Source organism: Scyliorhinus canicula, chromosome 15 (assembly GCF_902713615.1).
Source record: "Scyliorhinus canicula chromosome 15, sScyCan1.1, whole genome shotgun sequence".
In the NCBI taxonomy this organism is placed as follows: Eukaryota; Metazoa; Chordata; class Chondrichthyes; order Carcharhiniformes; family Scyliorhinidae; genus Scyliorhinus; species Scyliorhinus canicula.
The window spans coordinates 80716548-80787508 of record NC_052160.1 but is presented as its reverse complement, the minus strand read 5'-3'; the positions used below and the strand labels follow the sequence as shown (position 1 = coordinate 80787508).

The following is a 70961-nucleotide window of genomic DNA, read 5'->3' as shown; positions in this document are numbered from 1 at the left end:
TGCAGCAGCAGGCCTCCGAAAGGGAGGATGAGGCCGTGGCCATCGCGGGGAAGGTGGAGGTGCACGAGGCGCTCCATAAAAAGTGGCAGGAGCGGTTCGAGGAGCTGGACAACCGGTCGAGGCGGAGGAATTTACGGATCCTGGGCTTCACGGAGGGGCTGGAGGGGTCGGACCTGGCGGCCTATGTGGTCGTTATGCTGAACTCGCTGATGGGAGCTGGGTCCTTCCAGGGGCCCCTGGAGTTGGAGGGAACCCACAGAATTCTGGCTAGGAGGCCCAAGCAGAATGAGCCACCGCGGGCGGTGTTGGTGCGGTTTCACCGGTTCGTGGATCGTGAATGCGTGCTCCGGTGGGGCCAAGAAGGAGCGGAGCAGCAAGTGGGAGAACACGGAAGTGCGGATCTTCCAGGACTGGAGTGCGGAGGTGGCTAACCGGAGGGCCAGGTTTAACCGGACGAAGGCCATGCTCCACAGACGGAGCGTGAAGTTTGGCATGTTGCAGCCGGCGCGTCTGTGGGTCACCTACAAGGACCAGCACCATTATTTTGAGTCCCGGGAGGAGGCGTTGGCCTTTGTGCAGGCCGAGAAACTCGACTCAAACTGAGGGTCTAAGATGGGGGATTTTGGATGATAAAGTACTTGTGTTTGCTCTGTTTAATGCATGATGTGGGTTGGCTTTAGGGTGGGTGGAGTGATGTTGTTATGTCTTTTTGTATGGGTCTGGTGGACGGGTTTGGGCAGGGAGGTAAACGGGGAGTGCAGGGAGCTGGTGGGGAGTCTGGTAATGGGAGTTTCCCTAGAGGAGGCAGGGTTGGGCAGGGCAAAAGCACGGGTTTTTCTCTGGTTTCCCGCGCTGTGGGATGGTGGGAGCGGAGTCGGGGCTGAGAAGCGCGGGCCGTTGCTGGATGTTATTTTCCCGCGCAAGAGCGGGGGGTGGGGGAGGAGGGTCTGCTGATGGGCACGAAGGAGGAGGGGTAGTCCCACGTGGGGAGGAGTCGGAGGTAGGGCGGGAGTCGCCAGGGTCAGCAGAAGTAAGCTGGCTCACGGGAGTGCTATGAAGGGAGGGGCGTGGCTCGGAGGGGTCCTAGCCTGGGGGGGGGGGGGGGGGGGGGGGGGGGGGGGGGGGTACCGGGTTGCTGCAGAAACGGTCAGGAAGGAGCTGGAGGATGCAGGGTGTGCTGGGGGGAGTTGCAGCTGTGGGGAACTGGCCGAGCGGGGGACGCTGGTCAGTGGTGGGCAGGGGATGGGTTATGGCTAATCAGCAGGGGAGGGGGGCAGGGAGCCCTCTGGTCCGGCTGATAACCTGGAATGTGAGGGGGCTGAATGGGCCGGTCAAACGGGCCCGGGTGTTTGCGCACTTGAAGGGGCTGAAGGCGGATGTGGCCACGCTCCAAGAGACACACCTGAAGGTGGTGGACCAGGTTCGGTTGAGGAAGGGATGGGTGGGCCAAGTATTTCACTCAGGGTTGGATGAGAAGAGTCGGGGGGTGGCGATCCTGGTGGGAAAGAGGGTGCCGTTTAAGGCGTTAAAGGTGGTGGCTGACAGTGGCGGGAGGTATATGATGGTGAGTGGTAAGCTGCAGGGGGAGCGGGTGGTGTTGGTGAATGTTTACGCCCCAAATTGGGACGATGCGGGGTTTATGCGGCGTATGTTGGGCCGCATTCCGGACCTGGAGGTGGGGGGCCTGATCATGGGGGAGGACTTCAACACGGTGCTGGATCCCCCACTGGATCGATCCAAGTCCCGAACGGGTAGGAGGCCAGCGGCGGCTAAGGTGTTGAGGGGATTTATGGATCAGATGGTGGGTTGGATCCCTGGAGGTTTGCAAGGCCAACGGCCAGGGAGTACTCGTTTTTCTCCAACGTGCATAAGGCCTATTCGAGGATTGATCATTTTTGTCCTCAGCAGGGGGCTAGTTTCGAGGGTGGATGATGTTGAATGCTCTGCCATTGCCATTTCAGATCATGCCCCGCACTGGGTGGACCTCGGGCTGGGGGAGGAGAGGGACCAACGTCCGCTCTGGCGCTTGGATGTGGGGCTGCTGTCAGATGAGAAGGTGGCCGAGAGGGTTCGGGAGTGTATTGAGACCAACGATAACGGGGAGGTCCGAGTGGGGAAGGTCTGGGAGGCATTGAAGGCGTTGACTAGAGGGGAGTTGATTTCCATCCGAACCCATAGGGAGAGGGGGGGAGCAGAGGGAGAGGTGGAGACTGATAGGGGAGATGGTGAGGGTGGATAGGAGATATGCGGAGGCTCCGGAGGAGGGATTGCTGGGGGAGAGGCGTAGCCTTCAGGCCAGGTTCGACCTATTGACTACCAGAAAGGCGGAAGCTCAGTGGAGGAAAGCACAGGGGGCGGCGTATGAATATGGGGAGAAGGCGAGCAGGATGCCGGCACACCAGCTCCGAAAGCGGGACGGGGCCAGGGAGATTGGGGGAGTGACGGATAGAGCTGGGAAGGTGGTGCGGAGGGGGGTAGATGTTAATGGGGTTTCAGGGACTGCTATGGGGAACTGTACCGGTCTGAACCCCCGGTGGAGGGGGGTGGAATGGGGCGCTTCTTGGACAAGCTGCGATTTCCGAAGGTGGAGGATGGGCAGGTGGAGGAACTGGGGGCGCCGATTGAGCTGGAGGAGTTGGTTAAAGGCATAGGGAGCATGCAGTCGGGGAAGGCGCCGGGGCCAGATGGGTTTACGGCCGAATTTTATAAAAGGTATGCGGACCTGTTGGGCCCCCGGTTGGTCCAGACCTTTAACGAGGCAAGGGAGAATTGGGGGGGCTTTGCCCCCAACTATGTCACGGGCGCTGATTTCCTTGATCCTGAAGCGGGACAAGGACCCTCTGCAGTATGGGTCATATAGGCCGATCTCGCTGCTAAATGTAGACGCCAAGCTGCTGGCAAAGATCTTAGCCACAAGAATAGAGGATTGTGTGCCGGGGGTCATTCAGGAGGACCAGGCGGGGTTTGTGAAGGGAAGGCAGTTGAATACAAACGTACAAAGGCTCCTCAACGTTATTATGATGCCGGCTGTGGAAGGGGAGGCGGAGATAGTGGTGGCATTAGATGCGGAGAAGGCCATTGATAGGGTTGAGTGGGGGTATCTGTGGGAGGTGTTGGAGAGGTTCGGGTTTGGGGAGGGGTTTGTCCATTGGGTGAGGTTGCTCTATGAGGCCCCGATGGCGAGTGTAGCCACGAATAGGAGGAGGTCGGAGTACTTTCGGCTGTACCGGGGGACGAGACAGGGGTGTCCCCTGTCCCCCTTGCTCTTTGCGATGGCAATTGAGCCCCTGGCCATGGCGTTGAGGGAGTCAGGGAACTGGAGGGGCCTGGTGCAGGGTGGGGAGGAGCATCGATTGTCGCTTTATGCGGACGACCTGTTGCTATATGTGGCGGACACGGTGGGGGGGATGCCGGAGGTGATGAGGATTCTTAGTGAATTTGGGGGCTTCTCTGGGTACAAGCTGAACCTGGGGAAGAGCGAGTTTTTCGTGGTGCACCCGGGGGATCAGGAGGATGGGATTGGTAGGCTCCCACTGAAGCAGGCAGGGAAGAGCTTCAGGTACCTAGGAGTCCAGGTGGCTGGGAGCTGGGGGGCCCTGCACAAGCTCAACCTCACAAGGTTGGTGGAGCAGATGGAGGAGGAGTTCAAAAGGTGGGATATGTTACCGCTGTCACTGATGGGGAGGGTGCAGTCTGTTAAGATGGCGGTGCTCCCAAGGTTTTTGTTCCTGTTCCAGTGCCTCCCCAATCTTATCCCGAAGGACTTTTTTAGGAGGGGCAACAGGAGTATTACGGGATTTGTGTGGGCGCATGGGACTCCGAGGGTGAGAAGATTGTTCATGGAACGGAGCAGGGATAGGGGGGGGCTGGCGCTGCCCAACCTCTGTGGGTACTACTGGGCTGCCAACGCGGCAATGGTGCGTAAGTGGGTAATGGACGGGGAAGGGGCAACATGGAAGAGGATGGAGGTGGCGTCCTGTGTGGGCACGAGCCTGGAGGCGCTGATAACGGCGCCGTTGCCGCTCCATCCAACGAGGTATACCACGAGCCCGGTGGTGGCGGCTACCCTCAAACTTTGGGGGCAATGGAGACGGCATAGGGGAGAAGTGTGGGGCTCGATGGAGGCCCCGATACAGGGGAACCATCGGTTTGTCCCAGGGAGCATTGATGGCGGATTTCTGGGCTGGCACAGGGTAGGGGTTAGGAGGTTGAGGGACCTGTTTGTGGAGGGGAGGTTCGCGATCGTGGGGGAGTTAGAGGGGAAGTTTGGGCTCCCCCGGGGAACATGTTTAGGTACATGCAGGTTAGGGCGTTGCCAGGCGGCAGGTGGAGGGGTTCCCCTTGCTGTCCCTACGTGGGGTACGGGACAGGGTACTCTCGGGGGTGTGGGTTGGAGGAGGGAGGATTTCGGACACTACCGGGTAATGCAGGAGGTAGACGAGGCCTCGGTGGAGGAACTGAAGGGTAAATGGGAAGAGGAGCTGGGTGAGGAGATTGAAGAGGGGACGTGCGCGGATGCCCTGGAGAGAGTGAATTCCTCCTCTTCCTGTGCGAGGCTTAGCCTCATACAGTTCAAGGTGCTACATAGGGCCCACGTGACTGGGACGAGGTTGAGTAGGTTTTTCGGGGGCGAAGACAGGTGTGCTAGGTGCTCGGAGAGCCCAGCGAACCACGCCCATATGTTTTGGGCGTGCCCAGCGCTGGGGAGGTTTTGGAAAGGGGTAGCAAGGACGGTGTCGAGGGTGGTGGGATCCAGGGTCAAGCCAGGCTGGGGACTCGTAATATCTGGGGTTGCAGTGGAGCCGGAAGTGCAGGAGGCGAAAGAGGCCGATGTTCTGGCCTATGCGTCCCTAGTAGCCCGGCGGAGGATTTTGCTTCAATGGAAGGATGCGAGGCCCCCAAGCGTTGAAGCCTGGATCAATGATATGGCGGGGTTCATCAAATTGGAGAAGGTGAAATTTGCCCTGAGGGGATCTGTACAAGGGTTCTTTAGGCGGTGACAACCTTTCCTGGACTTGCTGGCAGAACGGAAGGAACCCGGGGAGGGGGGGTGGCCGGGGCGGGGGGGGGGGGGGGGGGGGGGGGGGGGGGGGTTGGTTCGGTGGGAGGGAGAACTGTGTACATGGGTTTGTGGGATGTGGCGGTGTTACCTCTTTCCCTGTTGTTGTTCGTTTTATTTTTATTTTTTCTTTTGTTTGCAGTTGCTTTTGTAGTTGTGTGGTTGTTGTTCTTGGGTTTTTTCCATGGTTGTTTTGTTAATATTGTTTTGTTGTTTATATTTTGTGAAAATCTTAATAAAAATTATTTAAAAAAAAAAGAGGTTTCACTGGAAGTCGAGTCCCAGTAAGAGTGGGGCGCAGGCTTCGGGGAGTACGTAGAGCTGGAAGTTTGAGTAGCTGGTGCCCTGAATCGTTAGGGTTGCGACGGTGCGCCCTTGGAGGTGAACAGAGTGTGAGCCCGAAGCGAGGGAGATCGCTTGCCGTGCAGGGCAAATAGGGAGCGGACAGCATCTTACCAGATCTAGGTGTACGAAGCTCTCGGTGCTCCCGGAGTCGAAGAGGCACGGTGTACTGTACCCGTTGATTTAACGGTCATCATCGAGTTGCGGAGGTATTTCGGATGTGACTGGTCCAACGTGACCGCGCTGAGTTGCGGGTAGTCGGCGGCTCGATCAGCTGTGCTGGAGTGGCCCCGTGATGACTGTCCGCTGAGGTTGTAGTCTTCGATGTGAGTTTGAGTTTGAAGAGGATGGATCCCAAGATGGCCGCCCACGTGGATCGCACGTGGCGGGCGGCGAGGAAGATGGCGCCCAAGATGGCGGCCCCCGTGAGTCACATGTGGCTGGCCGCATGGAGGAGGGTTGCCAAGATGGCGGCCCCCATGAGTCGCACGTGTCAGGTGGGGGCGGAGTCGGCATACAGGCTGCAGCATTTCGGGGCCTGCGGGCCTGCGAGTTTGGGAAGCGAGTGCTCTGGGCTGCGGGAGAGTTTGGAGAGGAGGGTTTATTTGCCAGGCAGACCCGGGCATAGTGTCCTTTGCGACCGCAGCTGCTGCAGGTCGCATTGCGGGCCGGGCAGTGCTGCCGTGGGTGTTGGGGCTGCCCACAAAAATAGCACACTGGGGCTGCATAGTGGGTGGGTGGCCGCGTGGTGCAGGCCTAGGCCCGTCACTGGTCGGTGGCCCAGGATGGGGTCGCTTGATCTGCGGGGAACGAGGTGAGGCTGCGGAACGAGACCTCCATGGTTGTAGCTAACTCTACAGTGTCCTCCAAGTTCTGGGCCGCTTTTTCAAGCAACCGCTGGCGCACATAGTTTGACCTGAGCCCTGCCACGTACACATCTCGGACAGCGAGCTCCACATGCTGGGCGGCTGATACAGCTTGATAATTGCAGTCCCGAGCTAAAGCTTTTAAATCGCGCAGGGTTCCGTCCAGCGACTCCGTGGGGCGCTGGCGGCGGGTCATGAAAATGTGGCGCGCGTAGACCTCGTTGATGGGCCTCACGTACATTCGATTGAGCATGGCCAGGGCCTCCGTATACGAGGAAGTACTGTTAAGTTGAGTAGAGATACATTGGCTCACCCTTGCGTGCAGTAGGCTGAGTTTCTGCTCCTTTCGTAGATTCTGAAGTGCTTGATTCAGCCAGTAGGCCTTGAAACATCTGAGCCAGTGTTTAAAGATTTCTTTCGCCTCTGCAGCCTGCGGGTCGAGCTCTAGTCGGTCAGGTTTGAGGGCTGATTCCATAGTTGTTTTCTTCAAGTTTCCCAAGACTATTAAATTGATGAGACCATCAATTCACAAGACACGTGATTAGAAGTGAACAGTGGCTTTAATAGTCTTACAACTGAGCCTGCCTGCGACGAGATGAACTGGCAGCAGGCTCACGACTGCAGATCTTTATCTTCCGGTTAGTGGGAGGAGCCATGGGCGGAGCCCAGTACAAGCTCCTCATCTCCCCCGATGGGCAGAGCCGCACAACGGCTCGTATACAGAGCCCACAAGGACACAATAAATATGATACAACACAGTGTGAATTACTAGGTTTATAATTCACCATACTCTTAAAAACTGTCCTAAATTGACAGGCTTGCTGGGGTGTGGCTGCCTGGGCCAGGGGAAGGGTGGGGAACGACTTGGTACCAACTCCCTGCTGCAGCATGTGGATTTAAATGTACCCCTTTGCTGCTGCTTACAGGCCCCTGGCTGTTCACTCTGCTTACTCCTCACTGTGTCCTGTAAATGTTCATAGTGCCTCTCGTCATGTGAGAGCCCACACAGGCCATTCCTCTGGAAAATTCATACCCCAGCTGTATCAGCAATGGGATTGGTGTGACCCACCAGGTGCTGCCATTCCTCAGTGCACTCCTCAGAAGCGCAGCCCGACTGCAGGGGAAGCTGGGGAATAGCAGAGCTCACCCCGAACACAGGACTCATGCACCATGGCCTTTGGCACCCTCCCTGGCACACAGCCCCTCTTAGGTCAGAGGCCTCACCAGTGACACTATCAGCGAGCCCAACCCTAAGGACCAAGAGCTGTCTCCAATTCCGCCTGTCTACAGCGCCCCTGCTCCCATCCATCCTGCCCCTGGTCAGGTTGTCACAACTTGTGTGTCACACCCAGGACCCACATCACACTGCAGCTCTCTCCCAGCAGACACACACTTCCCACCCTCATCCCCATCTGTAGGACCTGCCCAAACACAGGCCTCTGAGCATTGAGTTGATTGGTGGCACTGCTCACCCAGATGCCACCTGCTGGTGGGATAACACATGTCCCACCCAGTCAGGAAACCCACAGTACGTCCCATTGGAGGAAACAGGACAGGGGCCACAGAGCCTATCGCTGACATGGGTTGCTGCAGCCACCGGTACCCCTGTTGACAGGAAAGGATGGTGACGATAGAGGCTCCCTACATCACAGGCCCGGTGCCACTCATTGATGGAGACAAGGATGCAGTGTGGATGACAACATATCGAGGAAACCAAGTGAGGGGTGGGGAGGGGTGAGGTATGGTTGGGGGGGATATGTGTTGAGGATGGGGCTGAAGTACAATTCAGGGTCACCATGTAACCTGTTGTCTTTGGATAGGCAAGGAATCCTCATCTTGCTAACATTTTTTCCATTTTCACCCATCTGCTAAGAATGAATTTCTGAGTCCAGCCAGGTACGCTCGCTACCTACCGAGCTGCTGCTGCTTTTGCAGACGCACAGAAGCTGGAGGGTAAAGCCCAGGCAGATACGGGGAGAACGTGCAAACTCCACACGGACAGTGACCCAGGGCCGGAATTTGAACCCGGGCCCTCAGTGCCCTAGTCCCAGTGCTTACACTGCGCCATGTGCCGCCCCCTGCGCCAGTACATGTCTGACTGTGACTGGGCTCCCCTGTCCTGTGCCTCAGCCATTGACCCCATAGTGTGCCCCAAGCCTTACTCCATGGCTCAGATTTCTTGGCCCAATCCTTCCACTACGGATGCCACCCGTTCATTGTTGGCCTGAGTAGCACACATTGTCGGCACTATCTCCTGCGCTTGAAGGCATTTAGACTCCTCCAGCGGTACCTTCAGATGCTGGAAAGTTGCTGATACCTCCTCCAAGAAATCCTGGCTCTGTGTCTGCATCTCTACCAGTGATGGGATCATCCCATTGACAGTGCGGTACCTGTCCGGACTACAGCTGGTGCCTGGGATCAGCTCCCTCGGGAGTCCCCGCTTCCACCTGATGTGCTGCAGCATGTGTGAAGTGGGGGGCAGGAGATTGTCCAGGAGCCTCTTCATTAAAATTCCCCAGTGAGGTGATAGTTTCTGTGATGGTGGAGGGTGCAGGTGACATCAGTGATAGTTTAAAATTCATTTACGGGATGTGGGCTTCGCTGGTTAGTCGAGCATTTATTGCCCATCCCTATCTGCCCTTCAAAAGGTGATGGTGAACCCTTACAGTCCTTCAGGTGTAGGTACACCCACTGTGCTGTTAGGGAGGGAGTTCCAGGATTTTGCTCCAGTGACAGTGAAGGAACGGCGATACAATCCCAACTAGAGGGTCGTGAGAGACTTTTTTAAAAAATGTGGAGTACAAATTTTTTGTCGAGTTAAGGGGCAATTTTAGTGTGGCCATTCCACCTAACCTGCCAATCTTTGGGTTGTAGGGGTGAGACCCACGCAGACACAGCGCAAACTCCACACAGTCACCCGGGATTGAACCTGGGTCCTCAAAGCTGTTGGCAACAGTGCGAACCACTGCACCACCGTGCCACCCTAAGGTGGTGAGTGGCTTGGAGGGGAACCTCCAGGTGGTGGGGTGGCCAAGTATCAGCTGCTCTGGTCTAGAGCTCATGAGTTTGGAAGGTGCTGCCGAAGGACCGAGGCGAGTTACTGCAGTACATCGTGTAGCTGGTACACACGGCTGCCACAGACACAGGGAGGAAGAGTAATGAGGTCCTGCAGCGGCAAATTAGGGAGCTAGGTAGAAAATTAAAAGCAGGACCTCTCAGGAAGTAATCTCAGGATTATTCCCCGTGTCACGTGCTAGTGAGGCTAACAACAGAGATATAGTGCAGTTGAACACGTGGCTAAAGAACTGGTGCAGGAGGGAGGGCTTCAGTTTTGTGGAACACTGGGATATCTTCCTGGGAATGTAGGGCCTGTACAGGGAGGACAGGTTACACCTGAACTGGAGGGGCACCAATATCCTGGCTGGGAGGTTTGCTAGTATGATTTGGGTGGTTTTAAACTAATTTGGCAGGGGATGGAAATCAGGACAGTCAGCCAGCAAATATAGAGACTGGGGATGAGCATGGTCCCAGGGTCAGGCTGGTTAAGACGAAGGGTAGGCTGGGGAAGGCCAAACTCAGTGGGACTGGAGGTCTGGAGTGCATCTGTTTCAATGCATGGATATAACAGCTAAGACAGATGAACTTAAAACCATGATTCACGTGCAGAACTTGGATGTGGTTGTTGTAACGGAGACTTGGTTAAAAAAGGGACAGGAAGGGCAGCACGGTGGCCTAGTGGTTAGCACAGCTGTCTCACGGCGCTGAGGCCCCAGGTTCGATCCCGACTCTGGGTCACTGCCCGTGTGGAGTTTGCACATTCTCCCTGTGTCTCCGTGGGTTTCACCCCCACAACCCAAAAAAAAATGTGCAGAGTAGGTGGATTGGCCACGCTAAATTACCCCTTAATTGGAAAACATAATTGGGTAATCTAAATTTAATAAAAAGAAAAAGAAAAAAAAAGAAAAAGAAAAGAAAAAAGAAAAGAAAAAAGAAAAAAAAAAGGAAAAAGGGACAGGACTGTCAGCTAAATATTCCAGGATATAGGTACACGGCCGCCATGGCTGGATGCCCTGGCCACTGAAGCTACCCACCCCATGGACTGTCTAAGACTACGTTTCCTGTCCCCCACCCCACCCCCAGGAGAAAGCCGCCCATAACCGCCAGGAGCGGGAAAAGACTGGAGGGGAACCTCTGGACCTGTGGCCACTCACCATGGCAGAGCAGTGGGCCCTGGATGTGGTCGACAGGCCTGATGAAAGGGCTGTTGACGGTGTGTAGGTCGGCGTCAGGCAAGGAAGTGAAAGCCCACTGAATTGCGCATCCCCCTGACATGTGTGTCAATGTCCTTCCACCCCACACCACCTTCACCCCCTCACTACCTTCACCCCACCCCCCCCGCTCCACCACCACCCCAAATACACCCCTCTCCTCACAGCCCCAACACCCCCACTCCCGACCCCCCCCCAAAACCCCTGCGGCCTAATCATGTGTCTTGTCTTGTGCCTTGCAGGTCCTGCTGGTGATGGGGTGGGCCCTTCTGGTGAACACGCCCCAAGCCACAGCCAGAGTCCCAGGTGCCGACCAGCGACAAGGACACCGCCACAGAAGCGAACCATCGACCTGAGACCCTGGACACAACGGAGCTCGATTCCGAGGATGACATGGATTTCCCATAACAGCTGTCTCCAAGACCCTTCACCAGCAAAGAGACACTCACCTCGGTTGGCACTTTAGTGAAGAGGGTACTGGGGCACTCTCTGGTGTGCACAACACACATGTTGCGTTACAACAAGTGGAGGTAGGAACTGCCGCGGGGCCGGATGATCGAATGGTTAGCCAACCCCAGGGTCTAGCTGCAATAAGACGGGTTTTAGGCTTCTGGAACGGACAGTCCCATCAATTGTGGAGATTCAGTCGCAGAGCCAGGGACTGCATGACGGGTTGTGGGCAAGTATCCAACAGCTGCAGGCACAGGTGGAGTAGTCCAACCATGTGCAGGAGCAGGAGATGGTGCCAGCCATGCAGGCCACCCAGGCCAACACAGTATGGTTGAGGGTTTCAGCTGTGGATGAGCATGTCTAAGGCCTGGGACAATCTGTGCAGGCGGTGATCGAGGCCCAGGACAGGCAGCCATCTTCCAGTGCCACGTGGACATAGCAGCGGCGTTCCTGAGTGTGATCCAGTCACAGCTGGCCATGGTTGAGTGCATTGGCGGCATTGCCTGGACGCAGACACAGAAGGAGGTGGCCCAGTCCCAGACGGAGGTGGTGCATTCACTGGCTGATATGGCACAGACTCAGAAGGTTGTGGCACAGTCGTAGTGTGATATGGCGCAGTCCCAGATGGAGGTAGTCGACTCCCTGTGCTCCATGGCCGTGTGCATGCAGACCTTGGCCGAGGCGGCAGCAGGCTTCCAGGTCTGGCAGCGCCATGTAATGGGACAGCCTCAGGGGCTAGCTCCACTCACACCCATGTCCCATAGGTAGCCAGGAGGCCATCGGGCATCCCGTGGGTAGAAGAGGTAATGGAGCCCGTGTCGGTGACTACCGCAGGGGTGGTGTCGGAATACTGCACCACTTCAGACTCCCCACCACCCCCTTCCCCACCCTCCTGTCCCTGGCACATCTGATGGGAAGCGGACAGATCAGGACGACATGGTAACACACATGGCTAGCACTGTGGCTTCACAGGGCCAGGGTCCCAGGTTCAATTCCCCGCTGGGTCACTGTCTGTGCGGAATGTGCACATTTACCCCGTGTCTGCGTGCGTTTCCTGCGGGTGCTCCGGTTTCCTTTCACAGTCCAAAGACGTGCAATGTTAGATGGATTGGCCATGCTAAATTGCCCTTAGTGTCACAAAAGGTTCGGAGGGGTTGGTGGGTTATGGGGATAGGGTGGAAGTGAGGGCTTAAGCGGGTCGGTGCAGACTCAATGGGCCGAATGGCCTCCTTATGCACTGTATGTTTTATGTATCTATGACACCACATCACCTGATCCATCAAGGCCCATTCGCCCCAAAAGACACGTGCCAAAAGGGAACCAGGTCATGGGGCAGGAATGACAGCAGGCTGCATCCTCTCTTGATGTACCATTTGGGGATACGCCTAGACATAACGTTAGGACCATAAGGCCAGAAAAGTAGACACCAGTTAGGTTAGCACGGGTGTAGGCCACAGTTTAGTTATCGGGGCTAGGGCATGTATATATATATATGTCACATTAAACACCTGTGCACAATGTTACAACCTGACTTTGTGCTGTCAGATGGATGTGAGGGGTGGGCTGGTCTGGGTTAGCCGCACAGGGGTATGGGTGGGGGGGGGGGAATAGGTGGACATTGGGGGTGGCTTTGGCTCGCGGACCGCAGTTCAGCCACCACTCAGCGCTCCGGTGTCCCACTCCCATCTCGTCACCCCAGGGATCCAATGGAACTGTGTGATGGAATGGCCAGCTCGCATGAAGGGATCACCCAGGTAGACGGTGGAAAGTGTTACCGTGGACAGGAGTGGGACATTGTCAAATGATGCTGAGCACCAGAGCTCATCGCAGAGCGGGTCGTCGTCACCCTCCCAGTCGCGGACCAATCCCGCTGATACTGCCAACCCAGGACCAGCACCCTGTAGGGAGGCAGGTATGTATCACGGAGAGGGTTGCAGGCAGGGGGGCAGTCGGATTGGGGGGTGGGTGGAGTAATGCACAGTGTCCGTTCCACTGGTCGGTCTCTCCCTTGTCACTGAATCAAAATGACAGAATACTACAGTGTGGAAGAGGCCCTTCGGCCCCTATAGTCTGCACCAAAACTCGAAAGGCTCTGACCTGCCCAGCTAATCCCACTTTCCAGCACTTGGCCCATGACCTTGAATCTTATGACATGCCAGGTGCTCATCCAGGTACTTTATAAAGGATGTGAGGTATCCCGCCCCTACCACCCTCCCAGGCAGTGTAATCCAGACCGTCACCACTTCAATCCACCCTCAATCTCCCACGCCTCACTTTGAACTTGTGTCCCCTCATAATTGACCCTTAAACTAAGAGTAATAGCTGCTCTCTATCGATCCTGTCCATGCCCCTCATAATCGTGTACACCTCAATCAGGTTACCCCTCAGTCTTCTCTGCTCGAGAGAAAATAATCCAAGCCTATCCAACCTCTCTTTATAATTTAAATCTTCAGTCCCAGGCAACAATCTGGTGAATCTTCTCTGCACCCCCTCCAGTGCAATCACATCTTTCCCAGAATGTGGTGACCAGAATTGCAGACAGTACTCCAGCTGTGGCCTCACCAAAGTTCTGTAAAGCTCCAACATGACCTGGCTGCTTTTGTAATCGATACCCCAATTGTTAAAAGCACCGCTCTATTAACCTGCCCTTTGCCTTCTTGTCAGTGAACCTGGAAGCGATAATCGCTGTCATCCAGGAGCCGACCTGCTGAATGAAGGAATTGGAGCACAGACTGGGTGTGAACTGTTGGCACCTGGCCAAGAATGTGAATGTCTGGATGACCGTTTGGATTTGAGTTCAGATAGTGTTACATTCCTTATTCAAACACGGTGTGTGGCTGCTGATCTAAGTGCATCCAGATTTTCGCCTGGATTTTGCTGAGGTGAGCAGGAAATGCAGAGTATTTATTCATCTATTACAGACTATCCAAGAAGGAGCCAACCAAGCAAATTGCTAAAAGATACTTTCATCAGCACAAGAAACCCGGGGTTTCCACTGAAAGACGGATGAAAGGTTCCCATCCAACAGCAAAGAATGTGAGATACTGCATGTCAGGTATGCATGTTATTTTGACTTTAAACTTCCTAGTGTCATAGCTTTGTGACAGTAATGTTTACATTCTGGATAATTTTCAAATGTTTACGCCCTTGCAGAGATTGTGCTGCCACAAGTTGTTTTATAATCAAGTTTGATTGCAGGTTGAATAAACTAATCGTTGGCCAGTGAATATAAACGTTACTAACAAAATGTGCTCTCTAGTAATTGTGCAGACTCTTTACCAACTTGGGATAAATTAGAGTTGGTCAGTGTTTCGAGTAGAAATCCAACGATGTTTTTGATGGTTCCCTGGCAGTGCGATTTCTCATTCAGAATTAGAACCTGTTTGAAATATTTTCCTTGCTTTGATTTAAGGGAAGGAGGAATGTGCCATCTTTGTTGCATTTTGGTAGGTGTAACAAAAGCACTTTAGCCAATTATATCACTTTGAAGAGCTCAATTCTGTTATGCTGCTGGCAATGTGGCAACTAATTTGTGCAGAACAAGAGCCTAATCTTGGATATGAAATGTAAGTGTGCAACTATATATCAGCCAAATTAAAGTTTGTGAGTTTAAATCTCTTCAAATGTATTTTCTGCACCCATTTCACAGACACCTGAGATGGGAGCTGTGTTGTTTCAGATTTGACTCCACCCAGCCTTTTAGCATTTTCTATGTTAATTTCAGAGCTGTCTGAGTTGTTTCAATGTGTCATTGTTTGAACTCTTCCTGAATTGTGTGCCAGTGTTATGTCTTCATTGTCTTCTTACTGTCTTTAATTGCTTCAATGCTTCTTTGCATTGCCTGATTATCTCATGCATCTGCCTGCATGTTTACAGCACAGGTACACAACAGTTTTGTCTGGATTGTGATGTGTCCAAATATCATTTGAAGTTGCGCTGGTTATGTGAGGCTGTAAATTAGCATGAATTAATTTGCATCATTATAAATGCAGAATTTACCATGAACCATCACAATTGGACAGAGGAACAGAAATGAATCCTCTGCTTCCATCAGAAAGTGTTCCTTGATATATTTTGCGAGTGGTAACCTGGTGAATATTTGTTCATACACTTGAAAATACATCTAGTGGAAAAATAAACATTTTTAATAAAGATGCCCAATTATTCAGGAGTAAACTAATTTAATGATTCTTGTCAAATTCAGAGGAAATACAGTAAAAATTCTACCGAGTCATTTAATATTCATTGATGTGCACTGACCAGTTTCTTGTTAATTAAATTTCTCTTAAATGTGAATAAAAAATTGTCTAAAACATGGCACTTGTCCACTCCACACATCAATCTGGTATTGCAATACTTCCAGGAATGGTGTTCTTTGGGGTGGAAAGTTCCAAGTTAAAAGAGCAAAATCCTTTTCCAACTTCCTGATTGTGTTTCCTTTCCTGTGTAGACAGTGACAGTGGTGTAGTGATATTGTCACTGGGCCAGTAATCCAGAAAGTTTTTTTTAAAATTTAGAGTACCCAATTATCTTTTTCCAATTAAGGGGCAAATTTAGCGTGGCCAATTCACCTAACCTGCACATCTTTTGGGTTGTGGGGGCGAAACCCACACAGACACGGGGAGAATGTGCAAACTCCAAACGGACAGTGACCCAGGGCTGGGATTCGAACCCGGGTCCTCAGCGCCGTAGGCAGCAATGCTAACCACTGTGCCACCGTGCTGCCCGTAATCCAGAAAGTTTAGGTACTGCTCTGGGGATCAGGGTTCACTTCAATTCAACAGATATCTGCAACTAAAAGTCTAATGATGACCAAGAAACCATTGTCATGCAAACCCGTCACTAATGTCCGATACCTGAGGAAGGAGCTGCGCTCCGAAAGCTTGTGTTTGAAACAAACCTGTTGGACTTTAACCTGGTGTTGTAAGACTTCTTACTGTGCTCACCCCAGTCCAATGCCAGCATCTCCACAACATAATGTCCGATAGGGAAGGCTTCCTTCCCGGTTCTGGCCTACACATGACTCCAGACACACAGCAAAGTTGAGTCTTAAATGCCCTTTCAAGGGTACTGCAGGTAAAAGCAACACTGGAGTGAGTTTAGAAATGTGTGAAACATTCTCCCCGTGTCTGCGTGGGTTTCGCCCCCACAACCCAAAAATGTGCAGAGTAGGTGGATTGGCCACGCTAAATTGCCCCTTAATAGAAAAAATAATTGGGTAATCTAAATTTAAAAAAAAAAAAAAAAAAAAGAAATGTGTGAAACAGGTACATAAACATAGAAAGTAGATTTGTACGAGAGTTGTTTTGTGACATTGAAGTTCTCCAAAAGTGTGGTTGCACTGTTCCTGGAGATAAGGCAATTCATGGTCTAAGGGCCTCACGGTAGCATGGTGGTTAGCATCAATGCTTCACAGCTCCAGGGTCCCAGGTTCGATTCCCGGCTGGGTCACTGTCTGTGTGGAGTCTGCACATCCTCCCCGTGTGTGCGTGGGTTTCCTCCGGGTGCTCCGGTTTCCTCCCACAGTCCAAAGATGTGCAGGTTAGGTGGATTGGCCATGCTAAATTGCCCGTAGTGTAAGGTTAATGGGGGGATTGTTGGGATACGGGTTACGTGGGTTTAAGTAGGGTGATCATTGCTCGGCACAACATCGAGGGCTGAAGGGCCTGTTCTGTGCTGTACTGTTCTATCTATCTATCTAAGTGTGGAGTGGACGGAGCAAGGCCCTCTTCCATCTCCCGGCTCCAAAAATCAATTGAATATATGGTCCCCAGACTGCTAACAGATGTTATTGTTTTTTAATTTTATTGGAAAAATAAACATTTTTAATAAAGATGCCCAATTATTCGGACCAAGGGTTTTGACCCACAGACCAGCCCCTCAGTGTATATTTGCTGAAAGGTCTTACACCAGGGTATCGTGACCTGTGAGTGGATCGCGGGCGGGTGTTGGGAGGGACACGTAACGATCAGGCGCACCGTTCCTGTGGTGGCCCCGATCACGGGAGGAACGCACGTCTTTTACTTTGAGAATGGCGGCCAAGTTTTTTAAATGTCACGGCTCCGGTGGAAAGGATGAATCAGCAATGGGGGGTGATCAGTGGGGTGGAGAGACAAACTTAAATGTCCATGGCTCATCCATGGTTTGTTTGAAGACGTCCGAGTGTCGGTTGGTGTTGGGAGGTTTTGTGCCGGGCCCTCAGGGTGAGAGAGATCTGCCGATTGAGGGGGAGGTGAGGCCGCTCCATCCCCACACTCGGGAGGAAGATTCCCCCCCCCCCACCCTTGTGAGTGTTTTGATTCGATTCCCAGTGCAGGTGCGTCTGAGGATCAGTTTGCTGCTCCTCTCGGTGATGTATCCGGGGAAATGAGGTTTGTGATGTCCTGAGAGTTCATCTGGTGAGACAGCACCTACTCCACCACCACATAGGCCCTCTGCATGGGATGAGACCCAGCCCCTGGTGACGGAGCCCCCCCCCCCCCCCCCCCCGGCCCCCTGTATGGTGTGAGACCCAGGCCCTGGGTGAAATCGGTGATCACCGGAGAATTAATTATTACGGCAGAAGCGGGGGGCAGTGTCTGTTTTACACAGGTTGCAGAATCTCCGCTCCATCCACAACGGCATCATCGCGGTGCGCGCCACTCGCATTTGGGACGGCCTCAGGATGTCACCTGAAGGCCCTCCCCCGATGCTCCTTCCCCTATGGGCCATGTTCCCGACTTCTGGTCTCAGTGGTCGGGAACACCGCGTGGTGCTTGCGGACTGTGTCCAGCGGCACCGTAGTCAGGCGGGTGCCGTGGTGCTGGCCGGGGGGTCGGTGGCGATGGCTGGGGGGAATTGGCCAGGGGGTGGCAAGTGAGTGTCCAAAGCTGCACTATCTGGCAGGTTGGGTCTGCACTCGGCCGGCACCATGTTGTACAGCACGACCGCTGAAGGTCGGCGCCGTGCGCATGCAATTCCGCGAACATGGCAATTCTCCGGCTGTTTAATTCGTGGAGGCTGGGCGTTTTACATGCCGCGGTTGCTAGCCCCTCATCAGTCGGAGGATCGGTGCTGTGGTGGTGCCAGTTTTCCCCACAAAAAGCAGCAGGGATCCTCCGGAAATGGCCTCAAAATCGGAGAATTCAGCTGCAGGTGTTTGAGTACCGGGGCCCACGCACAGCTTGAAGCAGCCGCACACAAAGGTGGACATCAGGGTGAGGGCGGCGTTGGGTATGTTTCTCACTCCCTTATCCAGAGTTTTATGCATGGTGTCCCTTTAGACACGGTGCATCTTGCTTCGGGTGACTGCTGTGGCCCAGACCAGCGCCCTGTACAGCAACACCGAGAGCTGACTGATGGTGATTTAACCTGACGATCACCACACCTCAGGCGAGGTTGAGAAGGCAGTCCGGCATAAAAGGATTTGCTGATCCTCAGGATGTCAGACGGTGATGACTTTACTGAGCCATCTTCTCCATTCAGGTTGCTGATCACAGAGGTCTCTCTGTGTACCTTTTGGAAGAAGAAACTAAAGCAGCCATCAGTCATCACCCTCTGTCTCCTACAGCAAAGCCAATTTTGAATCCACCTTATCAAGTTCCCCTGTAGCCCATGTGCATTTGCCTTCTTTATAAGCCTCCCATGTGGGACTTTGACAAAGGTTCAGCTGAAATCCATGTAAACTACATCAATGGGTGGCAAGGTAGCACAGTGGTTAGCACTGGGTTCGAGGTTCGATTCCCGCTTGGGTCACTGCCTCTGCGGAGTCTGCACGTTCTTCCCGTGTCCATGTGGGTTTCCTCCAGGTGCTCCGGTTTCCTCCCACAGGCCAAAGATGTGCAGGTTGGGTGGATTGACCATGTAAACTGCCCGTAGTGTCCAAAAAAGGTTGGGTGAGGTTGTGGGGATAGTGTGGGGGTGTGGGGTTACGGGGATAGTGTGAATGTGTGGGTTTAGGTAGGGTGCCCTTTCTAAGGGCCAGACAGACTCGGTAGGCTGAATGGCCTCCTTCTGCACTGTAAATTCTATGATTCGAACTGCACTACCCCTTCTACACACCTGGTCACATGTTCAGAAAATTCAATCAAATTTGTTAGGCATGATCTCCCTCTGACAAAGCCATGCTGACTGTTCCTGATCAAACCTCACCTCTCCAAGTGGAGATAGATTCTCTCCTTCAGAATTTTCTCCTTCAGAATTTTCTCCAATAGTTTCCCGACAACATCCAACAACTGGAAACTGCAAGTGTACAGACTCTGGCCTCTGAGACTGGTAAATCTACTTCTTAAAACTGGTTTTGAAGCGAGCTTTCTTGGGGTGAGGATGAGGGGCTGCTGAACATGATGAACTATTGTTGGACAGCAAACATTGCTATGGTAAGAAAATGGACCGTGGGAAGGGTTTGTGTGGAGGTGGCATCGTACAGGGGTATGTGTTTGAGGGCTTTGATGTTGGTACCTGTACTGTTTTCACCAGCCAGATACTCCATGTGCCCAGTGGTGGCGTTGGCTTTGAGAGGAAATGGGAAGAGGACCTGGGAGGGGCTGAGATGTGGGCGGAGGCTTTGCGGAGGGTGAACGCATCCCCATCATGTGCTAGGTTAAGCCTCATCCAGTTTAAGATGGTGCATAGAGCTCACATGATGAGGCGGTAGAGGATTAGTGTGGATTGTGTGCGAGGAGCCCTGTGTTCCATGTCTACAAGTTCTGGCCGTGTCCAAGACTGAGGAGTTCGGGCAGAGATTCTGGACGGAGGCCGGGATTCTCCGAGCCCGCGACTGGTCAGAGAATCAGCAGGGCTGCTCCGCACCAGGCCACCTAGAAACCGGTGAATTGCTGGTCCAGGAGTCCCATTGACGCCGGCATACACCACTCCGGTTTGTACTCCAGCGTCAATACATGGCTGGGTTTTCAGAGAATCTCGGCCGTGATGTCCGAGGTGCTAGGTGTGGAGGTGGTTCCAAGTACAGAATTATAGAATCATCACAAAATTTACAGTGCAGAAGGAGACCTTTCGGCCCATCGAGTCTGCACCAGTTCTTGGAAAGAACACCCTACTCAACCCCAACCTCCACCCTTTTCCCATAGCGCAGTAACCCCACCCACCGGCAATTTTGGACACGATGGGCAATTTAGCATGGCTAATCCACCTAACCTGCACATCTGTGGAAGGAAACCGGAGCACCTCGTGGAAACACATGGGGAGAACATGCAGACTACGCACAGTGACCCAGCCGGGAATCAAACCTGGAACCCTGGAGCTGTGAAGCAATTGTGCTAACCACTCTGCTACTGTGATGCCCAGGTGTGATACTTGGGGTGTCGGAAGACCCGGGATTCCAGGTGGTGAGAGATGCCAATGTTTTGGCCTTTGCCTCCCTGATTGCCCAGAGACCGATTTTGCTTGGGTAGGGGGGTCAAAGCGAGGGGGTGGGTGAGTGACCTGGCAGAATTCCTGAGGCTGGAGAAGGTCAACAAAGTACCTGGATGAGCACTTGGCACCTCTTAACATTCGAGGCTATGGACCAAGTGCTGGCAAATGTGATTAGGTAGGCAGGCCAGTGCCTTTCACGCGCCAGTGCAGACTTGATGTGATCCCATCTCACCTTTTGGACACTAAGAGAAATTTAGCATGGCCAATCCACCTAATCTGCACATCTTCGGACTGTGGGAGGTAACCGGAGCACCTGGAAGAAACCCATGCAGACACGGGGAGAATGTGCAAGTTCCACACAGACAGTCACCCAAGGCCAGAATTGAACCCGGATCCCTGGAGCTGTGAGGCAGCAGTGCTAACCACTGTGCCACCATGCCACCCATGCACTTCAATTTTACACGCTAATCTCTTATGTGGGATTATGTTGAAAATCTTCTGAAAGTCCAAATAAACCTCATCCACTGGCTCCCCTTCATCAGCTCTACTAGTTTCATCCTCAAAGAATTCCAGTGGATTTGTCAAGTATGATTTCCCTTTTTATAAATCTATGCTGACATGAATGTCTCACCTGGTAGGGAGTCTGAAACCAGGGGCCAGTATTTCAAAATAAAGTAGAAGCCACTGAGGACCAAGATGAGGAGAATTTGTTTTACTCAGAAGGTTGTGAATCTTTGGAATTCCCTATCCCATGGGCTGTGTCCACAGATGCTCACACCCCTGTTTGTATCAGTGGTACCGAGATGGTTGACAGATTCAAGTTCCTAGGTGTTAAACATCATGAACAATATGTCCTGATCCATCCAAGTCGACGCTACGACCAAGAAAGCACAACAGCACCTATACTTCCTCAGGAAATTAAGGAAATTCGGCATGTCCACATTGACTCATCAGAATGTTTCCAGATGCACCACAGAAAGCATCCTACCTGGCTGCATCACAGCCTGGTATGGCAACTGCTGGGCCCAAGACCAAAAGAAACTACAGAGAGTCATGAACACTGCCCAGTCCATTACGCGAACCCGCCTGCTGTCCATTGACTCTGTCTACACATCCCTCTATCTTGGGAAAGTGAGCAGCACAATCAACTACCCCTGCCACCCGGGTTATTGTCTTTTCCAACCACTTCCATCGGGCAGAAGGTACAAAAGTTTGAGAACACGCACCAACAGAAGAAAACATCTTCTTCCCCGCTGTTCCCAAACTCCTGAATGGCTCTCTTATGGACTGAACTGATCTTATGGACTGAACTGATCTTATGGACTGAACTGATCTTATGGACTGAACTGATCTTATGGACTGAACTGATCTTATGGAATGAACTGATCTTATGGACTGAACTGATCTTATGGAATAAACTGATCTTATGGACTGAATCGATCTTCTGGATTGAACTGATCTTATGGACTGAATCGATCTTATGAACTGAACCGATCTTTCTGCACATTTTCTCCGCAGTTGTAGCACTATATTTGAGTATCTTTAAAGTAGCGATTGGCATGCCAATAATGTAAAGGGATATGGGGGTAGTTTGGGGAAAAAGACATTGAAGTGGATGATGAACCATGATTGTATTGAATGGAAGAGTAGGCTTGAAGGGCTGAATGGCCTCCTCCTGCACCTTTATTATCTCTGCCAAATTTAACTGATCCTTGACTGCCTTTGTATCGTCCTCACGGCTGACCTGTAATTTGGAATGTCTGGCTGGAATGATTATCTCTCTGTGCGCTCTCATTGCTGTTTTGCTGGTGTTTTCTATCTGAGTTTTCTGATTTCTCCTGCCAGTAAATGCCATCTTTCTCATTAATTGGCAGTTACATGTCCAGTCCTGGACTTCTGGTGGCATAATGTAAGGGGAAGATGCACCCGAGGTGGCTTCTGCTGGAATATTGCACTTTTTGTTCACTTTGTTAGTCTTGGGTCGTTTATTCTTCGGAAACCCATACAGTTATCAGAATAGAGGTCTTTTATGACTGAAATGCCAAAAAAATCAAGTGAAAGAAAGCTGGGAGCAGAAACTTGTCAATGGTTTTGAGGCATCGGAGCTCAGTGGCAAGTACAATGGCGGAGTCAGATTCAGGTTCTCTGTCCACTCCACTAACAGCCGAGTTTCTTTCAAATACCTTGGCAGAGGAATTTGAAAAGCACCTACGAACTGTGTCACAAGTCCTCAAAAAAGTAGTTGAAGAGGCCTTGGCCCCTGTTTGCGCGGCTCTGGGGAATATTAATCAGACCGTTGTAATCCAAGGAGCTACAATGAAAAATATGAAGCTGGCCTTATCAGACCACCGCGATCGGATTGCCGCGCTGGAATCCAAACTGTCCAGGAGGAAAAATGTTCAAATTGTGGGGTTGCCAGAGGGGATTGTGGGCCCTACACCCACGGAATACTTCTCGGGCCTGTTCTGCAAAATGTTGGGTGAGGGTGGATTCACATCCTCTCCTGAATTGGACTGACCCCATCGCACATTTTGGCCAAGGCCTCGCCCTGAAGATCTACCACGTGCCATGATGGTGAGTTTTGCGATGGGCAAAGGAACACCTGGACTTTAAGTGGGAAGGCCACACCATCAGGTTGTACATGGGTGTTGAATCAGCAAAGAAAAGGGCCCCGTTCAATGAAGTCCAGGCCACCCTGTGTAAGAATGGAGTCCGGTTCGATTTGGGCAACCCAGCTCGTCTCAATGTAACGCTTAAGAGAAAAGACTATGGGCGGAATTAAATGGAAACATTTCTCAGTTAATCTGTGTCGGGATTTGTAAGAAGGAGCCAGCGAGTTCTCCACTGATATCATTTTCTAAAAATAAATTTTGAGTACCCAATTCATTTTTCCCAATTAAGGGGCAATTTAGCATGGCCAATCCACCTACCCTGCACATCTTTGGGTTGTAGAGGCGAATCCCACATAAACACGGGGAGAATGTGCACACTCCGCAAGGACAATGACCCAGAGCCGGTATTGAACCCGAGACCTCGGCACCGTGAGGCAGAAGTGCTAACCACTGTGCCGCACCTCTCCACTGATATCAAACAACACATTTTGGGCCCTGGGGAGTTTCTCATCGGTTTAGCTCACACTTAGATGTGGGGAGCTGAACTCAGAGATCGGGTCGCCATTTTGAAAGGGAGCCACGAACTCCAAGCGACCTTGTGAGTCGTCTCCCCCCCCCCCCCCCCCCCCCCCCCCCCCCCCCCCCCACTTTTGGGACATGTTGCCTTCCCCCAAACACATATACACATGGAGACTCCCCTACACCCCTCCAAGTGAGAACAACTGCAATGGGGTACCTGGGCACCCCCTCTTTAGGCGCCCCAGACACCCCCTTACAGGTCCCCCTCTCTTAGGACCCCACCCACCACACCTGCCTGGGAGGCCACTAGATACCGGATAAGTAGGCAAGTAATTAGGTTGAAGACCAACTGACACCAGCGTGACATGGTTCTGCCCATTGTGGCAGGTTGCTGATCCCGACACACCACGGGACTTCCTGGCGGGATCGATTCTTGTGTCTGTCGGGAAGCCCGCAGAAGGCTGTTCACCTGTTGCGTTCTCTTTAGTGCGCAATGTGGCCAGTAGATCGCGCCCTATTTCTTTGACGTGCCGAGAAAGGCGGACTTGTTAAATGGCACAAGTTGGCTGCGTTGTCGTTGAGTTTTTGGCTCTGTTGACGGGTATATTGGGCGCGATTCTCCCAAAGGGAGACAAAGTGCCGATGCCGGAGTGAAAACCGGAGTGTTTCACTCCGGCGTCAGAGACCGCTCCTCGCCCCCTATTCTCCCACCCCAGGGGGCTAGGAGCGGCGATGTATCAATCTTGCGCGCTGGGCCTTGACGGTTGCGTCAAAGCGGCACCGCCTGAATGATATGGCCGGTGGCGCTTATATGACATCACCCGCGCATGCGCGGTTGCCGTCTTCCCCTCCGCTGCCACGCAAGACATGGAGGATTGATCTTGTGGGGCTGCGGAGGGAAAAGAGTGCGTCTTTTAGAGATGCCGGCCCGACGATCAGTGGGCACCGATCGCGGGCCAGATCCCTCCTGAGACCCCCCCTGGTGCTCGATTCTCCCTCCACCCCCCACAGGCCCCACACACAGTGGTCACGTGCTGTTCACGCCGAAAGCGACCAGGTGTGGTTGGCGCCGGCGTGAACCGGTCGGATTCGGCAGGCCGCTCGGCCCATCCAGGCCGGAGAATCGCCACTCGACCGGAGCGGCGATTGTCCGAGTGGCCTGTCGCAAAACGTGACACGCGTTTGGGAGGGGGGTGGGAGAATCGCGTGCGAGTGCCAGGGCGTCGTGGCGTGATTCTCCCACCCGGCGTAGGGGTCGGACAATCGCGCCCATTGTATTGTTACATTGTTGGGCATCATGTTTGTTCTCATTTTTCTTGTTCTTGTTGGGATGGAGTTCTTATATTTTGTTTAACATCCTGCCTTGCCAATTGTTGTGATCTTGCCCCCCACTTGCTGTCCCCTCAATCCACCTTAAAGGAATCAATGAACGGTTTCCACCTCCGGGTGAACCCCTCTAACGATCCCTGCAAAGCAAACTTGATTTTCTTCAGCTTCAGGAATTCTGCCAGATCACTCACTTCGGCAGCTCCGAGTCCTGGCAACACACTGTCAGGGAGACACAGGCCAATACACCAGCCTCTCTCCCTCCCCCATTCCGCTGCACTCCTGGGTCTTCCAACACACAAAATATCACCACCTCCGGACTCGGGGCCAGCCCACACCCAGAACCTCAGACAGACCATCCGAGAACCCATGCCAGAAACCCTTCAGGCTCCTCTCTCCTCACAACATCCCTCACCTGAATGGCTCCTGAAGCCGTTCCCTTTGGGCAACTCATAAAATTCCTCCAACTCCTCCAGCCCCGCCAATTTTCCCCCGATGAGGAAGCCCCTGAAATACTCAAACCCCACCTGCTGCCACGCCCGAAATCTCACATCCTGCCCCACCAGCACAAACTTGTGGTTGTTGCATATCAGCTCCCACAACAACATGCCCTCCAGCCCAAAATGTTGCCTGCACTGACTCCCCCAATCACCCATTTCCTCACCATCGCAATATTCACCGGCCAATAGTAATTTAGCAAATTTGGCAACGTCACCCTCCCACCCCTCTCCCCCACTTCAGGTACACCCTTCTCACCAGCGGGGTCTTGCCCATCGACACAAACCATAAAATGATTCCATCAACCTCCCTAAAAAGGGAATTGGGAACAAAGATAGAGAGTTTCTGGAACACAAACGAGAACCTGGGCAGCACTGTCATTTTAACCGTCTGCAGGCGCCCAGTCAGTGACAGCGGCAACACATCCAATTCTTGACGACACCATAGCACGGTTGCCTCACAGCGCAAGGCACCCGGGTTTGATTCTCGGCTTGGGTTACTCTGTGTGGTGTCTGCACGTTGCCCCCGTGTCTGCGTGGGTTTCCTCCAGGTGCTCTGACAAGTCATGAAGGACATGCTTGTTTGGTGAATTGAACATTTTGAATTTTCCCTCCGTGTACCCAAACAGGCGACGGAGTGTGGCGACTCGGGGATTTTCACAGTAACTTCATTGCAGTTTTAATGTGAGCCTACTTGTGACAGTAATAAAGATTATTATTGAAATCTGCCTTCGAAGGGGGTAGTGTCGGCGGTTTATGGGGTTATTTTGGAAGAGGAGAATGCACTGTTGGATGGGAATGAGGCAAAGTGGGAGGAAGAGTTGGGAGAGGGTATGGAGGAGGGGTTCTCATTTGAGGTGCTCCAGAGGGTGAACGCCTCCACCTCGTGTGCCAGGATGGGGTTGATACAGCTGAAGCTGGGAGACAGAGCACACCTCACAAGGGCAAAGATAAGCCGGCTCTTTGAGGGGGTAGAAGATGTTTGTGAACATTGCAGGGGGGGGGGGTTCCGCAAACTACACTCGTATGGGGCAGCAGGGTAGCATGGTGGTTAGCATAAATGCTTCACAGCTCCAGGGTCCCAGGTTCGATTCCCGGCTGGGTCACTGTCTGTGTGGAGTCTGCACGTCCTCCCCCTGTGTGCGTGGGTTTCCTCCGGGTGCTCCGGTTTCCTCCCACAGCCCAAAGATGTGCGGGTTAGGTGGATTGGCCATGCTAAATTGCCCGTAGTGTCCTAATAAAGGTGGGGTTAAGGGGGGGGGTTGTTGGGTTACGGGTATAGGGTGGATACGTGGGTTTGAGTAGGGTGATCATGGCTCGGCACAACATTGAGGGCCGAAGGGCCTGTTCTGTGCTGTACTGTTCTATGTTCTATGTTTTGGTCCTGTCCAAAGCTGGAGGATCACTGGAAGTAGATTTTTCGGGTAATCTCTAAAGTGGTGCATGTGAAACTGGACCCCGGCTCTCGGGAGGCCATATACGGGGTGTAAGACCAGCCGGGATTGGAAATGGGTGCGGAGGCAGATGTTGTAGCCTTTGCCTCATCGATTGCCCGAAGGCGGATCCAGTTGGGATGGAGATCAACCTCTCCACCCTGTACCCTGGAATGGTCGGGGGACCTGCTGGAATTCTTGACTGTTGAGACGGTCAAATTTGAATCGAGGGGAAGGATGGAGGGGTTCAACAATTCATGGGCGTTATTCATTCTGCACTTTTGAGAATTGGATTACATCGAACATTAGTGGGGTGGGGGGGGTGTTTGGGGATGGGGGACTGTATGTGTTAAAGGGGAGTATGGGTAATTCCTGATTCCTTTTTGTTATTTGTTTATGTGAACATGCGGGCTGCTGTTTGGGGGTTTGGTGGGAGGATGGGATTGTTGTTATTGATATGGGGATTGACATTGTATCTTTACTGATTATTTTTATTTTTAGTGGGTGTAAATTTGGGAGAAAATGTGAAAAGGAGAAAAATATTTATTGAAACAAAATTTGAAATTTGCCTTCATTCTCTCCAGTGGAGCCAAGTTCAATCTATGTAGCAGGGGCCAGCTCTGCGCCACCTGGATTCCTAGGTACCTAAAGCTCGCCCCCACCACCCTGGATGGCAACTTCCCTGATCTGCTCTCTTTCCCTCTGGCGTTGATCGGGAATGCCTCGCTCTTTCCCATCATCAATCTATATTCCGAAAACTGGCCAAATTCCCCCCAAATCTCCATAATTCCTCCAGTGCTGCTCACTGGGTCCCAGGTATCTAGGGTGCGATTTTCGAACTGCTTGCGCTCTCGCTCAAGTGAAATGAATAGCAAAACGAGAAACACGGCAGGGGGTGAACAGTCTGTGAGACAAACTCGTAGGTCCTCTCTCGACGGTAAAATCGGGATCTCCCCATAGTGTGGTGAGAAACCAATTATCACCACTTAAGCCCTATTTCCATACAATTAATGGGGGTTACTGGAAGATAACCTTGGAAGCCTCCGAGGTGTAGAGCGAGGCTTTCTGGCCCTTCACCTCTTGGAGATCCTCCTTGACATCAACCCCCATCGACTGCAGCTGGAGTAAGTTTTGCATGCTTTTCTGGAGCCTGGACATGACCCCTCGCCTCTCTCTCACCTTTTGAACGCCTTTGAGGATGAAGAACCTTTTTTTTTTAAATAATTTTTATTGAGGAGATTTTTTACATGAAAATACTTACCCCCCCTAACCATAGACTATTACACAATATTCCCTCTTAACAGATATCCCCCCCCCGCCCGACCCCCCGCGCGCGCTGTCCCTCCCCCCCCTCCCCCCCCCCCCAAAAAACAAACAAAGCAACAATTAACATCAAACATGAACTGCGAACAAATTTGTCCGCATTACAACCTTAAATAACCCACCACCCCCGTTGTTGCCCCCCCCCCCCCCCCCCCGGGGTTGCTGCTGCTGCGACCTCTGCACCCTATCTTTGAGCCAAAAAGTCGAGGAAAGGCTGCCACCGCCTGAAGAACCCTTGTACCGACCCTCTCAGGGCGAATTTGACCCTTTCCAACTGGATAAAGCTTGCCATGTCATTAATCCAAGTTTCCACGCTTGGAGGCCTCACGTCCTTCCACTGTATCAGTATCCTTCTTCGTGCAACTAGGGACGCAAAGGCCAGTATTCCGGCCTCTCTCGCCTCCTGTACCCCCGGCTCCACCCCAACCCCAAAGATCGCTAGTCCCCATCCTGGTTTGACCCTGGATCCCACCGCCCTCGACACCGTCCTTGCCACCCCCTTCCAGAACTCCTCCAGTGCCGGACATGCCCAAAACATATGGACATGGTTCGCTGGACTTCCCGAACACCTGACACATCTGTCCTCACCCCCAAAGAACCGACTCATCCTTGTCCCCGTCATATGGGCTCTATGTAGCACCTTAAATTGAATGAGGCTAAGCCTCGCACACGAGGAGGAAGAATTAACCCTCTCCAGGGCATCAGCCCATGTCCCATCCTCTATCTGCTCTCCCAGCTCCCCCTCCCACTTGGCTTTCAACTCCTCTACTGATGCCTCCTCAGCCTCCTGCATTACTTTGTATATGTCCGATATCCTCCCCCCTCCGACCCAGACCCCCGAGAGCACCCTATCGCTCGCCCCCCTGCTGGGGAGCAAGGGGAACCCTTCCACCTGGCGGCTAGCAAATGCCTTCACCTGCAAATGTCGAAACACGTTTCCCGGGGGGAGCCCGAATTTCTCCTCCAGCTCTCTCAGGCTCGCAAACCTCCCATCTACAAACAGATCCTTCAGCTGCCTGATGCCCACCCTGTGCCAGCTCTGAAATCCCCCGTCCATGTTCCCCGGGATGAATCTATGGTTCCCTCTTAACGGTGCCTCCATCAGACCTCCCACTTCCCCCCTGTGTCGCCTCCACTGCCCCCAGATCTTGAGGGTGGCCGCCACCACCGGGCTCGTGGTGTACCTCGTGGGAGGGAGCGGCCATGGCGCCGTTACTAGGGCCCCCAGGCTTGTGTTGCCACAGGACGCCCTCTCCATTCGTTTCCAAGCTGCCCCCTCCCCTTCCATCATCCACTTGCGCACCATCGACACATTAGCCGCCCAGTAATACCCCGAAAGGTTGGGTAATGCCAGCCCTCCACTCTCCCTACTCCGCTCCAAGAAGACCCTCCTCACCCTTGGGGTGCCGTGCGCCCACACGTAGCTCATGATGCTGCTCGTCACCTTTTTGAAGAAGGCCCTCGGGAGGAAGATGGGCAAGCACTGAAATAAAAACAAAAACCTTGGGAGGACCGTCATTTTAACGGACTGCACTCTGCCCGCCAGCGACAGCGGCACCATGTCCCACCTTTTAAATTCCTCCTCCATCTGTTCCACTAGCCTAGAGAAGTTCAACTTGTGGAGAGTCCCCCAGTTCCTTGCCACCTGCACCCCTAAATATCTAAAACTCTTTCCTGCTCTCTTCAACGGGAGTCTCCCGATTCCCTCTTCCTGGTCCCCTGGGTGTATCACAAATACCTCACTCTTACCCAAGTTTAGCTTGTACCCCGAAAAGTCCCCGAATTCTGCTAGCAGTTCCATCACCTCCGGCATTCCCCCTTCTGGGTCTGCCACGTATAGCAGCAGGTCGTCCGCGTATAGCGATACCCGGTGCTCCTCCCCACCCCTTATCAGCCCTCTCCACCTCCCTGAGCCCCTCAGTGCCATCGCCAACGGTTCAATTGCCAGTGCGAAGAGCAGGGGGGACAAGGGGCACCCCTGTCTGGTCCCCCGGTGGAGCCCAAAATACTCCGATCTCCTACCATTCGTCACTACACTTGCCGTCGGGGCCGAATATAGCAGCTTCACCCATTTAATAAATCCCTCCCCAAATCCAAACCGCTCCAGCGTCTCCCACAGGTACTTCCACTCCACCCTATCAAATGCTTTCTCCGCGTCCAATGCCACCACTATCTCCGCCTCCCCCTCCACTGCCGGCATCATGATGACGTTTAGCAGTCTCCGCACGTTCGTATTAAGCTGCCGCCCTTTCACAAAACCCGTCTGGTCCTCGTGTATCACCCCTGGCACACAATCCTCTATCCTGGTAGCCAGGATCTTTGCCAACAGCTTGGCGTCCACATTCAGGAGCGAGATAGGCCTATATGACCCACACTGCACGGGGTCCTTATCCCGCTTCAAGATCAGAGAGATCAGTGCCTGCGACATTGTCGGGGGCAGAGCCCCCCCCTCCCATGCCTCGTTGAAGGCTCGCACCAGCACAGGGCCCACCAGATCCGCATATTTTTTGTAAAATTCCACCGGGAACCCGTCTGGCCCCGGCGCCTTCCCCGACTGCATATGCCCAATCCCCTTGACTAGCTCCTCTAGCCCTATCTGCGCCCCCAGCCCCTCTACCAGCTCCTCTTGGACCTTGGGGAACCTCAGTTTGTTCAAGAAGCCCTCCATCCCCCCTCCCCTCGTCGACGGCTCTGACCGATACAGCTCCTTATAGAAGTCTCTGAAAACCCCATTTACTTCTGGCCCCTTCTGCACTATGTTCCCACCCCTCTCCCTTACTCCCCCAATTTCTCTAGCCGCATCCCGCTTGCGGAGCTGATGCGCCAGCATCCTACTCGCCTTCTCCCCATACTCATAAACCGCGCCCTGCGCCCTTCTCCACTGTGTCTCCGCCTTTCTGGTGGTCAACAGGTCAAACTTAGCCTGCAAACTACGCCGTTCCCCCAGCAGCCCCTCCTCTGGTGCCTCCGCATATTTCCTATCCACGTCCAGAAGCTCCCCCACCAGCCTCTCCCTCTCCTGTCTCTCCCTCCTTTCCCTATGTGCCCGTATGGAGATCAGTTCCCCCCGGATCACCGCCTTCAGGGCCTCCCATACCATCCCCACCTGCACCTCCCCCGTGTCATTAATGTCCAGATATCTCTCAATGCTCTTCCGGACCCTCTTACACACCTCCTCATCCGCCAGCAACCCCACATCCAGACGCCACAGCGGACGCTGGTCCCGCACCTCTCCCATTTCCAAATCTACCCAGTGTGGCGCGTGGTCTGAGACCGCTATGGCCGAGTACTCCACTTCCCGTACTTTCGGGATCAGTCCCCTGCTTAATACAAAAAAGTCAATTCTAGAATAGACTCTGTGGACATGGGAGAAAAAGGAATACTCCCTCGCCCTCGGCCTCCCAAACCTCCAGGGGTCCACCCCTCCCATCTGCTCCATAAACCCCTTTAACACTTCTGCCGCTGCCGGCCTCCTACTCGTCCTTGAACTCGATCTGTCCAACACGGGGTCCAGCACTGTGTTGAAGTCCCCCCCCATGATCAGGCCCCCTGCCTCCAGGTCCGGAATGAGGCCCAATAGGCGCCTCATGAAGCCAGCGTCGTCCCAGTTCGGGGCATACACGTTAACCATCACCACTTTCTCCCCCTGCAGCCTACCCTTCACCATGACATATCTACCCTCTTTATCCGCCACCACCTCCGCCGCCACGAACGACACCCTCTTCCCTACCAGGATCGCCACCCCTCGGTTCTTTACGTCCAGTCCTGAGTGGAACACTTGTCCCACCCACCCCCTTCTCAGGCGGACCTGGTCCGCCACCTTCAAATGGGTCTCTTGTAGCATTGCTACATCCGCCTTCAGCCCCTTCAAATGCGAGATTACTCTCGTTCTCTTGACCGGCCCATTCAGCCCCCTCACATTCCAAGTGATCAGCCGGGTCGAAGGGCAGCCCGCCCCTTTCCCCCGCCGACTAGCCATATCCTGTCACCTGCTCGCCCCGAGTCAGCCCTCCCTTTCTGACCCGCTCCCCATGGCGATGGCGCCCCCCCCCCACCCCTCCAGTCCTCAACTTCTCCTCCCTGGCCTTTTCAGCAGCAACCCGGTGGCCCCCCCCCTTCCCCCCTCCCCCCCCCCCCCACCCCCCTCCCCCCCCCAGGCTAGGACCCTTCCTAGCCGCGACGCACCCTCCATAGTACTTCCGTGAGTCAGCTGGTTTACGCTGACCCGGCTGCCCCTGCCACACTCCGGCTCCTCCCGGCATGGGGGACGTCCCCCCCCTTACCACCCCTCCTTGACCCCGCTCCAGCGCGGGAAAGGGAGCCATTGCTAACCACGCCCCTTACTCCCACCCCCCTCCCTCCTCTGCCCCGTGCGCGGGAAACCAGAGGAAAGCCCGCGCTTTCGCCCTGCCCCTCCCTGCCCCTCCATCTTCAGTTCCACCCCCGTCCCCGATCTCCCACCGATAAATACAAAACAACCAAAAACCCCACAAGAAACACATACCCCCGGCACTCCCCCCCCCACCCCACCCCGCCCTCCCACCATAACATTATAAATAACAGGAAAAAGAGAGAAAAAACTGGTATAGAGAACAAAAAGGGTCCAAAAATACGGCCAAGTGAAAATCCAACCAACAGAAAGCCACGTGTCCAGCTTAAAGTACCAGAGCGGCAACGACCGCCAAGTATCCCCTGGTTCTAGTTCGAGTCCAGCTTTTCTTCCTGGACAAAGGCCCACGCCTCCTCCGGGGACTCGAAATAGTGGTGCTGGTCCTTGTAGGTCACCCTCAAGCGCGCTGGCTGCAGCATCCCGAATCTAATTCTCTTGGCATGCAGCACCGCCTTCGTCCGGTTGAACCGGGCCCCCCGCTTTGCCACCTCCGCACTCCAGTCCTGAAAGATCCTCACCGTCGAGTTCTCCCATTTGCTGCTCCTCTCTCTCTTGGCCCACCTCAGCACCCTCTCCCGGTCACTGAATCGCTGGAACCGAACCAGCACCGCCCTCGGGGGTTCGTTTGCTCTTGGCTTCCTGGCCATTACTCTGTAGGCCTCCTCCAATTCCAGGGGCGAAGGGACGGCCCCTGCCCCCATCAGTGAGCCCAGCATTTCTGCCACATACCCCTGGAGGTCCGACCCCTCCAGCCCTTCTGCCAGGCCCAGGATCCTCAGGTTTTTCCGCCTCATGCGGGTATCCATCTCCTCCAATCGGTTTTGCCATCTCAGGTGGAGTGCCTCGTGCACCTCCACCTTTCCCACGAGGACCGTGGCCTCCTCCTCCCTCACAGTCATCTCCTGCTGCAGCTCCCGAATTGACGCCTCTTGGGTCGCCTGCGCCCCCATCAGCCTGGTGGTCGTCGCGTTCATCGACTCCAGCAGCTCCACTTTCAGCTCCGTGAAGAAGCGCAGGAGAGCGGCCTGCTGCTCCGCCGCCCATGTCCTCCAGTCCTCGGGTGCGCCGCCGGCCGCCATTTTGGATTTCTTCCCCCGCTTTTTTCGGGGAGCTGCTGCCGCTTTTTTTCCTGCCCCACTTCGGGTGACGACCATAAATTTGACGGGGTTCTCCTCTGGGAACCTTCCCCCACCGGGAATTGCCGTCCCAGCGCCGTTAGGGGCCCTCCAATCGGCCCGAAAACACCTTCCTAACAGGAGCAGCCAAACGTGCGACTTAGCTGGTCATAGCCTCAACCGGAAGTAGGATGAAGAACCTTTTGATGTTCCCCTTGATTGCTTCCCACCAGAGATGTGGAGACTCAAAGAGGGGTTTCACGGTTCTCCAACCTCGGTAATCCCTTTTGAGTTCCTGGAGGTTCTCTGGGGTCAACAGCTTTACATTTAGCTTCCATGTCCCCCTGCCCACCCCCTGGTTTTCCCGCAGATAGCAGTCAGCCAGTAGGAGGCAGTGGTCAGAGAAGAACACCGGCTTGACATCGGTGGGCGTCGGTCGGTTGGTGCTCTGGTTGAGTTTTGTTTTCGTTCCTGTCTGTGGTCTGGGGGTTCTGTGCATCCCCTCCCACATTGGTGCTTTGCCTCTTTAATTGAGGCCTATTCTTTGATTGCTCGCCTTCATCGCAGGAGTTGTCGGCGCTGTTGAGTTGCCGCTTTTTACCATTCCCCGTCGGGGGTTTCTTTGTTTCATTTTTTATTTTCCTCTTTGCTTTTCTTGTGCCTGCCGTTTCCCAGCGCTCTTCACTCTTTGTTCCATCCTCGGTTGTCTCGTGTTCCTCGCCAGATGGGAGTGGGGTTGTTTTGTCAGGCTGTGCTGTGGCCTCCACATTCTGTTGAGGGCCTTTCTGTAGAGTTTCGGCATTCTGTGGTGTGGTGTCTTTGTCGGTGGAGGGTGCCTGTACCTCCTGTGTGGTTGCCTTTTTGACTCCACCGCTGATGGTTTGCGCATAGGTTGCCCACCGTTTTGGGGAGTCCCTGTAGAGATGGCCGGCCTCCCCACACAGGTTGCAGTGCTTGTCTTGCTTACAGTCTTTTGTCATGTGCCCCTCCTGCTTGCAGTTTTTGCAGAAGGTGACTTTGCAGTTGGCGGCCATGTGCCCCGCTTTGCCACAGGTGTGACATACTCGTGGCTGCCCCCCGTGGTAGAGGTAGCCTCGGTTTCCTCCAATGGCGAAACTGGAGGGTGGGTGCAAGATGGTTCCATTGGCATTCTTTCTCAGGGTTACCTTGACCTGGTGCTCGCATGTCCAGATGCCGAAGGTGTCCTTTAGTTGCGTGCTGTCGCTTTTCAAGTCAACGTACCTGGCGAGGATCGTAAGTACATAGAACATAGAACACAGAACGATACAGCGCAGTACAGGCCCTTCGGCCCTCGATGTTGCACCGACATGGAAAAAAAATAAAGGCCATCTAACCTACACTATGCCCTTGTCATCCATATGCTTATCCAACAAATTTTTAAATGCCCTCAATGTTGGTGAGTTCACTACTGTTGCAGGTAGGGCATTCCACGGCCTCACCACTCTTTGCGTAAAAAACCCACCTCTGACCTCTGTCCTATATCTATTACCCCTCAATTTAAGGCTATGTCCCCTCGTGCTAGCCACCTCCATCCACGGGAGAAGGCTCTCGCTGTCCACCCTATCTAACCCTCTGATCATTTTGTATGCCTCTATTAAGTCACCTCTTAACCTTCTTCTCTCTAACGAAAACAACCTCAAGTCCATCAGCCTTTCCTCATAAGATTTTCCCTCCATACCAAGCAACATCCTGGTAAATCTCCTCTGCACCCGTTCCAAAGCTTCCACGTCCTTCCTATAATGAGGCGACCAGAACTGTACGCAATACTCCAAATGCGGCCGTACTAGAGTTTTGTACAACTGCAACATGACCTCATGGCTCCGGAACTCAATCCCTCTACCAATAAAGGCCAACACACCATAGGCCTTCTTCACAACCCTATCAACCTGGGTGGCAACTTTCAGGGATCTATGTACATGGACACCGAGATCCCTCTGCTCATCCACACTACCAAGAATTTTACCATTAGCCAAATATTCCGCATTCCTGTTATTCTTTCCAAAGTGAATCACCTCACACTTCTCCACATTAAACTCCATTTGCCACCTCTCAGCCCAGCTCTGCAGCTTATCTATGTCCCTCTGTAACCTGCAACATCCTTCCGCACTGTCTACAACTCCACCGACTTTAGTGTCGTCTGCAAATTTACTCACCCATCCTTCTGCGCCCTCCTCTAGGTAATTTATAAAAATGACAAACAGCAACGGCCCCAGAACAGATCCTTGTGGTACGCCACTCGTAACTGAACTCCATTCTGAACATTTCCCATCAACTACCACCCTCTGTCTTCTTTCAACTAGCCAATTTCTGATACACATCTCTAAATCACCCTCAATCCCCAGCCTCCGTATTTTCTGCAATAGCCGACCGTGGGGAACCTTATCAAACGCTTTACTGAAATCCATATACACCACATCAACTGCTCTACCCTCGTCTACCTGTTCAGTCACCAGACACAAGTACATCAGACACGGGGACGTGGGGGTTGTACATGTGCAACGTAACAACCCGGTTTCTCTGCGATGGTAGCGTGAACAGAGGCTCCGCAGTCAGGATAGACAGGGGGCTCTGGTTGCCTTTTCCTTTAAACACATCCAAGAACTTGATGCAATCGGCTACATTCTTGAAGGTGACATCAAAGTAGCCGTTGTTGGGGAACTCTTGCAAGGCAAAGATATCTGCTGCTTGAAACCCGCAGCAGTCGATCAGTACCCGCTTCACGAAGAAGATTCGATCCACAGGCGACTTCCCTTCCGACTTCCTGACTGTGACTCGGACAGTGTTTCGCACTCCCCAGCCTGGTGGTCGGGATGCAGCAGTGGTCATAGCTCCGACGTTGGCTCTTGACTGTACCGGCGTTAGGCCCAAACCAAGGTTTAGGCCAGCATGAAGATCCACCAATAGCAGCTGAGCTTAAACGTCTCTTCAGTCTTCAGTCTCTCCAATCCACGATCGACATCAAGATCGATAGACTGTGCCAGCATGAAGATCCACCAATAGCAGCCGAGCTCAAACGTTTCTTCAGTCTCTCCAATGCACGATCGACATCAAGATCGAAATCCTTAGCTTCCCCCGATCAAGTGCGCTACACTTGATCTTAGCCAAAAGGCCGATAAGCGATAGACTGTGCTATAGATGTTTATGTAGAGCAGTTTGATGGAGTTGGGAATTGTCTCCCCAAAGTAGTTTAGTGATTGAGTGAGATAAAGTGTGTATTTGGATGTGTTTGAACTGTTTTTTGACTTGGAAATTCCCCAAGAAGGGGTGGTGTGCACCATTCCTGGAGATACTGCAATACCAGGTTGATGCGTGGAGTGGACGGAGCAAGCCCCTATTCCATCTCCCTGCTCCAAAAATCAATTTAATATATGGTCCCCAGATAAGGGACGTATCAGATATTAAACTGATAAGAACAGATTTTTTTTTTTTTTTTTCAAAAAATATACTTTATTCATAAAATTTATCTTAATCTTTACAGAACATTTCAAAATACCTTGACTGTACATTTCCGTCTCAGTTACATTCATTTGTCGTCAATTCCATTGGGATAACGTTGCACATGTATCCTACTATAAGTTACAGTTCTTTTTTCAATATTTACATTACTTTGTTTCTTTCATACATACATTCTGGTAATGGAAAAAAAAGGACTCCGGACCGAGGGGTTTTACACTGTTACCAACCCCTCGGTGTACATTTGCTGGTAAGACCTTACACTGTGGTCTTCCCCCATTGCGCCTTGGCGGCAGCTGCCCCAAGCTTGAGTGCGTCCCTCAGCACGTAGTCCTGGACCTTGGAATGTGCCAGTCTGCAACACTCGGTCGAGGACAATTCTTTGCACTGGAAGATCAGCAAGTTTCGGGCAGACCAAAGAGCGTCTTTCACCGAGTTGATGACCTTCCAGCAGCAGTTGATATCTGTCTCGGTGTGGGTCCCTGGAAACAGTCCATAGAGCACAGAGTCCTGTGTCACAGAGCTGCTCGGGATGAACCTTGACAGATACCACTGCATCTCACTCCAGACCTTCTTTGCAAAGGCACATTCCACAAGGAGGTGTGTGACTGTTTCATTTCCCCCACAACCACTCCGAGGGCAGCGTGCATTGATGCTGAGCCTTCGGGTGTGCATGAAGGATCTGACAGGGAGGGCCCTTCTCACCACCAGCCAAGCGAGGTCTTGGTGCTTGTTTGAAAGTTCTGGTGATGAGGCATTCTGCCAGATGGCTCTGACAGTCTGCTCAGGGAACCATCCAACGTCCTCCACAGTCTCCTTTTCTCTGAGGGTCTCGAGGACATTACGTGCTGACCACTGCTTCATTGCCTTGTGGTCAAAGGTGTTTTCCTTCAAAAATTTTTCCACGAAGGATAGGTGGTACGGTACGGTCCAACTACTTGGAGCGTTCCGCGGCAATGAGGCCAGGCCCATCCTTCGTAACACCGGGGACAGGTAGAACCTGAGTATGAAGTAACACTTGGTGTTTGCATACCCGGGGTCTACGCACAGCTTGATGCAGTTGCACACAAAGGTGGCCATCAGGGTGAGGGCGGCGTTGGGTACGTTCCTCCCTCCTTTATCTAGAGGCTTGTACATTGTGTCTCTTCGGACCCGGTCCATCTTGGATCTCCAAATGAATTTGAAGATGGCCCGGGTGACTGCTGCAGCGCAGGTCCGAGTGATGGGCCAGACCTGCGCTACGTACAGTAACACCGAGAGTACCTCACACCTGATGACCAGGGTTTTGCCCGCAATGGAGAGGGAGCGTTGCTCCCACCAGCCCAGTTTCTGTTTTGCTTTGGTAATTCGTTCCTCCCAGTTTTTGGTGCATGCCCCAGCCGCTCCGAACCATATCCCCAGCACTTTCAGGTAATCTGACCTGATCGTGAAGGGGACAAAGGATCGGTCGGCCCAGTTCCCGAAGAACATGGCCTCGCTCTTGCCGCGGTTTACCTTGGCTCCTGAGGCCAGTTCAAACTGGTCGCAGGTGTCCAAGAGCCTGCGTACAGACGCGGGATCCGAGCAGAAGACGGCAACGTCGTCCATGTACAGGGAGGCCTTGACTTGCGTGCCTCCGCTGCCTGGGATCGTCACCCCTCTCATGTCCGGATCCTTCCTGATGGACTCGGCAAAAGGTTCTATGCAGCACACAAACAGGGCCGAGGAGAGAGGGCAGCCCTGCCTGACTCCAGATTTGATCAGGAACTTTTCTGATTCCCACCCATTGATTGAGACTGCGCTATAGATGTTTGTGTAGAGCAGTTTGATCCAATTGCGAATTCCCTCCCCAAACCCCATTTTGGAGAGCACATCCATCATGTAGGTGTGCGATATTCTGTCAAAAGCCTTCTCCTGGTCAAGGCTGATGAGGCAGGTGTCCACCCTCCTGTCCTGCACGTAGGCGATCGTATCCCTGAGCAGCGCGAGGCTGTCAGAGATCTTCCTGCCAGGTACAGCACAGGTTTGGTCAGGGTGGATTACCGACTCCAGAGCAGACTTGACCCGATTGGCGATGACTTTGGCTAAGATTTTGTAATCCACATTTAACAGTGAAATGGGTCGCCAATTTCGAATTTCTTCCCTTTCCCCCTTCTGCTTGTAGATGAGGGTGATGATGCCTTTCCGCATGGATTCTGACATGCTGCCATCCAGAAGCATACTCTCGTACACTTCCAGCAGGTCTGGGCCCATCCAGTCCCACAGAGCCAAGTACAACTCAGCCGGTAAGCCGTCGCTTCCGGGAGTTTTACTCGTCTCAAAGGACTTGACGGCCTTTGTCAGTTCGTCCAGAGTTAGTGGTTTGTCCAGGTTTTCCCCCTCGTTGTCGTCCAAGACCTCCGTGATAGACGACAGGAAGGTCTGGGTAACAGTGCTGTCTGTTGGCTTCAGATCATACAGTCTGGCATAGAAGGATTGACTGATCCTCAGTATGTCAGACTGCGATGTCTTTACAGAGCCATCTTCTTCCTTCAGGCTGCTGATCACAGAGGTCTCTCTGTGCACCTTCTGGAAGAAGAAGCGTGAGCACTTTTCATCCTGCTCCACAGAGCGGACTCTGGACCGGAAGATGACCTTGGAGGCCTCCGAGGTGTAGAGAGAGGCCTGCTGGCTCTTCACCTCTTGGAGATCCTCCTTGACATCAACCCCCATCGACTGCAGCTGGAGTAAGTTTTGCATGCTTTTCTGGAGCCTGGTTGTGACCCCTCGTCTCTCTCTCACCTTCTGTATGCCCTTGAGGATGAAGAACCTTTTGATGTTCCCCTTGATTGCTTCCCACCAGAGATGTGGAGACTCAAAGAGGGGTTTCACGGTTCTCCAACCTTTGTAATCCCTTTTGAGTTCCTGGAGGTTCTCTGGGGTCAACAGTTTTACATTTAGCTTCCATGTCCCCCTGCCCACCCCCGGTTGAAACCCGCAGCAGTCGATCAGTACCCGCTTCACGAAGAAGATTCGATCCACAGGGGACTTCCCTTCCGACTTCCTGACTGTGACTCGGACAGTGTTTCGCACTCCCCAGCCTGGTGGTCGGGATGCAGCAGTGGTCATAGCTCCGACGTTGGCTCTTGACTGTACCGGCGTTAGGCCCAAACCAAGGTTTAGGCCAGCATGAAGATCCACCAATAGCAGCTGAGCTTAAACGTCTCTTCAGTCTTCAGTGTCTCCAATCCACGATCGACATCAAGATCGAATCCTTAGCTTCCCCCGATCAAGTGCGCTACACTTGATCTTAGCCAAAAGGCCGAGAAGCGATAGACTGTGGTATAGATGTTTATGTAGAGCAGTTTGATGGAGTTGGGAATTGTCTCCCCAAAGTAGTTTAGTGATTGAGTGAGATAAAGTGTGTATTTGGATGTGTTTGAACTGTTTTTTGACTTGTAAATTCCCCAAGAAGGGGTGGTGTGCACCATTCCTGGAGATACTGCAATACCAGGTTGATGCGTGGAGTGGACGGAGCAAGCCCCTATTCCATCTCCCTGCTCCAAAAATCAATTTAATATATGGTCCCCAGATAAGGGACGTATCAGATATTAAACTGATAAGAACAGATTTTTTTTTTTTTCAAAAAATATACTTTATTCATAAAATTTATCTTAATCTTTACAGAACATTTCAAAATACCTTGACTGTACATTTCCGTCTCAGTTACATTCATTTGTCGTCGATTCCATTGGGATACGTTGCCACACGTATCCTACGATAAGTTACAGTTTCTTTTTTCAATATAAACTGATAAGAACAGATTTTTTTTTCAAAAAATATACTTATTCATAAAATTATCTTAATTTTACAGAACCATTTCAAAATACCTTGACTGTACATTTCCGTCTCAGGTACATTCATTTGTCGTCGATTCCATTGGGATAACGTTGCACACGTATCCTACTATAAGTTACAATTCTTTTTCAATATTTACATTACTTTGTTTCTTTCATACATACATTCTGGTAATGGAAAAAAAGAACTCCGGACCGAGGGGTTTTACACTGTTACCAACCCCTCGGTGTACATTTGGTGGTAAGACCTTACACTGTGGTCTTTCCCCATTGCGCCTTGGCGGCCGCTGCCCCAAGCTTGAGTGCGTCCCTCAGCACGTAGTCCTGGACCTTGGAATGTGCCAGTCTGCAACACTCGGTCGAGGACAGTTCTTTGCACTGGAAGATCAGCAAGTTTCGGGCAGACCAAAGAGCGTCTTTCACCGAGTTGATGACCTTCCAGCAGCAGTTGATATCTGTCTCGGTGTGGGTCCCTGGAAACAGTCCATAGAGCACAGAGTCCTGTGTTACTGAGCTGCTCGGGATGAACCTTGACAGATACCACTGCATCTCACTCCAGACCTGTTTTGCAAAGGCACATTCCACAAGGAGGTGTGTGACTGTTTCATTTCCCCCACAACCACTCCGAGGGCAGCGTGCATTGATGCTGAGCCTTCGGGTGTACATGAAGAATCTGACAGGGAGGGCCCTTCTCACCACCAGCCAAGCGAGGTCTTGGTGCTTGTTTGAAAGTTCTGGTGATGAGGCATTCTGCCAGATGGCTCTGACAGTCTGCTCAGGGAACCATCCAACATCCTCCACAGTCTCCTTTTCTCTGAGGGTCTCGAGGACATTACGTGCTGACCACTGCTTCATTGCCTTGTGGTCAAAGGTGTTTTCCTTCAAAAATTTTTCCACGAAGGATAGGTGGTACGGCACGGTCCAACTGCTTGGAGCGTTCCGCGGCAATGAGGCCAGGCCCATCCTTCGTAACACCGGGGACAGGTAGAACCTCAGTATGTAGTGACACTTGGTGTTTGCATACCCGGGGTCTACGCACAGCTTGATGCAGTTGCACACAAAGGTGGCCATCAGGATGAGGGCGGCGTTGGGTACGTTCCTCCCTCCTTTATCTAGAGGCTTGTACATTGTGTCTCTTCGGACCCGGTCCATCTTGGATCTCCAGATGAATTTGAAGATGGCCCGGGTGACTGCTGCGGCGTAGGTCCGAGTGATGGGCCAGACCTGCGCCACGTACAGTAACACCGAGAGTACCTCACACCTGATGACCAGGGTTTTGCCCGCAATGGAGAGGGAGCGTTGCTCCCACCAGCCCAGTTTCTGTTTTGCTTTGGTGATTCGTTCCTCCCAGTTTTTGGTGCATGCCCCAGCCGCTCCGAACCATATCCCCAGCACTTTCAGGTAATCTGACCTGATCGTGAAGGGGACAAAGGATCGGTCGGCCCAGTTCCCAAAGAACATGGCCTCGCTCTTGCCGCGGTTTACCTTGGCTCCTGAGGCCAGTTCAAACTGGTCGCAGGTGTCCAAGAGCCTGCGTACAGACGCGGGATCCGAGCAGAAAACGGCGACGTCGTCCATGTACAGGGAGGCCTTGACTTCCGTGCCTCCGCTGCCAGGGATCGTCACCCCTCTCATGTCCGGATCCTTCCTGATGGACTCGGCAAAAGGTTCTATGCAGCATACAAAAAGGGCCGAGGAGAGAGGGCAGCCCTGCCTGACTCCAGATTTGATCTGGAACTTTTCTGATTCCCACCCATTGATTGAGACTGCGCTATAGATGTTTGTGTAGAGCAGTTTGATCCAATTGTGAATTCCCTCCCCAAACCCCATTTTGGAGAGCACATCCATCATGTAGGTGTGCGATATTCTGTCAAAGGCCTTCTCCTGGTCAAGGCTGATGAGGCAGGTGTCCACCCTCCTGTCCTGCACGTAGGCGATCGTATCCCTGAGCAGCGCGAGGCTGTCAGAGATCTTCCTGCCGGGTACAGCACAGGTCTGGTCAGGGTGGATTACCGACTCCAGAGCAGACTTGACCCGATTGGCGATGACTTTGGCTAGGATTTTGTAATCCACATTTAACAGTGAAATGGGTCGCCAATTTCGAATTTCTTCCCTTTCCCCCTTCTGCTTGTAGATGAGGGTGATGATGCCTTTCCGCATGGATTCTGACATGCTGCCATCCAGAAGCATACTCTCGTACACTTCCAGCAGGTCTGGGCCCATCCAGTCCCACAGAGCCAAGTACAACTCAGCCGGTAAGCCGTCGCTTCCGGGAGTTTTACTCGTCTCAAAGGACTTGACGGCCTTTGTCAGCTCGTCCAGAGTTAGTGGTTTGTCCAGGTTTTCCCCCTCGTTGTCGTCCAAGACCTCTGTGATAGACGACAGGAAGGTCTGGGTAACAGTGCTGTCTGTTGGCTTCAGATCATACAGTCTGGCATAGAAGGATTGACTGATCCTCAGTATGTCAGACTGCGATGTCTTTACAGAGCCATCTTCTTCCTTCAGGCTGCTGATCACAGAGGTCTCTCTGTGCACCTTTTGGAAGAAGAAGCGTGAGCACTTTTCATCCTGCTCCACGGAGCGGACTCTGGACCGGAAGATGACCTTGGAGGCCTCCGAGGTGTAGAGAGAGGCCTGCTGGCTCTTCACCTCTTGGAGATCCTCCTTGACATCAACCCCCATCGACTGCAGCTGGAGTAAGTTTTGCATGCTTTTCTGGAGCCTGGTTGTGACCCCTCGTCTCTCTCTCACCTTCTGTATGCCCTTGAGGATGAAGAACCTTTTGATGTTCCCCTTGATTGCTTCCCACCAGAGATGTTGAGACTCAAAGAGGGGTTTCACGGTTCTCCAACCTTTGTAATCCCTTTTGAGTTCCTGGAGGTTCTCTGGGGTCAACAGTTTTACATTTAGCTTCCATGTCCCCCTGCCCACCCCCTGGTTTTCCTGCAGGTGGCAGTCAGCCAGTAGGAGGCAGTGGTCAGAGAAGAACACCGGCTTGACGTCGGTGGGCCTGACCGTGAAAGCACGGGACACAAAAAAGAAATCTATTCTGGAACGGACGGACCCATCTGGCCGTGACCATGTGTATCTACGCTGCGCTCCGTCTGCAGGGTTGCTGAAGACGTCGAGCAGCTTGGCGTCTTTTACCGTTTCCATCAGGAGTCTGGACGTAGCGTCTAGTTTGCTGCCGGCTCTGCCGGATCGTCCATCCGCATCGATGATGCAGTTGAAGTCACCGCCCAGGATGACCGGCATGGAGGTGGCCAACAGCAGTGGTAGTTGCTGAAGGACAGCCAATCGCTCAGTTTTAACGGCTGGGGCATACACGTTAATAAGTCTGATAGGGGTGTTTTTGTATTTGACGTCTGCTACTAGGAGGCGTCCCCCCACCACCTCCTTAACGTCGGAGATGGTGAAATTGCCTCCCCGTAGCAGAATACCCAGGCCGGAGGAACGACAGTCGTTTCCTCCTGACCAGATGGATGGCCCGTGGGACCACCAGCTCGACCAGCGCCTGTAGTTGCTGAGGTGTGGAATCCCACACTCCTGCAGAAACAGTAGGTCGGCTCTTACATTTTCTAAGTAGCCGAGTGTGGCTACACACCGCGAAGTATCTTTAATACTTCGCACATTAATTGATGCAATTTTAAAACCCATTTTAAAAAGAGTAGATTTACCAGTCTCAGATTTCAGAGTCCATTTCAGTTGGTTGTTCCAGCTGTTCAAAGTTCCCCGTCATGCCGGTGGTGTTCTCAAAATGCTTCACCGTATCAGGGTTTAGGAAGCTGCCATTGTCCTCAGTGTGGCCTTGAGCCTGATGGATGTGCAATGTGGAGGGGGTGGGGGTGTAGCCGTTGTGCCCGGCGTGGCAGTCAGCGGGTGTTGGGGTTGTAGGCCGATTCCCATCGTCCAGAGGTTGGTGCTCTGGTTGAGTTTTGTTTTCGTTCCTGTCTGTGGTCTGGGGGTTCTGTGCATCCCCTCCCACATTGGTGCTTTGCCTCTTTGATTGAGGCCTATTCTTTGATTGCTCGCCTTCATCGCAGGAGTTGTCGGCGCTGTTGAGTTGCCGCTTTTTTCCATTCCCCGTCGGGGGTTTCTTTGATTCACTTTTCATTTTCCTCTTTGCTTTTCTTGTGCCTGCCGTTTCCCAGCGCTCTTCACTCTGTGTTCCATCCTCGGGTGTCTCGTGTTCCTCGCCAGATGGGAGTGGGGTTGTTTTGTCAGGCTGTGCTGGGGCCTCCACATTCTGTTGAGGGCCTTGCTGTAGGGTTTCGGCATTCTGTGGTGTGGTGTCTTTGTCGATGGAGGGTGCCTGTACTTCCTCCTGTGTGGTTGCCTTTTTGGCTCCGCCGCTGATGATTTGTGCATACGTTGCCCCACGTTTTGGGCAGGCCCTGGAAAGATGGCCGGCCTCCCCACACAGGTTGGAGTACTTGTCTTCCTTACAGTCCTTTGTCATGTGCCCCTCCTGCTTGCAGTTTTTGCAGAAGGTGACTTTGCAGTTGGCGGCCATGTGCCCCGCTTTGCCACAGGTGTGACATACTCGTGGCTGCACCCCGTAGTAGAGGTAGCCTCGGTTTCCTCCAATGGCGAAACTGGAGGGTGGGTGCAAGATGGTTCCATTGGCGTTCGTTCTCAGGGTTACCTTGACCTGGTGCTCGCCTGTCCAGATGCCAAAGGTGTCCTTTAGTTGTAAGCTGTCGCTTTTCAGGTCAACGTACCTGGCGAGGAACGTAAGCACATCAGACATGGGGACGTAGGCGTTGTACATGTGCAGCGTAATAACGCGGTTTCTCTGCGATGGTAGCGTGAACAGAGGCTCCGCAGTCAGGATAGACAGGGGGCTCTGGTTGCCTTTTTCTTTAAACATATCCAAGAATTTGATGCAATCAGCAACATTCCTGAAGGTGACATCGAAGTAACCGTTGTTGGGGAAATCTTGCAAGCAGAAGATATCTGTTGGTTGAAACCCGCAGCAGTCGATCAGTACCCGCTTCACGAAGAAAATTCGATCCACAGGCGACTTCCCTTCCGACTTCCTGACTGTGACTCGGACAGTGTTTCGCACTCCCCAGCCTGGTGGTCGGGATGCAGCAGTGGTCATAGCTCCGACGTTGGCTCTTGACAGTACCGGCGTTAGGCCCAAACCAAAGGTTTAGGCCAGCATGAAGATCCACCAATAGCAGCTGAGCTTAAACGTCTCTTCAGTCTTCAGTCTCTCCAATCCACGATCGACATCAAGATCGAATCCTTAGCTTCCCCCGATCAAGTGCGCGACACTTGATGTTAGCCAAAAGGCGGAGAAGCGATAGACTGTGGTATAGATGTTTATGTAGAGCAGTTTGATGGAGTTGGGAATTGTCTCCCCAAAGTAGTTTAGTGATTGAGTGCGAACCTGGTGTTGTAAGACTTCTTACGAGTGAGATAAAGTGTGTATTTGTATGTGTTTGAACTGTTTTTTGACTTGTAAATTCCCCAAGAAGGGGTGGTGTGCACCATTCCTGGAGATACTGCAATACCAGGTTGATGCGTGGAGTGGACGGAGCAAGCCCCTATTCCATCTCCCTGCTCCAAAAATCAATTTAATATATGGTCCCCAGATAAGGGACGTATCAGATATTAAACTGATAAGAACAGATTTTTTTTTTTTTTTTTTTTCAAAAAAATATACTTTATTCATAAAATTTATCTTAATCTTTACAGAACATTTCAAAATACCTTGACTGTACATTTCCGTCTCAGTTACATTCATTTGTCGTCGATTCCATTGGGATAACGTTGCACACGTATCCTACTATAAGTTACAGTTCTTTTTTCAATATTTACATTACTTTGTTTCTTTCATACATACATTCTGGTAATGGAAAAAAAGAACTCCGGACCGAGGGGTTTTACACTGTTACCAACCCCTCGGTGTACATTTGGTGGTAAGACCTTACACTGTGGTCTTTCCCCATTGCGCCTTGGCGGCCGCTGCCCCAAGCTTGAGTGCGTCCCTCAGCACGTAGTCCTGGACCTTGGAATGTGCCAGTCTGCAACAATCGGTCGAGGACAGTTCTTTGCACTGGAAGATCAGCAAGTTTCGGGCAGACCAAAGAGCGTCTTTCACCGAGTTGATGACCTTCCAGCAGCAGTTGATATCTGTCTCGGTGTGGGTCCCTGGAAACAGTCCATAGAGCACAGAGTCCTGTGTTACTGAGCTGCTCGGGATGAACCTTGACAGATACCACTGCATCTCACTCCAGACCTGTTTTGCAAAGGCACATTCCACAAGGAGGTGTGTGACTGTTTCATTTCCCCCACAACCACTCCGAGGGCAGCGTGCATTGATGCTGAGCCTTCGGGTGTACATGAAGAATCTGACAGGGAGGGCCCTTCTCACCACCAGCCAAGCGAGGTCTTGGTGCTTGTTTGAAAGTTCTGGTGATGAGGCATTCTGCCAGATGGCTCTGACAGTCTGCTCAGGGAACCATCCAACGTCCTCCACAGTCTCCTTTTCTCTGAGGGTCTCGAGGACATTACGTGCTGACCACTGCTTCATTGCCTTGTGGTCAAAGGTGTTTTCCTTCAAAAATTTTTCCACGAAGGATAGGTGGTACGGTACGGTCCAACTACTTGGAGCGTTCCGCGGCAATGAGGCCAGGCCCATCCTTCGTAACACCGGGGACAGGTAGAACCTCAGTATGTAGTGACACTTGGTGTTTGCATACCCGGGGTCTACGCACAGCTTGATGCAGTTGCACACAAAGGTGGCCATCAGGATGAGGGCGGCGTTGGGTACGTTCCTCCCTCCTTTATCTAGAGGCTTGTACATTGTGTCTCTTCGGACCCGGTCCATCTTGGATCTCCAGATGAATTTGAAGATGGCCCGGGTGACTGCTGCGGCGTAGGTCCGAGTGATGGGCCAGACCTGCGCCACGTACAGTAACACCGAGAGTACCTCACACCTGATGACCAGGGTTTTGCCCGCAATGGAGAGGGAGCGTTGCTCCCACCAGCCCAGTTTCTGTTTTGCTTTGGTGATTCGTTCCTCCCAGTTTTTGGTGCATGCCCCAGCCGCTCCGAACCATATCCCCAGCACTTTCAGGTAATCTGACCTGATCGTGAAGGGGACAAAGGATCGGTCGGCCCAGTTCCCAAAGAACATGGCCTCGCTCTTGCCGCGGTTTACCTTGGCTCCTGAGGCCAGTTCAAACTGGTCGCAGGTGTCCAAGAGCCTGCGTACAGACGCGGGATCCGAGCAGAAGACGGCGACGTCGTCCATGTACAGGGAGGCCTTGACTTGTGTGCCTCCGCTGCCAGGGATCGTCACCCCTCTCATGTCCGGATCCTTCCTGATGGACTCGGCAAAAGGTTCTATGCAGCATACAAACAGGGCCGAGGAGAGAGGGCAGCCCTGCCTGACTCCAGATTTGATCTGGAACTTTTCTGATTCCCACCCATTGATTGAGACTGCGCTATAGATGTTTGTGTAGAGCAGTTTGATCCAATTGCGAATTCCCTCCCCAAACCCCATTTTGGAGAGCACATCCATCATGTAGGTGTGCGATATTCTGTCAAAGGCCTTCTCCTGGTCAAGGCTGATGAGGCAGGTGTCCACCCTCCTGTCCTGCACGTAGGCGATCGTATCCCTGAGCAGCGCGAGGCTGTCAGAGATCTTCCTGCCGGGTACAGCACAGGTCTGGTCAGGGTGGATTACCGACTCCAGAGCAGACTTGACCCGATTGGCGATGACTTTGGCTAGGATTTTGTAATCCACATTTAACAGTGAAATGGGTCGCCAATTTCGAATTTCTTCCCTTTCCCCCTTCTGCTTGTAGATGAGGGTGATGATGCCTTTCCGCATGGATTCTGACATGCTGCCATCCAGAAGCATACTCTCGTACACTTCCAGCAGGTCTGGGCCCATCCAGTCCCACAGAGCCAAGTACAACTCAGCCGGTAAGCCGTCGCTTCCGGGAGTCTTACTCGTCTCAAAGGACTTGACGGCCTTTGTCAGCTCGTCCAGAGTTAGTGGTTTGTCCAGGTTTTCCCCCTCGTTGTCGTCCAAGACCTCCGTGATAGACGACAGGAAGGTCTGGGTAACAGTGCTGTCTGTTGGCTTCAGATCATACAGTCTGGCATAGAAGGATTGACTGATCCTCAGTATGTCAGACTGCGATGTCTTTACAGAGCCATCTTCTTCCTTCAGGCTGCTGATCACAGAGGTGTCCTCTGTGCACCTTTTGGAAGAAGAAGCGTGAGCACTTTTCATCCTGCTCCACAGAGCGGACTCTGGACCGGAAGATGACCTTGGAGGCCTCCGAGGTGTAGAGAGAGGCCTGCTGGCTCTTCACCTCTTGGAGATCCTCCTTGACATCAACCCCCATCGACTGCAGCTGGAGTAAGTTTTGCATGCTTTTCTGGAGCCTGGTTGTGACCCCTCGTCTCTCTCTCACCTTCTGTATGCCCTTGAGGATGAAGAACCTTTTGATGTTCCCCTTGATTGCTTCCCACCAGAGATGTGGAGACTCAAAGAGGGGTTTCACGGTTCTCCAACCTTTGTAATCCCTTTTGAGTTCCTGGAGGTTCTCTGGGGTCAACAGTTTTACATTTAGCTTCCATGTCCCCCTGCCCACCCCCTGGTTTTCCTGCAGGTGGCAGTCAGCCAGTAGGAGGCAGTGGTCAGAGAAGAACACCGGCTTGACGTCGGTGGGCCTGACCGTGAAAGCACGGGACACAAAAAAGAAATCTATTCTGGAACGGACGGACCCATCTGGCCGTGACCATGTGTATCTACGCTGCGCTCCGTCTGCAGGGTTGCTGAAGACGTCGAGCAGCTTGGCGTCTTTTACCGTTTCCATCAGGAGTCTGGACGTAGCGTCTAGTTTGCTGCCGGCTCTGCCGGATCGTCCATCCGCATCGATGATGCAGTTGAAGTCACCGCCCAGGATGACCGGCATGGAGGTGGCCAACAGCAGTGGTAGTTGCTGAAGGACAGCCAGTCGCTCAGTTTTTACGGCTGGGGCATACACGTTAATAAGTCTGATAGGGGTGTTTTTGTATTTGACGTCTGCTACTAGGAGGCGTCCCCCCACCACCTCCTTAACGTCGGAGATGGTGAAATTGCCTCCCCGTAGCAGAATACCCAGGCCGGAGGAACGACAGTCGTTTCCTCCTGACCAGATGGATGGCCCGTGGGACCACCAGCTCGACCAGCGCCTGTAGTTGCTGAGGTGTGGAATCCCACACTCCTGCAGAACAGTAGGTCGGCTCTTACATTTTCTAAGTAGCCGAGTGTGGCTACACACCGCGAAGTATCTTTAATACTTCGCACATTAATTGATGCAATTTTAAAACCCATTTTAAAAAGAGTAGATTTACCAGTCTCAGATTTCAGAGTCCATTTCAGTTGGTTGTTCCAGCTGTTCAAAGTTCCCCGTCATGCCGGTGGTGTTCTCAAAATGCTTCACCGTATCAGGGTTTAGGAAGCTGCCATTGTCCTCAGTGTGGCCTTGAGCCTGATGGATGTGCAATGTGGAGGGGGTGGGGGTGTAGCCGTTGTGCCCGGCGTGGCAGTCAGCGGGTGTTGGGGTTGTAGGCCGATTCCCATCGTCCAGAGGTTGGTGCTCTGGTTGAGTTTTGTTTTCGTTCCTGTCTGTGGTCTGGGGGTTCTGTGCATCCCCTCCCACATTGGTGCTTTGCCTCTTTGATTGAGGCCTATTCTTTGATTGCTCGCCTTCATCGCAGGAGTTGTCGGCGCTGTTGAGTTGCCGCTTTTTACCATTCCCCGTCGGGGGTTTCTTTGATTCATTTTTCATTTTCCTCTTTGCTTTTCTTGTGCCTGCCGTTTCCCAGCGCTCTTCACTCTTTGTTCCATCCTCGGTTGTCTCGTGTTCCTCGCCAGATGGGAGTGGGGTTGTTTTGTCAGGCTGTGCTGGGGCCTCCACATTCTGTTGAGGGCCTTGCTGTAGGGTTTCGGCATTCTGTGGTGTGGTGTCTTTGTCGATGGAGGGTGCCTGTACCTCCTCCTGTGTGGTTGCCTTTTTGGCTCCGCCGCTGATGATTTGTGCATACGTTGCCCCACGTTTTGGGCAGGCCCTGTAAAGATGGCCGGCCTCCCCACACAGGTTGCAGTACTTGTCTTCCTTACAGTCCTTTGTCATGTGCCCCTCCTGCTTGCAGTTTTTGCAGAAGGTGACTTTGCAGTTGGCGGCCATGTGCCCCGCTTTGCCACAGGTGTGACATACTCGTGGCTGCCCCCCGTAGTAGAGGTAGCCTCGGTTTCCTCCAATGGCGAAACTGGAGGGTGGGTGCAAGATGGTTCCATTGGCGTTCGTTCTCAGGGTTACCTTGACCTGGTGCTCGCCTGTCCAGATGCCAAAGGTGTCCTTTAGTTGTAAGCTGTCGCTTTTCAGGTCAACGTACCTGGCGAGGAACGTAAGCACATCAGACATGGGGACGTAGGCGTTGTACATGTGCAGCGTAATAACGCGGTTTCTCTGCGATGGTAGCGTGAACAGAGGCTCCGCAGTCAGGATAGACAGGGGGCTCTGGTTGCCTTTTTCTTTAAACATATCCAAGAATTTGATGCAATCAGCAACATTCCTGAAGGTGACATCGAAGTAACCGTTGTTGGGGAAATCTTGCAAGCAGAAGATATCTGTTGGTTGAAACCCGCAGCAGTCGATCAGTACCCGCTTCACGAAGAAAATTCGATCCACAGGCGACTTCCCTTCCGACTTCCTGACTGTGACTCGGACAGTGTTTCGCACTCCCCAGCCTGGTGATCGGGATGCAGCAGTGGTCATAGCTCCGACGTTGGCTATTGACTGTACCGGCGTTAGGCCCAAACCAAGGTTTAGGCCAGCATGAAGATCCACCAATAGCAGCTGAGCTTAAACGTCTCTTCAGTCTTCAGTGTCTCCAATCCACGATCGACATCAAGATCGAATCCTTAGCTTCCCCCGATCAAGTGCGCGACACTTGATGTTAGCCAAAAGGCGGAGAAGCGATAGACTGTGGTATAGATGTTTATGTAGAGCAGTTTGATGGAGTTGGGAATTGTCTCCCCAAAGTAGTTTAGTGATTGAGTGAGATAAAGTGTGTATTTGTATGTGTTTGAACTGTTTTTTGACTTGTAAATTCCCCAAGAAGGGGTGGTGTGCACCATTCCTGGAGATACTGCAATACCAGGTTGATGCGTGGAGTGGACGGAGCAAGCCCCTATTCCATCTCCCTGCTCCAAAAATCAATTTAATATATGGTCCCCAGATAAGGGACGTATCAGATATTAAACTGATAAGAACAGATTTTTTTTTTTTTTTTTTTTTTCAAAAAAATATACTTTATTCATAAAATTTATCTTAATCTTTACAGAACATTTCAAAATACCTTGACTGTACATTTCCGTCTCAGTTACATTCATTTGTCGTCGATTCCATTGGGATAACGTTGCACACGTATCCTACTATAAGTTACAGTTCTTTTTTCAATATTTACATTACTTTGTTTCTTTCATACATACATTCTGGTAATGGAAAAAAAGAACTCCGGACCGAGGGGTTTTACACTGTTACCAACCCCTCGGTGTACATTTGGTGGTAAGACCTTACACTGTGGTCTTTCCCCATTGCGCCTTGGCGGCCGCTGCCCCAAGCTTGAGTGCGTCCCTCAGCACGTAGTCCTGGACCTTGGAATGTGCCAGTCTGCAACACTCGGTCGAGGACAGTTCTTTGCACTGGAAGATCAGCAAGTTTCGGGCAGACCAAAGAGCGTCTTTCACCGAGTTGATGACCTTCCAGCAGCAGTTGATATCTGTCTCGGTGTGGGTCCCTGGAAACAGCCCGTAGAGCACAGAGTCCTGTGTCACAGAGCTGCTCGGGATGAACCTTGACAGATACCACTGCATCTCACTCCAGACCTTCTTTGCAAAGGCACATTCCACAAGGAGGTGTGTGACTGTTTCATTTCCCCCACAACCACTCCGAGGGCAGCGTGCATTGATGCTGAGCCTTCGGGTGTACATGAAGAATCTGACAGGGAGGGCCCTTCTCACCACCAGCCAAGCGAGGTCTTGGTGCTTGTTTGAAAGTTCTGGTGATGAGGCATTCTGCCAGATGGCTCTGACAGTCTGCTCAGGGAACCATCCAACATCCTCCACAGTCTCCTTTTCTCTGAGGGTCTCGAGGACATTACATGCTGACCACTGCTTCATTGCCTTGTGGTCAAAGGTGTTTTCCTTCAAAAATTTTTCCACGAAGGATAGGTGGTACGGTACGGTCCAACTACTTGGAGCGTTCCGCGGCAATGAGGCCAGGCCCATCCTTCGTAACACCGGGGACAGGTAGAACCTGAGTATGAAGTAACACTTGGTGTTTGCATACCCGGGGTCTACGCACAGCTTGATGCAGTTGCACACAAAGGTGGCCCTCAGGGTGAGGGCGGCGTTGGGTACGTTCCTCCCTCCTTTATCTAGAGGCTTGTACATTATGTCTCTTCGGACCCGGTCCATCTTGGATCTCCAAATGAATTTGAAGATGGCCCGGGTGACTGCTGCAGCGTAGGTCCGAGTGATGGGCCAGACCTGCGCCACGTACAGTAACACGGAGAGTACCTCACACCTGATGACCAGGGTTTTGCCCGCAATGGAGAGGGAGCGTTGCTCCCACCAGCCCAGTTTCTGTTTTGCTTTGGTAATTCGTTCCTCCCAGTTTTTGGTGCATGCCCCAGCCGCTCCGAACCATATCCCCAGCACTTTCAGGTAATCTGACCTGATCGTGAAGGGGACAAAGGATCGGTCGGCCCAGTTCCCAAAGAACATGGCCTCGCTCTTGCCGCGGTTTACCTTGGCTCCTGAGGCCAGTTCAAACTGGTCGCAGGTGTCCAAGAGCCTGCGTACAGACGCGGGATCCGAGCAGAAGACGGCAACGTCGTCCATGTACAGGGAGGCCTTGACTTGCGTGCCTCCGCTGCCTGGGATCGTCACCCCTCTCATGTCCGGATCCTTCCTGATGGACTCGGCAAAAGGTTCTATGCAGCACACAAACAGGGCCGAGGAGAGAGGGCAGCCCTGCCTGACTCCAGATTTGATCAGGAACTTTTCTGATTCCCACCCATTGATTGAGACTGCGCTATAGATGTTTGTGTAGAGCAGTTTGATCCAATTGCGAATTCCCTCCCCAAACCCCATTTTGGAGAGCACATCCATCATGTAGGTGTGCGATATTCTGTCAAAAGCCTTCTCCTGGTCAAGGCTGATGAGGCAGGTGTCCACCCTCCTGTCCTGCACGTAGGCGATCGTATCCCTGAGCAGCGCGAGGCTGTCAGAGATCTTCCTGCCGGGTACAGCACAGGTCTGGTCGGGGTGGATTACCGACTCCAGAGCAGACTTGACCCGATTGGCGATGACTTTGGCTAAGATTTTGTAATCCACATTCAACAGTGAAATGGGTCGCCAATTTCGAATTTCTTCCCTTTCCCCCTTCTGCTTGTAGATGAGGGTGATGATGCCTTTCCGCATGGATTCTGACATGCTGCCATCCAGAAGCATACTCTCGTACACTTCCAGCAGGTCTGGGCCCATCCAGTCCCACAGAGCCAAGTACAACTCAGCCGGTAAGCCGTCGCTTCCGGGAGTCTTACTCGTCTCAAAGGACTTGACGGCCTTTGTCAGCTCGTCCAGAGTTAGTGGTTTGTCCAGGTTTTCCCCCTCGTTGTCGTCCAAGACCTCCGTGATAGACGACAGGAAGGTCTGGGTAACAGTGCTGTCTGTTGGCTTCAGATCATACAGTCTGGCATAGAAGGATTGACTGATCCTCAGTATGTCAGACTGCGATGTCTTTACAGAGCCATCTTCTTCCTTCAGGCTGCTGATGACAGAGGTGTCCCTGTGCACCTTTTGGAAGAAGAAGAGTGAGCACTTTTCATCCTGCTCCACAGAGCGGACTCTGGACCGGAAGATGACCTTGGAGGCCTCCGAGGTGTAGAGAGAGGCCTGCTGGCTCTTCACCTCTTGGAGATCCTCCTTGACATCAACCCCCATCGACTGCAGCTGGAGTAAGTTTTGCATGCTTTTCTGGAGCCTGGTTGTGACCCCTCGTCTCTCTCTCACCTTCTGTATGCCCTTGAGGATGAAGAACCTTTTGATGTTCCCCTTGATTGCTTCCCACCAGAGATGTGGAGACTCAAAAAGGGGTTTCACGGTTCTCCAACCTTTGTAATCCCTTTTGAGTTCCTGGAGGTTCTCTGGGGTCAACAGTTTTACATTTAGCTTCCATGTCCCCCTGCCCACCCCCTGGTTTTCCTGCAGGTGGCAGTCAGCCAGTAGGAGGCAGTGGTCAGAGAAGAACACCGGCTTGACGTCGGTGGGCCTGACCGTGAAAGCACGGGACACAAAAAAGAAATCTATTCTGGAACGGACGGACCCATCTGGCCGTGACCATGTGTATCTACGCTGCGCTCCGTCTGCAGGGTTGCTGAAGACGTCGAGCAGCTTGGCGTCTTTTACCGTTTCCATCAGGAGTCTGGACGTAGCGTCTAGTTTGCTGCCGGCTCTGCCGGATCGTCCATCCGCATCGATGATGCAGTTGAAGTCACCGCCCAGGATGACCGGCATGGAGGTGGCCAACAGCAGTGGTAGTTGCTGAAGGACAGCCAGTCGCTCAGTTTTTACGGCTGGGGCATACACGTTAATAAGTCTGATAGGGGTGTTTTTGTATTTGACGTCTGCTACTAGGAGGCGTCCCCCCACCACCTCCTTAACGTCGGAGATGGTAAAATTGCCTCCCCGTAGCAGAATACCCAGGCCGGAGGAACGACAGTCGTTTCCTCCTGACCAGATGGATGGCCCGTGGGACCACCAGCTCGACCAGCGCCTGTAGTTGCTGAGGTGTGGAATCCCACACTCCTGCAGGAACAGTAGGTCGGCTCTTACATTTTCTAAGTAGCCGAGTGTGGCTACACACCGCGAAGTATCTTTAATACTTCGCACATTAATTGATGCGATTTTAAAACCCATTTTAAAAAGAGTAGATTTACCAGTCTCAGATTTCAGAGTCCATTTCAGTTGGTTGTTCCAGCTGTTCAAAGTTCCCCGTCATGCCGGTGGTATTCTCAAAATGCTTCACCGTATCAGGGTTTAGGAAGCTGCCATTGTCCTCAGTGTGGCCTTGGTCTTGATGGATGTGCGATGTGGAGGGGGTGGGGGTGTAGCCGTTGTGCCTGGCGTGGCAGTCAGCGGGTGTTGGGGTTGCAGGCCGATTCCCATCGTCCAGAGGTTGGTGCTCTGGTTGAGTTTTGTTTTCGTTCCTGTCTGTGGTCTGGGGGTTCTGTGCATCCCCTCCCACATTGGTGCTTTGCCTCTTTGATTGAGGCCTATTCTTTGATTGCTCGCCTTCATCGCAGGAGTTGTCGGCGCTGTTGAGTTGCCGCTTTTTACCATTCCCCGTCGGGGGTTTCTTTGATTCATTTTTTATTTTCCTCTTTGCTTTTCTTGTGCCTGCCGTTTCCCAGCGCTCTTCACTCTTTGTTCCATCCTCGGTTGTCTCGTGTTCCTCGCCAGATGGGAGTGGGGTTGTTTTGTCAGGCTGTGCTGGGGCCTCCACATTCTGTTGAGGGCCTTGCTGTAGGGTTTCGGCATTCTGTGGTGTGGTGTCTTTGTCGATGGAGGGTGCCTGTACCTCCTCCTGTGTGGTTGCCTTTTTGGCTCCGCCGCTGATGATTTGTGCATACGTTGCCCCACGTTTTGGGCAGGCCCTGTAAAGATGGCCGGCCTCCCCACACAGGTTGCAGTACTTGTCTTCCTTACAGTCCTTTGTCATGTGCCCCTCCTGCTTGCAGTTTTTGCAGAAGGTGACTTTGCAGTTGGCGGCCATGTGCCCCGCTTTGCCACAGGTGTGACATACTCGTGGCTGCCCCCCGTAGTAGAGGTAGCCTCGGTTTCCTCCAATGGCGAAACTGGAGGGTGGGTGCAAGATGGTTCCATTGGCGTTCGTTCTCAGGGTTACCTTGACCTGGTGCTCGCCTGTCCAGATGCCAAAGGTGTCCTTTAGTTGTAAGCTGTCGCTTTTCAGGTCAACGTACCTGGCGAGGAACGTAAGCACATCAGACATGGGGACGTAGGCGTTGTACATGTGCAGCGTAATAACGCGGTTTCTCTGCGATGGTAGCGTGAACAGAGGCTCCGCAGTCAGGATAGACAGGGGGCTCTGGTTGCCTTTTTCTTTAAACATATCCAAGAATTTGATGCAATCAGCAACATTCCTGAAGGTGACATCGAAGTAACCGTTGTTGGGGAAATCTTGCAAGCAGAAGATATCTGTTGGTTGAAACCCGCAGCAGTCGATCAGTACCCGCTTCACGAAGAAAATTCGATCCACAGGCGACTTCCCTTCCGACTTCCTGACTGTGACTCGGACAGTGTTTCGCACTCCCCAGCCTGGTGGTCGGGATGCAGCAGTGGTCATAGCTCCGACGTTGGCTCTTGACTGTACCGGCGTTAGGCCCAAACCAAGGTTTAGGCCAGCATGAAGATCCACCAATAGCAGCTGAGCTTAAACGTCTCTTCAGTCTTCAGTGTCTCCAATCCACGATCGACATCAAGATCGAATCCTTAGCTTCCCCCGATCAAGTGCGCGACACTTGATGTTAGCCAAAAGGCGGAGAAGCGATAGACTGTGGTATAGATGTTTATGTAGAGCAGTTTGATGGAGTTGGGAATTGTCTCCCCAAAGTAGTTTAGTGATTGAGTGAGAACCTGGTGTTGTAAGACTTCTTACGAGTGAGATAAAGTGTGTATTTGTATGTGTTTGAACTGTTTTTTGACTTGTAAATTCCCCAAGAAGGGGTGGTGTGCACCATTCCTGGAGATACTGCAATACCAGGTTGATGCGTGGAGTGGACGGAGCAAGCCCCTATTCCATCTCCCTGCTCCAAAAATCAATTTAATATATGGTCCCCAGATAAGGGACGTATCAGATATTAAACTGATAAGAACAGATTTTTTTTTTTTTTTTTTTTTTTTCAAAAAATATACTTTATTCATAAAATTTATCTTAATCTTTACAGAACATTTCAAAATACCTTGACTGTACATTTCCGTCTCAGTTACATTCATTTGTCGTCGATTCCATTGGGATAACGTTGCACACGTATCCTACTATAAGTTACAGTTTTTCTTTCATACATACATTCTGGTAATGGAAAAAAAGAACTCCGGACCGAGGGGTTTTACATTGTTACCAACCCCTCGGTGTACATTTGCTGGTAAGACCTTACACTGTGGTCTTTCCCCATTGCGCCTTGGCGGCCGCTGCCCCAAGCTTGAGTGCGTCCCTCAGCACGTAGTCCTGGACCTTGGAATGTGCCAGTCTGCAACACTCGGTCGAGGACAGTTCTTTGCACTGGAAGATCAGCAAGTTTCGGGCAGACCAAAGAGCGTCTTTCACCGAGTTGATGACCTTCCAGCAGCAGTTGATATCTGTCTCGGTGTGGGTCCCCGGAAACAGTCCATAGAGCACAGAGTCCTGTGTCACAGAGCTGCTCGGGATGAACCTTGACAGATACCACTGCATCTCACTCCAGACCTGTTTTGCAAAGGCACATTCCACAAGGAGGTGTGTGGCTGTTTCATTTCCCCCACAACCACTCCGAGGGCAGCGTGCATTGATGCTGAGCCTTCGGGTGTACATGAAGAATCTGACAGGGAGGGCCCTTCTCACCACCAGCCAAGCTAGGTCTTGGTGCTTGTTTGAAAGTTCTGGTGATGAGGCATTCTGCCAGATGGCTCTGACAGTCGGCTCAGGGAACCATCCAACATCCTCCACAGTCTCCTTTTCTCTGAGGGTCTCGAGGACATTACGTGCTGACCACTGCTTCATTGCCTTGTGGTCAAAGGTGTTTTCCTTCAAAAATTTTCCACGAAGGATAGGTGGTACGGTACGGTCCAACTGCTTGGAGCGTTCCGCGGCGATGAGGCCAGGCCCATCCTTCGTAACACCGGGGACAGGTAGAACCTCAGTATGTAGTGACACTTGGTGTTTGCATACCCGGGGTCTACGCACAGCTTGATGCAGTTGCACACAAAGGTGGCCATCAGGATGAGGGCGGCGTTGGGTACGTTCCTCCCTCCTTTATCTAGAGGCTTGTACATTGTGTCTCTTCGGACCCGGTCCATCTTGGATCTCCAGATGAATTTGAAGATGGCCCGGGTGACTGCTGCGGCGTAGGTCCGAGTGATGGGCCAGACCTGCGCCACGTACAGTAACACCGAGAGTACCTCACACCTGATGACCAGGGTTTTGCCCGCAATGGAGAGGGAGCGTTGCTCCCACCAGCCCAGTTTCTGTTTTGCTTTGGTGATTCGTTCCTCCCAGTTTTTGGTGCATGCCCCAGCCGCTCCGAACCATATCCCCAGCACTTTCAGGTAATCTGACCTGATCGTGAAGGGGACAAAGGATCGGTCGGCCCAGTTCCCAAAGAACATGGCCTCGCTCTTGCCGCGGTTTACCTTGGCTCCTGAGGCCAGTTCAAACTGGTCGCAGGTGTCCAAGAGCCTGCGTACAGACGCGGGATCCGAGCAGAAGACGGCGACGTCGTCCATGTACAGGGAGGCCTTGACTTGCGTGCCTCCGCTGCCAGGGATCGTCACCCCTCTCATGTCCGGATCCTTCCTGATGGACTCGGCAAAAGGTTCTATGCAGCATACAAAAAGGGCCGAGGAGAGAGGGCAGCCCTGCCTGACTCCAGATTTGATCTGGAATTTTTCTGATTCCCACCCATTGATTGAGACTGCGCTATAGATGTTTGTGTAGAGCAGTTTGATCCAATTGCGAATTCCCTCCCCAAACCCCATTTTGGAGAGCACATCCATCATGTAGGTGTGCGATATTCTGTCAAAAGCCTTCTCCTGGTCAAGGCTGATGAGGCAGGTGTCCACCCTCCTGTCCTGCACGTAGGCGATCGTATCCCTGAGCAGCGCGAGGCTGTCAGAGATCTTCCTGCCGGGTACAGCACAGGTCTGGTCAGGGTGGATTACCGACTCCAGAGCAGACTTGACCCGATTGGCGATGACTTTGGCTAGGATTTTGTAATCCACATTTAACAGTGAAATGGGTCGCCAATTTCGAATTTCTTCCCTTTCCCCCTTCTGCTTGTAGATGAGGGTGATGATGCCTTTCCGCATGGATTCTGACATGCTGCCATCCAGAAGCATGCTCTCGTACACTTCCAGCAGGTCTGGGCCCATCCAGTCCCACAGAGCCAAGCACAACTCAGCCGGTAAGCCGTCGCTTCCGGGAGTTTTACTCGTCTCAAAGGACTTGACGGCCTTTGTCAGTTCGTCCAGAGTTAGTGGTTTATCCAGGTTTTCCCCCTCGTTGTCGTCCAAGACCTCCGTGATAGACGACAGGAAGGTCTGGGTAACAGTGCTGTCTGTTGGCTTCAGATCATACAGTCTGGCATAGAAGGATTGACTGATCCTCAGTATGTCAGACTGCGATGTCTTTACAGAGCCATCTTCTTCCTTCAGGCTGCTGATCACAGAGGTCTCTCTGTGCACCTTTTGGAAGAAGAAGCGTGAGCACTTTTCATCCTGCTCCACAGAGCGGACTCTGGACCGGAAGATGACCTTGGAGGCCTCCGAGGTGTAGAGAGAGGCCTGCTGGCTCTTCACCTCTTGGAGATCCTCCTTGACATCAACCCCCATCGACTGCAGCTGGAGTAAGTTTTGCATGCTTTTCTGGAGCCTGGTTGTGACCCCTCGTCTCTCTCTCACCTTCTGTATGCCCTTGAGGATGAAGAACCTTTTGATGTTCCCCTTGATTGCTTCCCACCAGAGATGTGGAGACTCAAAGAGGGGTTTCACGGTTCTCCAACCTTTGTAATCCCTTTTGAGTTCCTGGAGGTTCTCTGGGGTCAACAGTTTTACATTTAGCTTCCATGTCCCCCTGCCCACCCCCTGGTTTTCCTGCAGGTGGCAGTCAGCCAGTAGAAGGCAGTGGTCAGAGAAGAACAGCGGCTTGACATCGGTGGGCCTGACCGTGAAAGCACGGGACACAAAAAAGAAATCTATTCTGGAACGGACGGACCCATCTGGCCGTGACCATGTGTATCTACGCTGCGCTCCGTCTGCAGGGTTGCTGAAGACGTCGAGCAGCTTGGCGTCTTTTACCGTTTCCATCAGGAGTCTGGACGTAGCGTCTAGTTTGCTGCCGGCTCTGCCGGATCGTCCATCCGCATCGATGATGCAGTTGAAGTCACCGCCCAGGATGACCGGCATGGAGGTGGCCAACAGCAGTGGTAGTTGCTGAAGTACAGCCAGTCGCTCAGTTTTTACGGCTGGGGCATACACGTTAATAAGTCTGATAGGGGTGTTTTTGTATTTGACGTCTGCTACTAGGAGGCGTCCCCCCACCACCTCCTTAACGTCGGAGATGGTGAAATTGCCTCCCCGTAGCAGAATACCCAGGCCGGAGGAACGACAGTCGTTTCCTCCTGACCAGATGGATGGCCCGTGGGACCACCAGCTCGACCAGCGCCTGTAGTTGCTGAGGTGTGGAATCCCACACTCCTGCAGAAACAGTAGGTCGGCTCTTACATTTTCTAAGTAGCCGAGTGTGGCTACACACCGCGAAGTATCTTTAATACTTCGCACATTAATTGATGCAATTTTAAAACCCATTTTAAAAAGAGTAGATTTACCAGTCTCAGGTTTCAGAGTCCATTTCAGTTGGTTGTTCCAGCTGTTCAAAGTTCCCCGTCATGCCGGTGGTGTTCTCAAAATGCTTCACCGTATCAGGGTTTAGGAAGCTGCCATTGTCCTCAGTGTGGCTTTGAGCCTGATGGATGTGCAATGTGGAGGGGGTGGGGGTGTAGCCGTTGTGCCCGGCGTGGCAGTCAGCGGGTGTTGGGGTTGTAGGCCGATTCCCATCGTCCAGAGGTTGGTGCTCTGGTTGAGTTTTGTTTTCGTTCCTGTCTGTGGTCTGGGGGTTCTGTGCATCCCCTCCCACATTGGTGCTTTGCCTCTTTGATTGAGGCCTATTCTTTGATTGCTCGCCTTCATCGCAGGAGTTGTCGGCGCTGTTGAGTTGCCGCTTTTTACCATTCCCCGTCGGGGGTTTCTTTGATTCACTTTTCATTTTCCTCTTTGCTTTTCTTGTGCCTGCCGTTTCCCAGCGCTCTTCACTCTGTGTTCCATCCTCGGGTGTCTCGTGTTCCTCGCCAGATGGGAGTGGGGTTGTTTTGTCAGGCTGTGCTGGGGCCTCCACATTCTGTTGAGGGCCTTGCTGTAGGGTTTCGGCATTCTGTGGTGTGGTGTCTTTGTCGATGGAGGGTGCCTGTACCTCCTCCTGTGTGGTTGCCTTTTTGGCTCCGCCGCTGATGATTTGTGCATACGTTGCCCCACGTTTTGGGCAGGCCCTGTAAAGATGGCCGGCCTCCCCACACAGGTTGCAGTACTTGTCTTCCTTACAGTCCTTTGTCATGTGCCCCTCCTGCTTGCAGTTTTTGCAGAAGGTGACTTTGCAGTTGGCGGCCATGTGCCCCGCTTTGCCACAGGTGTGACATACTCGTGGCTGCCCCCCGTAGTAGAGGTAGCCTCGGTTTCCTCCAATGGCGAAACTGGAGGGTGGGTGCAAGATGGTTCCATTGGCGTTCGTTCTCAGGGTTACCTTGACCTGGTGCTCGCCTGTCCAGATGCCAAAGGTGTCCTTTAGTTGTAAGCTGTCGCTTTTCAGGTCAACGTACCTGGCGAGGAACGTAAGCACATCAGACATGGGGACGTAGGCGTTGTACATGTGCAGCGTAATAACGCGGTTTCTCTGCGATGGTAGCGTGAACAGAGGCTCCGCAGTCAGGATAGACAGGGGGCTCTGGTTGCCTTTTTCTTTAAACATATCCAAGAATTTGATGCAATCAGCAACATTCCTGAAGGTGACATCGAAGTAACCGTTGTTGGGGAAATCTTGCAAGCAGAAGATATCTGTTGGTTGAAACCCGCAGCAGTCGATCAGTACCCGCTTCACGAAGAAAATTCGATCCACAGGCGACTTCCCTTCCGACTTCCTGACTGTGACTCGGACAGTGTTTCGCACTCCCCAGCCTGGTGGTCGGGATGCAGCAGTGGTCATAGCTCCGACGTTGGCTCTTGACTGTACCGGCGTTAGGCCCAAAGCAAGGTTTAGGCCAGCATGAAGATCCACCAATAGCAGCTGAGCTTAAACGTCTCTTCAGTCTTCAGTGTCTCCAATCCACGATCGACATCAAGATCGAATCCTTAGCTTCCCCCGATCAAGTGCGCGACACTTGATGTTAGCCAAAAGGCGGAGAAGCGATAGACTGTGGTATAGATGTTTATGTAGAGCAGTTTGATGGAGTTGGGAATTGTCTCCCCAAAGTAGTTTAGTGATTGAGTGCGAACCTGGTGTTGTAAGACTTCTTACGAGTGAGATAAAGTGTGTATTTGTATGTGTTTGAACTGTTTTTTGACTTGTAAATTCCCCAAGAAGGGGTGGTGTGCACCATTCCTGGAGATACTGCAATACCAGGTTGATGCGTGGAGTGGACGGAGCAAGCCCCTATTCCATCTCCCTGCTCCAAAAATCAATTTAATATATGGTCCCCAGATAAGGGACGTATCAGATATTAAACTGATAAGAACAGATTTTTTTTTTTTTTTTTTTTTTTTCAAAAAATATACTTTATTCATAAAATTTATCTTAATCTTTACAGAACATTTCAAAATACCTTGACTGTACATTTCCGTCTCAGTTACATTCATTTGTCGTCGATTCCATTGGGATAACGTTGCACACGTATCCTACTATAAGTTACAGTTCTTTTTTCAATATTTACATTACTTTGTTTCTTTCATACATACATTCTGGTAATGGAAAAGAAGAACTCCGGACCGAGGGGTTTTACACTGTTACCAACCCCTCGGTGTACATTTGGTGGTAAGACCTTACACTGTGGTCTTTCCCCATTGCGCCTTGGCGGCAGCTGCCCCAAGCTTGAGTGCGTGAGCACTTTTCATCCTGCTCCACAGAGCGGACTCTGGACCGGAAGATGACCTTGGAGGCCTCCGAGGTGTAGAGAGAGGCCTGCTGGCTCTTCACCTCTTGGAGATCCTCCTTGACATCAACCCCCATCGACTGCAGCTGGAGCAAGTTTTGCATTCTTTTCTGGAGCCTGGACATGACACCTCGTCTCTCTCTCACCTTTCGTACGCCCTTGAGGATGAAGAACCTTTTGATGTTCCCCTTGATTGCTTCCCACCAGAGATGTGGAGACTCAAAGAGGGGTTTCACGGTTCTCCAACCTTTGTAATCCCTTTTGAGTTCCTGGAGGTTCTCTGGGGTCAACAGCTTTACATTTAGCTTCCATGTCCCCCTGCCCACCCCCTGGTTTTCCTGCAGTTGGCAGTCAGCCAGTAGGAGGCAGTGGTCAGAGAAGAACACCGGCTTGACGTCGGTGGGCCTGACCGTGAAAGCGCGGGACACAAAAAAGAAATCTATTCTGGAACTGACGGACCCATCTGGCCGTGACCATGTGTATCTACGCTGCGTTCCGTCTGCAGGGTTGCTGAAGACGTCGAGCAGCTTTGCGTCTTTTACCGTTTCCATCAGGAGTCTGGACGTAGCGTCTAGTTTGCTGTCGGCTCTGCCGGATCGTCCAGCCGCATCGATGATGCAGTTGAAGTCACCGCCCAGGATGACCGGCTTGGAGGTGGCCAACAGCAGTGGTAGTTGCTGAAGGACAGCCAGTCGCTCAGTTTTTACGGCTGGGGCATACACGTTACTAAGTCTGATAGGGGTGTTTTTGTATTTGACGTCTGCTACGAGGAGGCGTCCACCCACCACCTCCTTAACGTCGGAGATGGTGAAATTGCCTCCCCGTAGCAGAATACCCAGGCCGGAGGAACGACAGTCGTTTCCTCCTGACCAGATGGATGGCCCGTGGGGCCACCAGTATCTTTAATACTTCGCACATTAATTGATGCAATTTTAAAACCCATTTTAGAAATAGTAGCTTAACCAGTCTCAGATTTCAGAGTCCATTTCAGTTGGTTGTTCCAGCTGTTCAAAGTTCCCCGTCATGCCGGTGGTGTTCTCAAAATGTTTCACCGTATCAGGGTTTAGGAAGCTGCCATTGTCCTCAGTGTGGCCTTGAGCCTGATGGATGTGCAATGTGGAGGGGGTGGGGGTGTAGCCGTTGTGCCCAGCGTGGCAGTCAGCGGGTGTTGGGGTTGTAGGCCGATTCCCATCGTCCAGAGGTTGGTGCTCTGGTCGAGTTTTGTTTTCGTTCCTGTCTGTGGTCTGGGGGTTCTGTGCATCCCCTCCCACATTGGTGCTTTGCCTCTTTAATTGAGGCCTATTCTTAGATTGCGCGCCTTCATCGCAGGAGTTGTCGGCGCTGTTGAGTTGCCGCTTCTTACCATTCCCCGTCAGGGGTTTCTTTGATTCATTTTTCATTTTCCTCTTTGCTTTTCTTGTGCCTGCCGTTTCCCAGCGCTCTTCACTCTTTGTTCCATCCTCGGTTGTCTCGTGTTCCTCGCCAGATGGGAGTGGGGTTGTTTTGTCAGGCTGTGCTGGGGCCTCCACATTCTGTTGAGGGCCTTGCTGTAGAGTTTCGGCATTCTGTGGTGTGGTGTCTTTGTCGATGGAGGGTGCCTGTACCTCCTGTGTGGTTGTCTTTTTGACTCCACCGCTGATGATTTGCGCATAGGTTGCCCCACGTTTTGGGCAGGCCCTGTAAAGATGGCCGGCCTCCCCACACAGGTTGCAGTTCTTGTCTTGCTTACAGTCCTTTGTCATGTGCCCCTCCTGCTTGCAGTTTTTGCAGAAGGTGACGTTGCAGTTGGCGGCCATGTGCCCCGCTTTGCCACAGGTGTGACATACCCGTGGCTGCCCCCCGTAGTAGAGGAAGCCTCGGTTTCCTCCAATGGCAAAACTGGAGGGTGGGTGCAAGATGGTTCCATTGGCGTTCTTTCTCAGGGTTACCTTGACCTGGTGCTCGCATGTCCAGATGCCGAAGGTGTCCTTTAGTTGTATGCTGTCACTTTTCAAGTCGACGTACCTGGCGAGGAACGCAAGCACATCAGACACGGGGACGTGGGGGTTGTACATGTGCAGCGTAACAACCCTGTTGTATTTTATATTTTCCCCGCTTGACTGTGATAGAGAAATTCAAACAGCATTCATTAGGTAAGCAAAACTGAACTTTATTCACTAATTAGAACTGACTGCTAGCAGTAAATGGCTGAGACTTGAATTCGGAAGGCAGTCAATTACAAACTGCTGAGTCCGTCCCAAGTCTGCGATAGTACAGAAGAATAAGGCGATTTTTATACATTATAGGATCAAGATAACATGAATACAGCTTGGTCAGGAATTTGATTGAAAGTAAAACATAAGTAATAATCGTTACAATGGCGTCACCTTGCTGACCTTTAGGGGACTGGAGTCTCATATCATTATCTTGTCTTTGTTTTAAGAACTGGACAAACTTGTTTACATACAGGAAGAGACAATTGATCAGCTTGGTATGTATTGAGACTACCTTTAGTCTCATGATGAAAACACCTTATCTTAAAATTTCAGAGTCACTCGGTTCTTAGGTCAAGTCGACCTCGGCTGTGTATATCTGTGTATTTTGAATCTGTGCCTTAGGTTATGTGAAAATCCGTTTCAATTCAATTGTACTAAGAAGACTTGACTAGTTTTCCCATCATGCCATTATTTGCTTCACACAATACCACAACCCGGTTTCACTGCGATGGTAGCGTGAACAGAGGCTCCGCAGTCAGGAGAGACAGGGGTCTCTGGTTGCCTTTTTCTTTAAACGCATCCAAGAACTTGATGCAATCAGCTACATTCCTGAAGGTGACAGCGAAGTAACCGTCGTTGGGGAAATCTTGCAAGGCGAAGATATCTGTTGGTTGAAACCCGCAGCAGTCGATCAGTACCCGCTTCACGAAGAAGATTCGATCCACAGGCGACTTCCCTTCCGACTTCCTGACTGTGACTCGGACAGTGTTTCGCACTCCCCAGCCTGGTGGTCGGGATGCAGCAGTGGTCATAGCTCCGACATTGGCTCTTGACTGTACCGGCGTTAGGTCCAAACCAAAGGTTTAGGCCAGCATGAAGATCCACCAATAGCAGCCGAGCTCAAACGTTTCTTCAGTCTTCAGTCTCTCCAATGCACGATCAACATCCAGATCGAAATCCTTAGCTTCCCCCAATCAAGTGCGCTACACTTGATCTTAGCCAAAAGGCCAAGAAGCGATGCTGGCGCTGCTCTTGAGTCGCCTGAGTCCCATATGCCTTCCCTCTTTTACAGCAGGCTGAGAGCATTAAAAGACTTTTCGATGTAAGTTAAGCACTGACACTTTCACTCTTGGCATATTGCTCCTGGCTTTTCTCATTGGAACAGAAGATTCATTGACAGAACTTGCCTCTTTTCCCCTTTTGCACTCAGACTGCATGAGAGTTATGTAGATGACCAGTAAGCCACCAGATGGGAGAGGGTGACTCTCCCAATCAGATGGGAGAGGGGTGTGCCTATCCTCACCTACGTCACTGTCACAGGCGGCTGCTGCGGAGCAAGCTTTTGAAAACACTTGCAAGTCTTGCCGGTGAGAATGCAGCAGCAGCAACCAACTCGCCTGGTGCCACTCGCCCTGCCTTTTCCCCGTAGCCCTGCAAATATTTTCCCTTCAGACAATTATTCCATTGTCTTTTGAAAGGCACAGTAAGAAGTCTTACAACACCAGGTTAAAGTCCAACAGGTTTGTTTCAAAGGCAGGCTTGAAACTGCCCGCAGCACACTCTCAGGCAGTGCATTGCCGATTCTAACCACTCGGGCTGCGCAAAAAGATTTCTCCTCACGTCCAAAGACTGTATCATGAAAGGCATTCTGCTAGCCCAGTCTCACTCATGTGATACTGGTTTTGGCTTGTTAAACGAGGCCCTCTTGTTGAAACCTTTGTGTGGAGATGCCGGCGTTGGACTGGGGTTAGCACAGTAAGAAGCACAGCTCAGTGTGGCCAAATTCCCCTCCAACTCGATTTTCAAATTTGCTGATGACACCACCGTAGTGGGTCGGATTTCAAACAATGATGACACAGAGTACAGGAATGAGATAGAGAATCTGGTGAACTGGTGCGACGACAATAATCTCTCCCTCAATGGGAGTGGAGTGTCTACATCAATGGGAGCAAAGTAGAAAGGGTCGAGAGCTTCAAGTTCTTAGGTGTACAGATCACCAACAGCCTGTCAGCTACGACCCTCACCAACTTCGACAGATGCACCATAGAAAGCATTCTTTCTGGTTGTATCACAGCTTGGTATGGAGCCTGCTCTGACCAAGACCGCAGGAAACTACAAAAGGTCGTGAATGTAGCCCAGTCCATCATGCAAACCAGCCTCCCATCCATTGACTCTATCTATAATTCCCGCTGCCTCAGACAGGCAGCCAGCATAATTAAGGACCCCACGCACCCCGGACATACTCTCTTCCACCTTCTTCCGTCAGGAAAAGTATACCAAAGTTTTGAGGTCGAAGGTGAATTGCCGTTGTGATCCAGAATGAAGCGGATGAGTTGCAGAATTGCGTTCGGAGATTGGCAGTTGTCGGTGTTGAGTACTGAGGCTGTTGCAGCAATGCCGTCGTCATGGGGGTGCTGGTGTAGAGTTCCGAGACGTCCATTGTGACGAGGAATGCTCCTGGTTCAACTGGTCCAAGGGTGCTGAGTTTCTGCGGGAAGTCGTCGTGTTGCGACAGAAGCTGGCCGTTTCTTGTACGATGGATTTCAAGATGCCCTCCATGTAGCCAGAGAGGTTCTCACGCAGGGTCCCATTGCCTGATATGATAGGATGGCCTGGTGTGTGAGAACCATTGTGTGACAACAGTCAATCTTTAGGCCATTAGCACTATTATTGGAGATCAGCTCCAGTCTTTGTTCAAAGCTGGCTGCAACAGACAAACGGACTGTTGGCTCAATTGTGTTAGCTTAGCTGGACTGTTTTTGTGATGCAAGGTGGCTTACACTCCGGGACCTTTGAGGTGTTAGCCATTGTTCACGTTTTTAAAAATATTTTCATTCGGTTTTTAACATAATCGAGCAGATAGATATAAATGGATACAATATAATTGGAGACTGGCTGCGGGGTTACCAGTGTAGCCAACTAGGATGGCCACTTACAAAGTAAACATGGATACTCGCAAAGACTCAAGGGAAATATGGTCAAGACAGGTTTCAGGCAAACTCAGAATCTGCTCAGTAGGCGACTATTGGTTTGATCTGCAAGCCATTAGTACAGATAGGACAATTAGAGAGGTCATAAGGAACCACAAAGCATCCTTCGCCCAGCACAAGCACGACTGTGGAAAAATTCCGGTAACAGTCGCCATTACAGGTCCTGATCCCAAGCCCCAAAAGCAATACGGCTTCCCACAGCAAGCCGAGGGAAAAATTGCAAAGGTAATTCAAAGTTTGCTCAATCAAGGTGTAATTCAGCCTGTATCCTCAACAAACAATGCCCCAGTTTGGCCCATAAAGAAACCGGACGGTTAGAATTAGAACAGTACAGCACAGAACAGGCCCTTCGGCCCTCGATGTTGTGACGAGCAATGATCACCCTACTCAAGCCGACATATACCTATACCAGTAACCCAACAACCCCCATTAACCTTATTTTTTAGGACACTAAGGGCAATTTAGCCTGGCCAATCCACCTAACCCGCACATCTTTGGACTGTGGGAGGAAACCGGAGCACCCGGAGGAAACCCACGCACACACAGGGAGGATGTGCAGACTCCGCACAGACAGTGACCCAGCCGGGAATCAAACCTGGGACCCTGGAGCTGTGAAGCATTTATGCTAACCACCATGCTGCCCCAGTTCTTCGAGACTGACCATGGATTACAGAGAACTCAATAAAGTAACTCCATCAGCAGCCACCACCGTTGCCACGAGCCCTGAGACAATGCGAAAGCAGGGACGACAGTCAAACTATTTTACGGTACTGGACATTAGCAATGACTTCTGGTCCATTCCATTCGAAAAGATTTTTTAAAAATATTTTTATTGAAGTATTTGCTGAATTTTATCACAAGAACAAACAAAATAATAATAACATCAACATGACAAAGTAGACATTTTCCACCGAAACCCCTCTGTACATCCCTCAACCATATTGAACCTCCCTGCACCCCCCCCCCTTTCAAAATGCTGCTTCTGCTGACATTTTAATTTTCCCCGAGAAAGTCGACGAACGGCTGCCACCTCCGAGAGAACCCCAGCGTTGACCCTCTCAAGGCAAACTTTATTTTCTCCAGCTTGAGAAACCCAGCCATGTCACTGACCCAAGTCTCCACACTCGGGGGCTTCGAGTCCCTCCACATTCAAAGGATCCGTCTCCAGGCTACCAGGGAGGCAGAGGCCAGAACATCGGCCTCTTTCACTCCCTGAACTCCCGGGTCTTCTGATACTCCAAAGTTCGCCATCTCTGGACTCGGCACCACCCATGTACCTAGCACCTTGGACATTGCCTTGGCAAACCCCTGCCAGAACCCTCCAACCCTCCGCTTCGGTCTCCGGATTAGCGTCAGCGGGCACCCCTTATCCCCCATCCTGGGGTTGTCCTTGGAGAGCCTGGGGATGACAGACTGCCCCAGGATGTAGCTGCCGTGGACACTCACTGGGAAACGTGCACACACACGAGTTATCTTCATGTGGTGGTCGAGCTGTATGTTCAGGCAGTGGAACCCATTCCTGTCAATGCAGGGCCCTCCTAGGTGGCCCAGTGAGAGCAAAGCAACAAGCATGCAGTCTTTCAGCCCCTGGCCCTGACGGAGATTACTGCTGCCCGGGCAATATGTTGTGATTGGTGCATGTCAATGGTGATATCGTTTACTGCCTGGGCAAACAGGGCATGCATGACCTGTCAGCTGTAGTCAACGAAATGCCACCCAAGTCTCCACTCAAGCCCTGGAATGACTTTGAGGTGTAAAGGTTCAGGGCCACAGTGACCTTGACGGCCACAGGGAGCGGGTGTCTTTCTCCTCCACGTGTGCCAAGTCCGCGAGGACATGGCACAGGTGCCGCGCCATCTCCTTGTTGAGGCGTAGACTTTGTGG

The 70961-nt window shown here is 52.1% G+C and overlaps 4 non-coding genes and 2 pseudogenes across 4 annotated transcripts; all 6 read right to left on the bottom strand.

Moving 5' to 3' along the window:
• Positions 1–36839: 36839 nt before the first annotated feature.
• On the bottom strand, positions 36840–37019 carry LOC119979183 (annotated as a pseudogene).
• A 3444-nt stretch (positions 37020–40463) lies between these two features.
• On the bottom strand, positions 40464–40639 carry LOC119979188 (annotated as a pseudogene).
• A 5689-nt stretch (positions 40640–46328) lies between these two features.
• Positions 46329–46512, bottom strand: LOC119979178. Its single transcript, XR_005463673.1, has one exon. It is a non-coding gene; the product is annotated as a U2 spliceosomal RNA (small nuclear RNA).
• Positions 46513–51981: 5469 nt separating this feature from the next.
• LOC119979181 lies at positions 51982–52167 on the bottom strand. The gene has a single exon (XR_005463674.1). It is a non-coding gene; the product is annotated as a U2 spliceosomal RNA (small nuclear RNA).
• A 5501-nt stretch (positions 52168–57668) lies between these two features.
• LOC119979194 lies at positions 57669–57855 on the bottom strand. The gene has a single exon (XR_005463678.1). It is a non-coding gene; the product is annotated as a U2 spliceosomal RNA (small nuclear RNA).
• Positions 57856–63329: 5474 nt separating this feature from the next.
• LOC119979193 lies at positions 63330–63516 on the bottom strand. The gene has a single exon (XR_005463677.1). It is a non-coding gene; the product is annotated as a U2 spliceosomal RNA (small nuclear RNA).
• Between the last annotated feature and the right edge of the window lie 7445 nt (positions 63517–70961).